Source organism: Platichthys flesus, chromosome 12, assembly GCF_949316205.1.
Source record: "Platichthys flesus chromosome 12, fPlaFle2.1, whole genome shotgun sequence".
NCBI classification, from domain to species: Eukaryota; Metazoa; Chordata; class Actinopteri; order Pleuronectiformes; family Pleuronectidae; genus Platichthys; species Platichthys flesus.
The window spans coordinates 22176433-22248521 of record NC_084956.1 but is presented as its reverse complement, the minus strand read 5'-3'; the positions used below and the strand labels follow the sequence as shown (position 1 = coordinate 22248521).

At 42.6% G+C, this 72089-nt stretch overlaps 1 protein-coding gene and 1 long non-coding RNA gene across 3 annotated transcripts; one reads left to right on the top strand and one right to left on the bottom strand.

The window, feature by feature from the left end:
* Positions 1 to 18814: 18814 nt before the first annotated feature.
* Positions 18815 to 27230, bottom strand: LOC133966673 (uncharacterized). 2 transcript variants are annotated; one of them, XM_062401690.1, is made up of 6 exons: positions 26957 to 27230; positions 24538 to 24614; positions 23565 to 23703; positions 22838 to 22948; positions 22535 to 22639; positions 18815 to 19297 (listed from the first exon to the last, which is right to left on the bottom strand). In XM_062401690.1, the coding sequence occupies exons 1-6, from the start codon at positions 26984 to 26986 to the stop codon at positions 19001 to 19003; spliced, it is 759 nt and encodes a 252-aa protein (XP_062257674.1). In that variant the 5' UTR covers positions 26987 to 27230; the 3' UTR covers positions 18815 to 19000. The 2 variants fall into 2 exon arrangements, with proteins under 2 accessions (XP_062257674.1, XP_062257675.1); XM_062401691.1 differs by lacking the exon at positions 22838 to 22948.
* Positions 27231 to 50652: 23422 nt separating this feature from the next.
* On the top strand, positions 50653 to 51377 carry LOC133966730 (uncharacterized). Its single transcript, XR_009923981.1, has 3 exons — positions 50653 to 50733; positions 50814 to 50910; positions 51014 to 51377. It is a non-coding gene; the product is annotated as an uncharacterized LOC133966730 (long non-coding RNA).
* Positions 51378 to 72089: the final 20712 nt, after the last annotated feature.

Sequence of the window (72089 nt, the reverse complement as noted above, 5' to 3'; positions counted from 1 at the left end):
AGACAATGTTCACATCTAACACAGGGCCTCATGTTTTGTTAGTAATCAGTTTAAAAGCGCCATACAAAACCTCAATCAGATAGACCAGCAAATCAGGTGAATTTGTATATGTTTTTATAAGGGTAGTTTAAACTTTTTCATAAACCCTTCAAAGGGGAAACTCCATCATGTAAACAACTTCACCTGTTCACTTCCTACCTGTGTCCTCTCTGTGTACACTCCATCTTCATGGTAATCTGTGGGTACTTACGTTTCTATTAGTGCTGTTAATCGAAAATATTAATAATATAAGTTAATCACGTCAATAGGCTTAATGATGATTAATCACACACTTAAATATTATTTAATACTATTTTCAAGTACAGTGTATAAATAAAGAAATGTATAACCAACTGGTCAGGGTTTTTCTAAACTTTATTTTACATCTCAGGCAATTACAATATCTTTATTCACTGAGCAACAATATAAAAATATATAAAATGCAAATTTATTTGGCAGACAACCACATCAAGTACAAGAATAACTGCTTACCTGTAAATAATTTGAAAAATGACATATGAGTAGGCTTAACGTTTATAAAGAAAATGAATGCCATGTCTTTGAAGAGACAAAGTAAAAAGTCCCTTTTCAGACTCTACAATGAATAATATTATTTGATACTTGTGAACTTTATCTATTAGATGAGCTGTTATGCCGAGGTAGTTATGGGTGCTTACTGATGTCCAGTGGTCTCCTGTCAGTGCAATAAATTAAGCTCGTGCCAGCTGCTCCACTTCGTTTCCAGTTCACTTCCATAGAGTTCATGGATTCTTGTGACAATAGTTCTCCTCGAAGGCGTTTTGTAGGATGAGTCCCCTGAGGCGATCTGGGTAATGTCTCGAATCCCCTTGTCTTCAACTATGTTGATGGGTCTGCAGTCTATTGCGACCCATTTAGCGATAGCATTAGTTAGCTTAGTTGTTATCGTCTTTTTGACAGAGCACCGGCTCTGCTGCACTCTGCCAGTGTAGCTTGACGAGCATGGCTTGAACTCGTCTCGGTGTTAGCAAAGATGTGCTTTGCACGACGATGTAACTTCAGACTCGTTGTACTACGGTGGAAAGACAGTTCATCACTGCAGTATGTACACACAACTCTGTGTTTTTCTAAACTCCCATTCCGAAGCTTTTTAAATCTAAATTTGCCGTTAAGCACACCGGGGTCCGTATCCTCACTCATCACTTCTCTACTTCTTCACCCACAGGCAGGTAAACATCCGCGCTGGAGGACTACGGCAGGAAATTGTGGTCAGACTTGGTGATGTGATTCATTTGCGTTAAAAAAAAATTAACGCGTTAAGGTTTCCAGATTAATCGCACGTGTTAACGCGTTAACGTTAACAGCCTTAGTTTCTATGTGAATGAAGTATTCATCACACTTGACAATTGCTCTGATTAAATGCTTTGGCTCATATGATAACCCAACTGTAGGCCTGGACTGGAAATAACGAAAATCATGTAAATGACAGATGGGACGGCAAAAAAAGAACTCTGACAGTCCCAGTGTCAGTTTGACACTGGGATCTGACTGGGGGTTACACAGCCCCAAATAAGCTACCTATACTGTGAGGCAGGGGCAGTGTGCACTGGATTTGCCTTTGGATGGCACACAGAAAATGCCTTCAATCTGGAGGGTATGGACAAGAATACTTTCTTATTTGTTATTTAGAATTTTGGAACAGAAAAGACACACAAAATTATTTTTTCTATTTTCTTGCCTCCAGTTCCTCTAACATCTTTCAAACAACAAAATGGGAAAACTGCATCACAGCAGGTTAGGTCTCAACATACCTTCAGTCCCTGAGTTTATTTCCTGGGGCTTTTTCTTTTTACCCTCTACTTTCCTGTCTTGTAGAAAGAACTGTCATAATCGATGAAAAGGTTACGCAGCACTGAGAGATGATCTTGGACCTAAACAATAACACACTGTTCTTTTCTCTCTCTTTCAACCCTTTAAGAATTCCTCTGTCTTTAAATGTTGGAGACACAAGAAGCAGAATGAATGCTGTTGTATGTCACAAATGTCCTTAATTAAAGCACCATCTTTATTCAACTGCTAACATACACCAATAAATGACAAACATTAAATGTGTTTCCAGCTCGCAAATGTAAACCAAGCCCCTAATCTGACCGACGCTTTGTTTACTCAAAGCCAAGACAGATGAGCAAACACTCCACCTGCTCCTCTGCCACCGTTGGCGAAACAACAGCCCCCCCTCACTGCAAGTGCTGTTCATTTGCATTGGACACATGGTGGAAATGAGACTCCCACAGTGATGGATGGGCTCAGTCTCCCTGCTATTTAAACAGAGTGACTGAAGACCCGTGGATACACATTTCCTGCACCACACTTTCTCAGTCTCTCCAGCCACCATATACCTTCACAATCCATCTGATGCTAATAGATTGTTTTCAAGCTAATATGCTCAGGTGATACATCTGGAACAAAAACCATTGGCCGCTCCAGGAGGAGAGTGAGAGAGCTATTTCCTCTAATAGCAAATATTACAGGGGAAAAATTAATGAATAAAAAAAACACTACTTACTGAAGAGGGTCGGTGTTTAGTCCCATAGCTGCCTGGAACAATCACTATCGGGGGTTGTTGATCGGATTAGAGAATGGGAATGGAATGCACAGTGTGCCACTGTAGCAGGTTATATATATATATATATATATATATATATTGTAATACATCATTTATATATATAATCATATATAACAATGTAAGAGGCATTACAGTCAGCAGTCTGTAAAGTCTGGTGCTGATGGCAGAGCCATGCTACAAAAACTAAAAGAACATTACATTTTAATTAGATTTAAATGTATTTATCACATCTTGCAGCATTAGAAACGTTAATGGTTATTAATCAGTTTCTGTGAGCTCAGTTTTATCCATAAAGTTACTGAAGGCATTATTTTACTTCCCTGCATTTATGTTCTTTTTATTTGTAATGCAAGTATCATGGTTCGTGACCTCTGCTCTGGGATTGTTGAAGCGCTTATATTCTGTTCTTTCCTTACAAACTGTATCATTCCCTTTATATTTTCATTGAGCAGGCAGACGACTCATGTGTATAATCATTTATGCATAACTGTGAGATTGGAAAGTAGACAAGTGTATTGTCTGTTACTTGTCCCTAAACGAAACCCAGTTGTAGAGATGTACTTTCTGTCCAACATGTGGTCACCTAAATTGAGCAGCTGTTTCACACATCATTTAGAGTGAGTTGCTTCAGCAGCAGAGGTTCTGGCAGTGAGAGCAAAGGTCTATATACACCTCAGTGATTCACTGAGTGATTATATTGTCAGAGTGTGGCTGACCACAGGCCTTACAACCTGGCACGCTAACACTTATTTGTTCCTAGTGGCTGTTTATTACATTGTGTCAGTGCAGACAAACACATTACAAGAAAAGCAGCATCATAAACATTAGCTGTTGACAATGCGATGGTCTGGCACTGGACACCAGTGTGGCTGCAGGCCAAATTAATAAATTCCTCTTTACTGAGCTGTGAGAAAATGTACTAACCCACACGACTCAATGGAACTGCACATGCGTTTAAAAACGTTTATTGATCACATCTGTGTATCTGCATGATGACAGTTATTAATCACCCCTATAACAAGAGTCTGTTCCTGTGACACTGTAGTTATATTGTTATAGGCTGAGAACAATGGTGCACCACACATGGCAAGAGCAGCACACATACACTAGGTTGCAGCTGTACACAAGACTCATCCTGTGTGTTGTCGGTGAGTTGCAGGCTGAGGCAGAGCAGCAGGGAGAGTGAGAGGTCGATAAACATTTTGTTATTAACTCTGTATCACTGCATGAGATAAGATACAATGTCACAAACATATGTTATTAAATAAAAACTCATTCAAAGACTTTCCAAGGTTTTAGATTAAGGATGTGTCGCAGAGGTGGGACCAAGTTATTTTTTTGCAAGTCCCAAGTAAGTCTCAAGTCTTTGCCCTCAAGTCCCGAGTCAAGTCCCAAGTCAAGACAGGCAAGTCCCGAGTCAAGTCCAAAGTCAAGACTGACAAGTCTCAAGTCAAGTCCAAGTCCTGCAGTTTGAGTTTCGAGTCTCTTCGAGTCCTTTTGATCACTGAGTAATAATATATTTACACAGATCATGTATGCTTTAAAAATCTGTAATTATTTATTTATTTATTAAAACAAGTGCAATTGAAATTACAGAACAAAATTGTGCCAACATTGCACTTCCCTATTGCACTATTAACCAGTCATTTTTAACATTTAACTCATATTTTGCAAGAATATTCTTCATTTTAAACCACTCCTACAGAATGAACACATTTGAAAAAACAAGTGTAACTGTAATTATTTGTACAAAAGTGCTAACAACATTGTCCTGTCCTGTGTTTATCTCACCTCATATTGTCTGTGTGTGTGTGAACATGTGAGAAACATAACAAATACTTGAACATAACAATGAACAGGGTTGTGCTTTTTATATGTCAGGGCCCTATGCTGCATTGCATTTGCAAAAGACCAAATTGGCCAAAAGTCTGTCAGTCATTTGTGCACGATGGGGACGCAGTATGGTTCCACAAAGTGCACCATTTTGGTGCCCTAAGCATAACTCCTCTATGATTACATTAAATAATCATCAATAAGTACAAACAAGAATAGTCAATCTTCTTTAACTTTTTTTGAGCAATTTAATATATCTCTTGTTCTGCCTTTTTTATGATATACATGTCTAAAAGGTACCTAATATTTCTATACTGAAATAATATCGGCATTATAATTGTAAGCTAATTTATTTAATGACGTTATTGTTGAGGGTTGATTTGTATTTCCGGTTTTAAGTGGGTTGTTGGTAGTGACTCTTATTTTGAAAGGGGGTTTTAAAGGAAGTGGGTGCTGTGATGAGTGAAGTTGTAAAATGAACGGAGAATAAACGGGTGTGCTGTCCCGAGCGCATGACCTGCTCTCGTGTCCTTTGTCGGCTGAAGCCGGACTTATGATACAACCAAACGCTCGGCTACATAATTATTATAACTATGATAATTTTTCAGTTGCTTTTTTTTTGGTGCCCCCTCAGGACTTGGTGCCCAACGCACAGCGCGTAGTGGGCGTTTTGGGAGCGGCGGCGCTGCACACACACACACAGACGCACACAAACACGATGAAAGATACAGAGCGCTCCTTAATAACATACTTTTTAATCTTTGTGTTTTGGGGAAAAGAGCAAGTCTTATCAAGTCAAACGACTCAAGTCCAAGTGAAGTCACGGTTCATTGATGTTGAAGTCCAAGTCGAGTTTCAAGTCTCTTTACAGTTTGTCAAGTCGAGTCTAAAGTCATCAAATTCATGACTCGAGTCTGACTCGAGTCCAAGTCATGTGACTTGAGTCCACACCTCTGCTATGTTGTAGTGGCAAAAGCTGCTCAAGGGTACTGCCACCACAGCAAGTCATTCTGGGATGTGATGATAAACCCAGTTTCCAGTGGGTGGAGAGGCCGCCCAGCACCTCACTGTGATTCATTATGTTACAAGGTTAGGCTTTTGCAGACCAAAAACGAAGGCATTACGGTGCTGTGAAGAAATTGTATGTGAACATCAAGGCTTACATATGCTCCAGTAGGCATGTACAAACTAACAACTCAAAAATACTGTGTCAAACAGGAAGTAACAGGAGCGCAAGTAAACTAAAAGAATTGAAACTGAAGCACAAGGTCAAACTGAAGAGATGAACATATAAATTGACAGAGAAGACTGGGAGCAATACAACTGCATGTCTGGCTGAAGAGCTGTGTCATATCAATATGAACGCTCCCAATGTGAGCCATGTGGGAGGCATATCAGAACATTAAGGGATGATCTTCACTCGGGTACTTAGTTTCATCAGGCAGGCTGGATTGTGCCTCTCTGCAGACATTCTTCTATAGTAGTCCTGAACCCTTAGCACCCAATCACTTACCATGAAATTGGTTGCAGCCTTACCACCTCCTGCAGGTTCATGAACGAGGACATGTATGCTTGTATCAGGTGCTAGGGTTAGTCTGGAGTCACAGGAAAAGGGAATCTCTATCTAGCCACGCCACCAGGCAAGGAAAGGAACCAGTCATGAGGATGGATGCACTTCCATGAAATGTTTGGAAACTGGCCACTATATATAGAGACTGGCCACTAAATATAGAGACTGACAAAGAGAGTACAGATTTGTCTCGAACACCAGAAGATGATTGGACAGCTTTCAGAAACTAAATCTGCTCCTACAGACTCTGTTCTCTCCAAAACAGACCCTTTACAGTATGGGGAGTTTCAGACATTATTATTATTGGCTTGTGTAATTGAGTGCACTTAAAGTATTTAATAAGCGTTCAGAGCAGAAGTCAGTTTGAGTTTAAAAATAATTCATGCTTTGTGTCCCATATTGTCCTTGAAATCATTTATTATTTATGGAGTGTCAATTACCTTTATAATAGCCTGGCAATATTTTATCATATTCAATTTTTTCTTTTTTATTTAATAATTTTAGTGATGTTTTTCGTCAAATAAGAACCGGTTAGTCTCTTGAACTGGGTCTGGAATCAAAATAAGAGCGGATAATGTCCATGTGTATTCCTGTTAAGCATGAATTTAAAATCAATTTAACAATATTGTCATGCTATTTTAACACCATATGTTGTTCTTTATTATTCTAGAGCTATAATTAACACAATAAGGACATCTCATTTATTAATTATTAGTATTTTCTAATGAACTACTAAACGTCTATAGAGTCCTGTTACCTTCTGCAGTTGACATAAATAAGAGTAAATTTTTTCTTATGTTAGACAATTGTTTCCCCACAAATCCAGAATGACATATCTACATTATTTCACATTTTCACTTTCTCCTTTTCTTTTCTTGTAGTTTTCTCAACTCTCGACTGAGCTAAGGACATTTTGTAAAAGGCCTAAAGCTTGATACATAAAATCTGGGACTTTAATGAGGAATGTGCAAGCAGATCTGGTTATATATAAAAAATGCCTTAAAATATAAATAAATCTATATGTTTTTTTTTTCTTTTAAAATTAACTCAATATTTTTTATATTTTGTATTGTCTGTCCTTAGAGTTGTGTTTGTTTGGTGTTTGTTTTTATCTTATTTTATCTTTTTGTTATGTCTCATGCTCTGTTGTGTAGTTGCTGTGATCAAATTGTATCTACAAATACAAAAAACCTGCAAAACATAGGCTTGAGTGAAATGATACATTCTAAACAGTTGTATTCCATCTGTTTTTCAGCTGGGTAAGAACTATGGTTTGGACTTAGAGAGAATAAATTCTCCCATTGCATCTGATGTCAGCCCTCCTGTGATCCAGCTCCAGCACCAATCAAGTGAGCAAAACTGTGCAGCCATACTGAACCCCAGCATTTATTTCTGTCAAGCAGTGGCAGTTTGGTTGTACAATGGATCATTTTAATTAACCCAGCCACATAAATGTGTTGTTGTTCATAATAATGCAAATCTCTGTTTTAATGTTTTATTTATACGGGCATCTCATGTATTAGAATGAGGCTTAGGGTGCTGTGCTTGGGCTGCAGGGCCTACGTGCTAAATATCATTTTAGGATATGGTAATTAAGTTGTGGAATTAAATCTATTCATCCCTTTAACAATTATTCACAATAAACTGAACACTTTTAAAGTAGTGCATTAGTTGTTTATTGATTTCAAATAGAGCTTGGAGTGTATTAATCAAGTTTTTCTTTACGATGCTGACAACTTTCAACAATGGACAAATATTTCTAGAAAACAGGGGTTATTGTTGTTGCGTGGTCGTTTATCCTAAATATGAGAAGATGAGCCTCGGTTTGTTCAATCCCGTATTTATTTAGAAAGCAAAGAAAGGTATAAATCATTGCCTACTAACATTTAAAGATACATTCTTTTTATGTTTTCGCATCACCTCGCAATGAATCAAGGTAAATGTGGGGCCAGGAAGGATCCAGCCAGTTTAGCCTCTGTTGCTTGTGGATGGAAGGACACATTTGTCTGCCGCATTTGGAGAAGCCTTCGAACTGGGAATGTGACATCTGTTGCACTTCTGTCCGTCCTGGGAGAGGAATCCCTCAGATGTGGCTCTCTCTGAGGTTTCTACATTCTTTTCCCGTGTAAACAGGTTTTTTACTCTTGTAGACGGTTAATGACAGAGGATGCCACACCTTGTTAAAGTCCTATGAGAAAAATTGTCATTTGTGAATATGGGCTATACATTAAAATCTGATTGATTGATTCACTTCCCAATCTAAAAAATCGGACAAGAAAGTAATAGCTTAGCTGTCCGGCAACTAACATCTCCTTCCTCTGATATGGCTGATTACATCTCTAATAAAGTACAACAGTTAGCAAGTTGGGCTAATAGTCATGTTGTAGGTGCATCAACTGAAAACTGACGTTTCAACCAAAAGCAACTAACAAAAAACCCTGGACTCCATGGTGGGAAATCCCATTCCTTAGGAGAGAAATGGAGTCATTGCTCTAGACGTGAGGCCCATTAATATCTTGGAAGGGTAAGGACTGAAACAATTGATTAAAACTCTGGAACCAGGCTACACTAGACCAAGCAAGAGGCTATCTGTCATGCACTGACAGCGAGGCACACTGACATATGGGACAGAAATATGCAGACTTATCAAGCAAGCAAGTGCTAGGCTCTCTGTTTCACAATAGACGTGGTCCACTCAACAAATGGAGGCGTACATGTCATTCGATAAACAGCCACTGGGAAATGGAAAAAAAGGCTATTCAACATGTTTACTAGTCAACTAGTGCATCGTGCTTGTTAGACTATAAGCGCCTGCGAGCATTTAATAGAAATGGTTTTCAAATTTTATTTGGTAGATTTCTGTCTTAAGTCCTATACTTAGTGTTGAGCGCCAGCCAAAAGAAAGTGAATGTAAGTTCTTTAACTTTGGGCAACCACAGGACCTGAGGCTGCTCTTTGATTGGTTGTTCGACCCTCAACGTCATCACTGAGTTACTTCCGCTGCAAGCTGACCGGCAAAGAGAATCCAGTAATTTCTATTAACTCTTGTTAACTCTTGTACAGGTTTGGGAATGAATGAAATCCCAGCTAACTTCCCAAAAGCCCACTTTTTCTTTGTGTAATGATGATTTCTGTGTCTGGTTAGCACTGCTAGTTCTGATTACAAGTTTGCAGCTAAATTTTGCTTCACTGCACCCCATCGGATTCAAAGACGTCTGCCCCAATACTACTTGCAAAAGAGCTCACAGAGCATGCTGTCAATTTTCTTCTCTGAAAATTTTAACCAGAGTTTCATTAAAACTGGAGGGAAAAATATCAATAAAAACAAATATGTCTGTAGTAGTTTGGACAAGGCTTAAATACAGAAAGCAAACTAGACACGCGAAAATACTATTTCGAGGCAGGTGTCTCAACCATCACGTGTCAAAAAGACTGATACCTATCTTTCTCATTGTACAGGAAACATATGTGTTTTTTTTATGTTATTTGAAAGACACAGTTTATTCTATTTTTCAGTGTAAAATTCCATGTAGTAAAATGATAACGCGATCACCAAGAGTTTAATCTCTTGAGTTTGTCTGACATGTGCAGTTCGTGATGACAGTGAGGCCTGTGCTGAATTCCAAACTCAATATTAGAAGCTTGCAAATGAGACCAATCTAACAGAATTGGATACTAAATCCCAGGGCTGAAGTTAGCATAACTTAGCAGCTATAATGTAATTTCCCATTTGGCTTGTGTGTCATTCTCTGCTCAGCAGGGGCTCTTGTGGTCGCAGACATTACACAATAGTAGCTGCAAATGTCAACAGTTCAATACTAATAACTCTTTTGTGTTATATATTGTGCTGTGGGGATTTGATGTGCTGGGATGTCACCTTGGCAGAGGTGTCTTGTTCACGCCTTAACAATGAAGTGTGTGTGTGTGTGGGGGGGGGGGGGGGGGGGGTAACACTGAAGGTGAGATGGTGTAGGAGTAACCAGGAACTGGTAGCAGCTTGTGTAATGTAGAAGAAGCAGGCAAAAAGACATTACAGAGCCTCCCTAAAATGTGATCATCTATCAACACTGACAACGGCTGCAATAGTAAATCAACATTTCAGCTGCACAACATGGCTTTGATTGCGATAGGTATTAGATATTTAACCTGCTAGATATCTCTTTTCTGCATCTTTGATGCACCGGCGACTCTCAGAATTGAATCTTTAAACAGTTCACAAACACTGACCAAGCGTTGATTTGCTAATCAGAAGCAATCAAAAACTTATATTGGATATATCTTGTAATCTTCAATTAGTGTTGGCGAGTTGAAAATCAGGGTAAAAATGTGTAGTATGAACAATTTTATGAGTTAAGCTTAACATCTGGAGACATTCATATTTTCTCCTGGTGTCTGTTTTTATCTTATTAAAAGTTGAACCACTGTAGGTTTAATTTCCTTTGTGAAGATACAATATACAATGGCAGAGAAAATAAAAAATAACTAAGCTGAAGAGAAAGCCGTACCTGGCCTGATCCTGGTTCAGAGCGAAGTATGAGAAATGCCTGTGTAAATGTCACGAGAACCATCTGGTGTATCCTATTAACAACATCACACAATATCACGCAACAGAACCCCCACCTACGTGCCATTCGTTCATGTAGAAAGGGAAACCACGCTGTAAGATCAGGCAGTTTGTCTGCCTTATTATAGACACAGGCACAAAGGGCCTCTTGAATTGTCGCTGTGAACATCTGCACAGTCAGGCAACATTTAAGCTTTGCAGGGATGTTTTTTCTTTAATGTGATTTATTTCTAATCGCAACAGTTTAACATGCACTGTAACACCACTGACTCACACCAGCATTGAGTTGCACTCTTGTGTCATACAGTGTGGGACCACAATATATCTACAGTAAATAATTTTTCATGTTTCTAAAGGACACATGAAGATGAATTTCTTTTGCTTTGGCCATGAGAAGCCAGGCCTCTGGGGAATACACCCATACGTCTTTTTCGGCTGGAGTCCACCTTAGGGCAGAGCCTGGCCGCTTGCCTGTTGGTTTCCATGGCAATCCCATCCCCCCTATCCCTTCTTAACACAAAGTGGAAGTGAGGGTCAGTGCGTGGACTGGCCTGTTATTTTTTTGTTTAGTATTTTTATTTTGTTTCTGTATTTTTGTGGTTGAATTTTAAGATCCATGAAGCAAAGGATGCTCACAGTAATTTAAACATGAACTGGAACATTATTTAATTTTACAACCTTTTCCATTATTTTGTTTGGCCATTTGCCTGTTTATCCTTAGCCTGCTGTTACATTTATCAGCAGATATCAGAGGCAACCACACAAGTGTGAACAAGTCGGACTGAATCCCTGCAGAGATTGATGAGGGACGGCACAGACTAGCTGGGGTTTGATTTTTCATGTCTTGTCTTATTCCACCTCTTAGCCTTTTTCTGAATCTCCAGCAGGACCTTTGTTCTCTCGCCCTTTGTGTCTTTCTGTAGCCTCAGGACATCACAGCAAGGTGTTGAAAACAACAGGTGTCAACAGAGGAAAACTGATGTCCAGACAGATTTCCACCAGCCAGATAAACTGCTCTCAGTGTACGAGACAGTACACACAAACACGCACACACACACAGCTCTCATATTACATCTAAATTATTTTAGAAAATAGTTTAAATCATGCAATTCTCCAGCAATTTATTTTTGCATCCATTACCGTGCTCAACAATTATTTTCTCTCTGACAGCTCCTTATCAGTTTTTTTTAATGACAACAAAGGATTGATGGGCACCTTTATAGGTGATATATTAAATTGCTATATAATTGAACTGCATGAAAGATATGCAGGCTAGGTTGACTGGTGACCCTGAATCGCCTGTGCGTGTGAAGGTGAGAGTGAATGGTTGTTTATCACTGTGAGTCAGACCTGTGGCTTTGGTCAATAGATGGGCGATTTTGAGTTAGTGCTTGTAATAAGTGTCACAAGCACCAGTGTCTGTGTCGAAGAAAATGCAAAAATTAATCACTTCTAATGAGCATCATCACCACCACCATTAAAGCAAAACTATATAAGGGCAACATGGTTATATTCTCACTCTGCAATAACAGCTGCAAAATAAAACATGGACACATTATTACTATGAATTAGGTATCTGTTGGCAGCAGTTAGCATCGCTTTCTTAATGTCTCTGTCTCTTTCACTCTTGAATTGGCAATTAGTGATTTTACGAGCAATATTAACAGTTTTAATTTGTGCCTCATATTATATTGTCATATGCTATGTCAAACATATTCGCATATAGCAGAAAACAAGTCTTTTCACCTCTGACCACAGAATAAAACGAATTGCTCTTATTGGGATCATCATGACACGAACAGTTAAATTAATTCTGTATCATGTGCAGTATGAGCTCTAACATGACGAATACAAATAGCCTTTTTGAAATTTGAAAATAACACACAAAACGACATTCTTCAGGTTTCATGCTATCCTGCGTTACATATTATATATCGAATTTCACAGTTTGAGAACATTTTAGCAACTAAGATGATTAGCCCCCCATTTCACTAAATGTACATATGTAAGCCCTGGTCTGAGCAGAATGACACATGGGGTAATAAGTTTAGTATTTTAACAGGAGCGAGAAGAAGGGATAAAAAGGTTACCACTGTAGTAACCAAGTGAAACAGCTTAGGCAGCATATCTGATGGTATCTTGTATGTAATGTTATATGTATGAATGTGTGTCAGTGTGTGTGTGCGTGTTTGTAGAGCTTCTTTGTGAGGACCACATTGAGCATATATCCAACGGAGTGAGGACATTTTGGGAAAGTGAGGACATTTTGGCCGGTCCTCACCTTGTGACCACCCTTTAATGGACTTTTTGGTGGTTACGACTTGGTTTTTACGGTTAGGGTTAAAATTAGGTTTAGGTTAGGGTTAGGGTTAGGCATTCAGTTTGGATAGTTAGGGTAAGGGTCTAGGGCAGGGGTTCTCATCCGGGGGTCTGTGGTCCGCGACCCTGCAGGGGGTACGCGAAATTCGCTTTGATATTTCAACACATTTCCAGATTACTCTTGAATATCGTGAAAAATATCTAAAATAAGACAAATATGTCTAAAATAATATAAAGCTGATGAGCGGAACCTTGAAATCGAGTTGGGGCTAGAAACTGCCAGTAGTTTTGCTTGCTGCAAAAGCAATGAGGTGTCTTTTACCCTTTCCAACAACCTACGTGTGTAAGAGCAGTTTTTCTAGACTGGCAAACTTGAAGAATAAGTACAGGGCAAGGCTTTAACCAGAGAATGACATGAGACTGTCGCTGTCTACCATTTCACCCCGAATAGACATGCTGTGTGGACTTCACCATGCCCAGATATCACACTGATAGGTCTCCCATCTCTCCCCACACACACTTAGAAGTACTACTCACCCACCACCCTCCCCCTCCAAACACTAGCAGTAGGTGGGATTTGCTGCTGGTGATCATGAGGTTAAACTTAGGCCTCAATTGTTCATCATTTGTGACATATTCTGCATAACTTTGTCATCTTACTCTTCAGTTGTAACCCCAGTTTATGTTGATGTTATTGATCACCGTTACTTTAACGTTCTCTCAAAATGTCACCTACATGTCTGTACATTTAAGTTATTAACATTATATTTTGATGTACATATTGTTCTGAGATGCAGTACAACTACAAACTGCATTTTAATTTTGTTTTCAATTCTTAAGCACTTGAAGTCAACCGTTTTTGTTGTTTTTTACACCGATTTTTCTAGATTTGTTTGAGGTTTTTAAGTAGATATATCTAGATTTGTTTGAGGTTTTTAAATAAAACCAACACGGAAAAAACAAATGGTAAAACTTCCTTCTATCCACATGCACGCACACACACACGTAGGCACATCAGTGGGCCGCGGATTACTTTGTAGTCAGAATGGTGGTCCCTGGAACAAAACCAGTTGAAAACCCCTGGTCTAGGGAATGCAGTTTGTCAATGAATGTCCTCACTAAGACAGCTGTACAAACATGTGCATGTGCATGTGCATGTGCATGTGTGTGTGTGTGTGTGTGTGTGTGTGTGTTTGTGTGTGTGTGTGTGTGTGTGTGTGTGTTCAAGAGTTGGGGGATCACAGTGTGATAGACTTGTAACTGATTTGATGTCATTCAGCCAATTTATGCGAAAGGCAAGTGACATTGTTGGCAGGGACCAAACCAGTGATGCAGCCTGTTGTCAGACTTTCAATTCAGTGTAAATTAGCTCAATGACACTTTGATTTAAGCTCTAGAAATTGCTTTGAAGAGCAGGGGGCTGGAAAAGAGATACGAGTAGTTCAGTCAGGCCATCTGAGGCTCTCTCCTGGCATTATGTTCCACAAGTTTCTGCTAATTGATGCAATCCCACATCCATCTCAACATTTCTTTCATTGGACTTTCTGAAATGAAGGTTAACTTTCTATGTTTTAAGACAAAACAGCATCCACATACAGCTACACATACTTAAAGCTAGGGTTGGTAAGCCTGGAAAATCTAGAAAGAGCAGGCTACATCCCACCACCCTCATCGGCCCTCTCATCAAAGCCATGGCCATATGAACGTGCACTGCCTGAAAACGGCTAGATTATTACTCAACCAAACTGCATTGTATTGGCCTCTTTGTAGGTTATTATCTCTGCTTAGAATTATTTTTAATTTGGGGATAACAAAATATCCAATTGGCTTATACATTTACAACACCCCTGTTGAGATAATTAACATGATACATATTTCCCAAGTTTCAGCCACTACAGATGACAAATACCCTTTTGGGTAATTGTGAAATATTTTTAAACGATGTAATCAAAGCACTTCTTCCCCATCAGACTTTGTTTAAATATGTCTGCTGAGTCTGTTGTACTGAGAAAATACCTGTACCTACAAGATTTACTCAGTTTGATCAGCTATAAAGACTCTTGAGTCAACAGACCAAAGGGTTAATTTAATTTCCAGATGTTAGACAGCAAGCAATAAGGACATGCAGAGCCAGGAGGAGTAATTGATTGAACTATCAGTCTGAATAGTATTAAGAGGAGGGTCTGCAATGTCCAAGGGCCAAGCTGTCTATGGCAGAGGTCTTCAACAGGGGGTCCGCGACCCCTAGGGGGTCCGCGGAGGTACTGCAGGGGGGTCGCTAAATCTTTGATTGATTAGACAATTTTTTAAATTTTTTATAATTTTTTTTTTTCAAACCAATTTTTTCCCCACATCTTAAATGTCTTTGAATACACATTTACATTCATCCAACATATTGTGAGGCTGATATGACCCTCTGCCTGACAACCTCCATCCGTCCAAGATTAGATAAGTTGTGTGCTACCCATCAGGGTCCGACATCTCACTAATGTGGCCATATGTGTGCCATCCACAGATGGCTTGAGGATTCACTGTCTCTTCTACATGCATGTTTAAAATAAAACATGAATCTGTGAATTACTTTAATAGCTCAGTGTTGTATGCAAGATGTATGTTTATAAATGGCAGTGGCATGGCCACCCTGTACCTTGCACATGTTTAAATTAACAACATGAATAAATTAACCCTTGTAATATTTGATAAGCTTAGTATTGATGCACAATAACAGGGTAGCTATGTTTATACAAGGCACTAGGCCCAGTTTAATATAAAACACTATTTTATAGGGGAGAGCGGGGTAATGTGGGACATCAGGTAATGTGAGAAACGCCCTGTATCTAGGCAACGGAACACATTTGTGATCATTTGACCAATATGTTTTCAAGCCCCTCCCATTCCCCCCTTGCCACGAAGGCGGAGTTGGTGCTGGTGCTGTGGAAAGTATTTTTTTTCACCCCAAAAATGTTTTTGCATGTAAAAGTACATTTTCTTGCTTTGAACTTAATCAACTGTTCATTATTACATTATATATGTTTTATTTTTAATGTCATAAACATTGTAGAAAAGCCATCATGCCAAGAAACTATACACCAGGAAGACAACCTGGGGCCACCCCCCCTCGCAGAGAGGGAGAGTGCAGCCGCTGAGGTCATGCAAGGAAAGAACTCCTTAAGAAAAGCTTGAAGGGATAGAAATATTGACAAGACAACCCTCAAAAGATTCATAAAGAAAAAAGAGAAAGGGAAAGTAAAATCAGTAGCCTAGGGTGCAGTAGCTGAGGTTAAGAGAATATTCACAGATGAGATGGAGGAGGAGCTGGCCAAACACTTGAAACAACTAGCTGACCAGTTACATGGCCTTGCTCCAGTTAAGTGCCGTGGACTGGCATGTGAATACGCAGAGAAAAACAATATCCCTGTCCCTGCCAATTGGACAGAGAAACAATGTGCAGGTAAACTAGGGTGTGCAAGAGATCACATGAATCATAATAATCATAAATATGCATAATTGACCAATCCCCATGATTCTGTTACTAGTCCAATATTAGTGGTAGTCAATCTAGCTGTCGGGATTTTAACTATTACAACATGTGTTGTTATGGTAGTTTTAAAGTGGAAAAAGTAAGTGGACCACTTTACCCCGTAGCTGGGGTAAAGTGGGACACAAGACCACTTTTTTTAAAACAATCATATTTTCACTGCCCTTTGTCCTGAAGAGATGCAGATCATTTCCATTGCTAGAAAACATCTTGAATTAATGGGAAATGTGTACATTTTACTGCCGCTCTCCCCTACTGTATATATATATATATACACACTAGTAGGGGGTCCCTGCTCCATCTCTTGCCCAGTTTGGGGGTCCTTGGCCTGAAAGTTTGACTGACTGACTGACTGACTGACTGACTGACTGACTGACTGACTGACTGACTGACTGACTGACTGACTGACTGACTGACTGACTGACTGACTGACTGACTGACTGACTGACTGACTGACTGACTGACTGACTGACTGACTGACTGACTGACTGACTGACTGACTGACTGACTGACTGACTGACTGACTGACTGACTGACTGACTGACTGACTGACTGACTGACTGACTGACTGACTGACTGACTGACTGACTGACTGACTGACTGACTGACTGACTGACTGACTGACTGACTGACTGACTGACTGACTGACTGACTGACTGACTGACTGACTGACTGACTGACTGACTGACTGACTGACTGACTGACTGACTGACTGACTGACTGACTGACTGACTGACTGACTGACTGACTGACTGACTGACTGACTGACTGACTGACTGACTGACTGACTGACTGACTGACTGACTGACTGACTGACTGACTGACTGACTGACTGACTGACTGACTGACTGACTGACTCTCACACACACACACACACACACACACACACACACACACACACACACACACACACACACACACACACACACACACACACACACACACATACTGGTTTCCATGGTTTGCGGGGCGTGCACTTTTTATCATAACCTGTGGGGACCACCCTTTCTAGAGGTTGTGGAAGTATGAAAAAAATCAGGGACACTAAGAAAAAATCAGTTAGTACATACACACCTTAAAATATCTAAATTCATGAAGCAGTGTTTTGACTGTGCAAAATGGGGACCTTAGAAAAAACGGGTAGGTATGGCTGATGGGGACCTCATTTACATATCATTTGCATGACTCACACAACTTGTTATAAGACTAATGGGGACCATGCTTCAAAAAGCATTTTTATATACATTATTACTGATACCGTAAGTCCTTCCATTATTACATTTGTTAGAGCTGTTTGTTTAAAACTAATAAAGTCTAGCCAAAAAGAACAAAAGTTGTTGATAGAAAATGTAGAGATATAACATGATACCTGTAAATGGTGATAGGGATGCAAAGCATTACTTTGTACAGAAAATCTTGCTGTTCATGAACTCCGCCTTACAATGAAGCAGAATTTGATAGGACTATTAGTGTAATGTGGTTGAAGTGAATATAAACTTATCAAACAGTGAAGGGATATCTATATCCCTACAAAGAATAATTCTTATTCAGTCAAATTTGTAAGATATTTTTAATTTCAGACAACCACATAGCAACCGCTTACTGGTGGTAATCTTCCCATTATTTACTTAATTTCCTCTTGTTGGCTGTAATGCGGTTATATATGTAGAATTTCACATTCTGCCAGCTCCGGTCCTTAAGAGCTTCTGGATCAGCCCTTAAACACTTCTCACAGTCAAACTTTGCTGGAGCAATACAAGATGTGATGAATCGATTCATGTGCCTTTCCACTGCCTTCACGTCTGTCTCCTTCCAGGGTGTTTTCTTCTTTTGGGCAGATGTACCTTTAAGTGGTCGGAAAAACACATTTGTAAATACAAGGACTCCAAAGTGTGTAAGAGTTATAATCCAAAGTTACAAGTTCTATAAAGTATAAACTAACTTCTACAGTATAAGAAAACTAAAATATACAATTACTCTGCCAAGAAAACACTGATATGTGCATTCTGACTGAAGTTGTCAGTGGGAAAGAGGATTTTGATGCCATTTTCTTATAAGCTGAACATGCTGTGTTATATTAACAAATAAACTGTTCATTCTGATCAATGACATGGACTCACATTCACTGACATAAATTTCTCAAAATTGTCATGAAGAAAAAACTGTATTTATAAAATGTTGGATCTGTTGGATAAATAAATACAATGTACTGATTCACTCATTAATCTAACTAACTATGGAATTGTGAGGACGTAGGACAGGTGTTTGGTATAGGGACTAGTTGTTGTTTGTATGTTTATACTATTAAACTGTAACTGTTATGAGTCCTACTTTAAGCACCTAATATACTCTAGAATCAGCCAAACAACCCTTTATCTGATTATTGCAGGCATGAATATACAGATAAAACTACATTAAATGGGGGCAGCAACAGTTATGCGGCAAAGGTCTGAAATGACAAAGTATTGGTGGCAACATCTTAAGTTGGCAACACTGACAACAGTCTCTGATCTGGCCTTTTTTTTATGACTGCTATCTAACGATGTCCTTTATAGTCTGACTTGACCGGGGTTCTTCTACTGCTCTGGGGGCTTCAGGTGTAATGTTTTGACCATCCAAAATCATGTTGTCTGGTGTTGTATAATCGCAGACAGTGGGGCCCATTGAGCTATCAGGATCATTAAGAGGCAGAAAAGTGTTCTTAAAGTTTAGTTGAACTGAAGCATCACTGTCACTGTCACTTTCGGAGATGGTATCTGGTACGTGATCATCTGCACTCTCTGATGACGAATCAAATAGTTCAGAATCTTCCAGATCTGTGTCTTTCATCTAAAAAAGATTAATGAAAAGATTATAAATATGTAGAGCTGTAACAGGTAGATGAGAAATTATTCTTTGTGCTGTTTTGCAAGTTTTGTGTCATAATTTGATTATTTTAGCAGTTTATATTATAATAAGCAGAATATTTTGACTGTTCTGAAAAAAAAAAGACTATATCGAATTGCAGCAACTTGAAAAATTGAAGTGCAACTGAAAGTTATTGTAGGCCGTCTTAATTTTGGTACAAAAGTCTCAGTTTCATTTTTTGAAGTCTGTAATCTGAAAATAAAGGCACATATGCAAGAAATAATTTAGTAAAAGTGCATATAAGAATTTTTGAGATCAAAGTTGTGTCTGCTCTGCTAAACTAATTCTGAATTCACAATCTAGAAAAAACATGTTTCACACATTTTAGACAACATTAGAGTTCATCGTGGGGACCAGTTTTATCTAACTTTTCAAAAACAGTTACTACTTGCACACTGTCAGAACGTGTGTTGTGGGGACCACGTGAATACAAAATGTAGAGTGATAATTTATCAAGAAAAAAAATACTGTGAAGTTTGAAATCGACCATGAATATACCTCTACCACTAGCCTTCAAGATGCCATACTTGAAATGTCATTGTATACCAATTTACATAACTTCTGACCAGTAAAGCTATTTCTCATTCACACAACTTAACACATGCTTTGTGGGGACATTTTACACACAACATTATAGTTCATTGTGGGGACCAGTTTTATCTAACTTTTCAAAAACAGTTACTACTTGCACACTGTCAGAAGGTGTGTTGTGGGGACCACGTGAATACAAAATGTAGTGTGATAATTTATCAAGAAAGAAAATACTTTGAAGTTTGAAATCGACCATGAATATACCTCTACCACTAACCTTCAAGATGCCATACTTGAAATGTCATTGTATAACCAATTTACATAACTTCTGACCTGTAAAGCTATTTCTCATTCACACAACTTAACACATGCTTTGTGGGGACATTTTACACACAACATTATAGTTCATTGTGGGGACCAGTTTTATCTAACTTTTCAAAAACAGTTTCTTCTTCTAACCAGCGAAGCTCTTTCTCATTCACACAACTTAACACATGCTTTGTGGGGACATTTTACACACAACATTATAGTTCATTGTGGGGACCAGTTGTATCTAACTTTTCAAAAACAGTTACTACTTGCACACTGTCAGAAGGTGTGTTGTGGGGACCACGTGAATACAAAATGTAGTGTGATAATTTATCAAGAAAGAAAATACTGTGAAGTTTGAAATCGACCATGAATATACCTCTACCACTAACCTTCAAGATGCCATACTTGAAATGTCATTGTATAACCAATTTACATAACTTCTGACCAGTAAAGCTATTTCTCATTCACACAACTTAACACATGCTTTGTGGGGACATTTTACACACAACATTATAGTTCATTGTGGGGACCAGTTTTATCTAACTTGTCAAAAACAGTTTCTTCTTCTAACCAGCGATGCTCTTTCTCGTTCACACAACTTAACACATGCTTTGTGGGGACATTTTACACACAACATTAGAGTTCATCGTGGGGACCAGTTTTATCTAACTTTTCAAAAACAGTTACTACTTGCACACTGTCAGAACGTGTGTTGTGGGGACCACGTGAATACAAAATGTAGAGTGAGAATTTATCAAGAAAGAAAATACTGTGAAGTTTGAAATCGACCATGAATATACCTCTACCACTAACCTTCAAGATGCCATACTTGAAATGTCATTGTTTACCAAGTTACATAACTTCTGACCATTAAAGCTATTTCTCATTCACACAACTTAACACATGCTTTGTGGGGACATTTTACACACAACATTATAGTTCATTGTGGGGACCAGTTTTATCTAACTTTTCAAAAACAGTTTCTTCTTCTAACCAGCGAAGCTCTTTCTCGCTCACACAACTTAACACATGCTTTGTGGGGACATTTTACACACAACATTAGAGTTCATCGTGGGGACCTGTTTTATCTAACTTTTCAAAAACAGTTACTACTTGCACACTGTCAGAAGGTGTGTTGTGGGGACCACGTGAATACAAAATGTAGAGTGATAATTTATCAAGAAAGAAAATACTGTGAAGTTTGAAATCGACCATGAATATACCTCTACCACTAACCTTCAAGATGCCATACTTGAAATGTCATTGTATACCAATTTACATAACTTCTGACCAGTAAAGCTATTTCTCATTCACACAACTTAACGCATGCTTTGTGGGGACATTTTACACACAACATTATAGTTCATTGTGGGGACCAGTTTTATCTAACTTTTCAAAAACAGTGTCTTCTTCTAACCAGCGAAGCTCTTTGTCGTTCACACAACTTAACACATGCTTTGTGGGGACATTTTACACACAACATTATAGTTCATTGTGGGGACCAGTTTTATCTAACTTTTCAAAAACAGTTACTACTTGCACACTGTCAGAAGGTGTGTTGTGGGGACCACGTGACTCCAAAATGTAGTGTGATAATTTATCAAGAAATAAAATACTGTGAAGTTTGAAATCGACCATGAATATACCTCTACCACTAACCTTCAAGATGCCATACTTGAAATGTCATTGTATACCAATTTACATAACTTCTGAAAATTAAAGCTATTTCTTTTTCACACAACTTAACACATGCTTTGTGGGGACATTTTACACACAACATTATAGTTCATTGTGGGGACCAGTTTTATCTAACTTTTCAAAAACAGTTACTACTTGCACACTGTCAGAAGGTGTGTTGTGGGGACCACGTGAATACAAAATGTAGTGTGATAATTTATCAAGAAAGAAAATACTGTGAAGTTTGAAATCGACCATGAATATACCTCTACCACTAACCTTCAAGATGCCATACTTGAAATGTCATTGTATAACCAATTTACATAACTTCTGACCAGTAAAGCTATTTCTCATTCACACAACTTAACACATGCTTTGTGGGGACATTTTGCACACTACATTATAGTTCATTGTGGGGACCAGTTTTATCAAATTTTTCTGAAACAGTTTCTTCTTCTGACCAGCGAAGCTCTTTCTCGTTCACACAACTTAACACATGCTTTGTGGGGACATATTACACAAAACATTGCATTTCCTTGTGTGTACAAGTTTTACCTAATTGTTCACACACAGTTTCTACACAAACTCGGAACAAAGAGTGATCATATAATGATAAAACAGTGATGGACATGAATTTACCTCTTCAGGTGTGATCTTTGGCCCAAAGGCACAAGCCATCAGACTCTCTGAGTGGACAGGATCTGAATCATCCTCCTCCATGGTGTTAACAGTGATGCTGGTCGTCTGTAAACAAAAGTAAAACGTTCCCAATATTTACTTATATTATATTCTAATATTTCTATTCAGATAAAGTTTTGAGATTACATCCATGTCATAAGCAGGACTGGATACATTTGGCAAATGACCCTGATTCTTTAACATATAAAGTGATAGCATTTCAATGCTTTTTAATTATGCCCAAACCCATTACCCTAACCCTACCCCTTGTTTTCGAGGGTATTCTTGCCCCTTGAAACAGAGGTTGAAATCTTCCCCATCTAATTGGGACAGCCCTCCAAGAGCTGTTACATAACCAGTGGTCATCGCAAAAACCTGCAACGACATCAGTAGTCTTTGATGTAAACACAAGCGACAAAAGGTTTTGCTGGGTATGTCATTGTAAAAACATTATTGAGATCTCTAATGAACCAATGCTATTGTTTGCATTCACTAAAGTGACAAACCTATAATATCCTAATATCATCTATGCTAATGCAGGTGAATCAATGACTTTTCCATTCATCCAATGGAAGTTGAAAAGTTTGGACACTCTGCACTATTTCACATATAAATCATAATCAGAGCTTCAGGCTGCTTGCAGAGGTTTGTAGACAACCCTGCTAGGATGCAGTGTTAATAGAGGATCATTCAGTTCAGTAACATAATATCTATAATGATCTAAACTGACCTTCAATAGCTTCTTAAAACTTTTGTAAATTAGATTCCTGTTTGTTATTTCATGTTCCTGTTATTTTCACTACACTAAGTGGTCGCTCATACATAGCAGCTTAAAGCAGCTTGTGATAGGCAATCCTGGTATTTTTTGTATATGTAACGTGTACATGGTTATAACAATATTAATACAGCCAAATTAGGTCCACATATTTCTCATTCTACTATTTGTTGTGATACTTGACTCATTGTATTTGCTGTGTTCTGTGCTACATACCTGTGTTTGCCATGGGCAGTCTTCACCTCCATAGTTATAGGCGATTTCTTCTCCTTCTTTGATGTCATCCAGGGCAAATAAACAAAGGTGGGGTTCTCCATTAACACCAATTGAGCCATCTTCTCTGAAGGCATCAATACTTGAGAAATTGGAAAAATTGAAAAAGAAAAAATACAAATGTCACAATATATCACAATAAAACCAGAGCCCCACTTAGTATAACTTAAAATAGTATATGGAGTGTAGTTTAGGAATTCTTAAGTCCACTTGAAGGCAAACATGAATGCAGCACATCAGGGGTGGTAAAGTTTTCTCCTTCTCTGGGATTCTGCATCACTTATTATATCCTTAAAATGCAGATGCAGATTAAGATGCATTTATCAGTCCCAAACACATGCACAGACATGCAAAGGCACACTCATGCAGGTAGGGAAATTTAATCTCTGCTTTTGACCCATCTGGTGCAGGATACACAGAGCAGTGAGCGACCATGTACGGCGCTCGGGGAGCAGATGTTGGGGGAGTAAGGTGCCTTGCTCAGGGGCACTAGACAGGGTAGGGAAACTCTTGGATTTTTGGACAGATCAATCCAGGTTCATCTTTTGTTGTTTCTCCGTGGAGTCGAACCAGAGACGAACCAGAGACGAACCAGAGACCTTCTCTGCCCATAGTCCAAGTTTCTGCCGATAGACCACCGCCTCTAGACCTCCCCCCTATATATAACAAAGTCTCCTTTGCAAATTGTACCCTTTGCAAATATACCACATCCTGCAAACAATAAAAACATTTTCAATAAAACAGGAGGATCCATTAATTCTATTCCTTGACAATGAGTTTATGCTAATATATACTACAAAACAAACCAAAACTGACCACTGCAGCATTCTAGTCCCTATTAAATGTACTCTGGAGCTTTTCTTTTGATTTTAAATGATAATTATTTATTGATTATTTACAGCAGATACCACCTTACCTTTTGCTGCATAAATATACTGGACCTCTAATTTGCAGATGTGTATCATGTTGAATTGCTGATCCGTGGTGGCATTTCTGAAGGAAAAGATTAAAACAAATGAGTTTACTTTAAAATAATTGTTTGATTTGTTTGCTTAGTAAGATTTTGTGGTACTACAAATTGTTGTTGTTGCCTAAAACCTCATGAGGATTGTTTTTCTTGCAAAATTCAACTACAGAAACATTCTCCTTCACTCTCTGTCATGAGTAACGTTCCTGCCTACAGGATGATGCATACTCCTGTGCGTTGTTGCATAAACTATACACATCTACAAACATATATGCACCGTATATCTGTCTTGTGCATGTGTGAAAGCTAAACCGGGTCAAATCTAAAGCCAATTCTTTAGATTTTACCTGCAGGTCATGCCTGAAAACACCTTAAATGAGAGATGATTATGTCTGAATAATTATGAAGGAGTTTGGCTTTCACATATAAAGAACACAGCAGGAGAATTCAGACAGGAGGAGGCGCCTGGGTAGAGCAAGCCAGAGGCATGACATGATGACAAATTCAGTATCAGAGAGCATAGTATTTTTTTTTACAGCACATCAAAGATGATGGCAAAAGAATGTAATTGTATTTAGTTTTGCATTTACACCAATGTTACAAGCATTTGAATATGTCCTCATTATCAACAAAGAGTCAACAGGGAGATTTTTCATGCTGAGATATTTTTATTATCCCAGTCTCACGTGTGTGAGCTGTTAAAAACACTATGAATTTGCCTACTCGCCGGCTCTGAATCCTCCGGATAATTTCTACTGTATTTTCTCAATGGCTTATTCGGACAATCTGCAGAGTTTTTACTGGGGGGGTGACAGAAGAAACTCTGGATTATCCGGAGCGTTTGCGTTTTTACAAACTGCCCCTATCTGGATAGTCTCTTGGTATCATCCAGATTGCAGTGCATGTTTAAAAGCAACTTAAAGAGAGTAAAGTAAGAAGGAAAACAAAGCAGCAGCTATTTTCTGTTGTGATTTTATACGGGAAATAGATGATTCACTATTTTAACTTCATTTAAATTCAACAAATGTGGTGTTATTCCCACATAATAACTGGTAGTGTTGACACCTTTTCTCTTATCTACCAGGGCAACACAGAACAGAAGTGGGTTAAATGAAAACCATGAAAGAATTATCCATAGACTATTCAATATTATTAAGATTAAGATTAAGATGCATTTATTTGTCTCAAACACATGCACAGACATGCAAAGGCACACTCATGAAGGAAGGGAAATTTAATCTCTGCTTTTGACCCATCTGGTGCAGGACACACAGAGCAGTGAGCGACCATGTACGGCGCTCGGGGAGCAGATGTTGGGGGAGTAAGATGCCTTGCTCAGGGGCACTAGACAGGGCAGGGAGACTCTTGGATTTTTGGACAGATCAATCCAGGTTCGTCTTTGGTTGTCTCTCTGTGGAGTCGAACCAGAGACGAACCAGAGACCTTCTCTGCCCACAGTCCAAGTTTCTGCCACTAGACCACCGCCTTATGAATACAAATACACCTTTCAATTACATTGACCTCATCACACAATAACTTCTCTCTCCCCTGCTTTAGCTGTACAAACACTTTAACTTTCTATCTGCAAAAAAAGTAATATTCACAGTAAAATTTCTCAGCTTTTACCTGTTTATTTGCCTGACGTTAATAACCTACTGCTCTACTTTTCTATTCTAGACATTTTATCATATTAGTGACTTGTCATTTGTGATTGTAGCTAATTTAACTTAACTGCAGGTTTTAGATTTAATCTTCTATCATTTAATTCCAGATTTATGCCTCTGACCATGTTTCTTTAATAACCTGCTCTGCCTCTTCCACATGAACCTGCCCATGTTAAATAAGAAAATAAGTTAAAAGGGCCGGTTCATAACCAGCTTCCAAATAGAGGTTATCCAGAGCAGCCAGGTTACACTTCCTCTGTTGTTTAAAATTGAAAGCCCCTCAGCGGAAGCTACAGTCAGACTTAAATTATTATGTATAATGGTACTGTGTAAAATGAGAACAGCTGTAATTTGAATTGTCTGACTATAGTCAAAACCTGTGCTCTATAATGTTCTCTATTAATTAACTTAAACATACTAAATATAGCATAACAGGGCTTATATTGATCTTAAGTTCATCATAACAAAATGAGACTCAAAACTCAGAAATGCTTAACTTGATTGTCTCCTTCAGTTTACATAAACTCCAACACATATGCATCATGCATGCAAGTAGTAATAGAAATGCAGTAAAACATTTGAGGTCTTACACTTAGCCTTTGTAGCTAATCAGAGCTATTAATCATGCTAGCTAGGTACAAGTAATACATGCAATTTGAGGATTCAACACTGCTTATAATTATTTAAGATACAACTGTGCTTACCTTATGCTTTACTTTTGCTCCTCTGCACATGTTCTTATCTTCTTAGCTAGTTTCTCCAGCAAATAATCTTCTTTTACTGTTGATAGCTACCTCTTGATGCTGAAAATGTCCTCGCTGCTTGAATCATTCCTAATGGGGACAAGGAAGTGGGTGGCACCCAACCATATTTGGAAGATGTGTGTGTGTGAAGCAGTGGGTGCAGTACTAACTAGAAACAGTAGGGCCACCAATGAGCAATGCTCACACACTCACACTCACCAAAAAACATGTCGTATGGGCCAATGATAAAAACTTCACGGGCACCTTCAGAGTAGCTCTAGTAGTCATTTAAAAGGGTTATCCTCATGGGGACCGGGATTTTGGTCCCCAAAGCGCAACCGGTCCCCATGACGTGACTGTGTAAACAGTCAACGGTCCCCATCGCGTGATGATTACCAGAACACACACACACACACACACACACACACACACACACACACACACACACACACACACAAATTAGCTGATAATAAAAATAGAACCAGCTACGAATGGTTTCTTTTGTCTCTGTAATAGAATGGATGGTCAATGCTATCATGCAGCTCTAAGATCACACAAGACGACAAACCAGTCTTTTGTCCGAGGCAATTATAGAGTGTGCTATAATTGAATCTAAATCCTGCCTGAACATTTTCAAATAAGCATTAAATAACCACACAATGAATTGATGACTGACCTTTTCAAATAATTTTTGTGTTGCCTTTCCAATAGAATGGCGACATAAAAGTCTATAGTTGGCTTAAACACCTGGATCAAGAAGAGGTTATAGCACTTTAAAGGATTATAGTACATTTCCTGTTAAGAAAGATAGATTGATCATTGATAAGCAGCGTAGTTGGGATGGGGTCCAGCAGACACTTTGACAGATGAAAAAATCATTGAAGTTAGTTGGTGCAGGTCCATGGGAGAAAATAATTAACATGTAAGAGCTGTTTCTTAGGTACATTTTTTAAATCACATTTAATTCATTCATTATTTTCCTTGGCCTCTTTGTGGATAGCACCATGCATTTGCACAGCCTCCCATTCCACTTTTGTCCTAGCTGGAGCCCCATCCATTGTTTCTCCACACAGTTTGTTACAGTGCAACTTTATGTCATTGATCGCAGCTGAAACAGCTTCATACCTGTCATGATGCTCTTTAGACTCCTGACAAGCTGTTCCTCCATGATACAAATGCTGTGGTGAACTCCCGGCAAAACACTAAGATCTCTGCTGTATATACTGTATGTCATCTCATTACATACAGTTAAGCAAAAGTCAGGATTACTGAGGAATAATTACTTCATGGTTACGTCACACATTACGTCACATTTAATAGCCACATTAAACTCCTTTTCTATAAAAACATATAGCTGCAGCCTAATAGCTTAAAATATTAGATTTTATTTTAAATGTGAAAACAAAAAGGGAGAGCAGGTCAGACTAGAGGCGAACACAGAAACTGCAGCTCGGTAGAAACCAACTGCAGCTTCTGCTCTGATCAAAAGCTGCGGTGCTGATCTCTGATCAGCTGAGACCAGAGAAACTCTGTGTTTTCACTGTTTCCATAGGTAAGAAGCAGTCAGTCACTGAGAGGCTGCTCCACGTGAACGAGCTATGATTTCACTGTGTCTCTCTGAGCGAGTGCGCAGGGCGGGGGGTGGAGCTACGGACCGGAGCGCTATCTGGGAGGACACACAGACACACACACACACAGACTTACTCGCCCGCTACTGATACTTCATGACGGCCTGATACGATGATGTTTTAAAAATTATTGTGACTTAGTCAACCACCAACATTTTCGTCTCGTCTCGTCTTGTCAACGAAAGTTAAAATAGATTTAGTCATAGTTTTTATTTTCAAAGATTCGTTTTTCGTTACGTCTTCATCTCGTCGTAGTCATGGGAAAAGGGTCGTTCACGAATATATTTCGTCATAGTTTTCATCAACGAAATTAACACTGAACTACGTTTACATTTGAAAATAGCGAAATGATCTCCTGGCAACTAAAACAAAATCTGATATGCTTCCCATCATCCTTTAAGAGATCCATTCATCGCTCTGCCCCCAGTTTGCATTGTGTTGCGTTGTCCTTGTTTATACAAACATACAATGGCATCATGTCACCATCACAAAAATAGAGGTAGCTGATTACTATAAGCAGTAGGCCTATAGAGACCAGTAAGATATACTATGGGCTGCATTTTGAGTGCAGCAGGGAGCAAAAATCCTATTTCAAATATAACATTAGTACAGCATCAAAGTAAAATGATTGCAACAAAGTAAAAAGATTAGACAGACACATAGCTGCACATCAACGTCAATATCAATACTCTGAATAAAGAGCTTTAGGAGACGTAATGCTAATTTAAACAGCTGCTCTTAAAAGGCAGATGTGACTTTAAATACTCACGTTTCAGTTGATCACAGTAAATCTGATTCTGCAGAATAATAATCTGTGTAACCTAGTCAAGACAAATGGGTTTGCGAGTGAAACAACTATAAATACCTAATATATTAGGTATTTATAGTTAATTCTCCAAACACACTTATCCTCACCAACTCTAACGCTTTTCCCCGATGGGTGGACCGGATCATGTCGGTTCATGTCGGGTCAATAAATCTGTATGGTCCCTTTAGCATCGCCTGCAGGCTAGTGGAGCTAAACTAACAAGCCATGTACAGGTGCCTCCTCATCACTACTAACACATAAATACAATACTAAACTTGACTAACCACAGAAACGGGAGCGCAGACGTCTTTAGCTTCTCTGTCAGGAGAACAAACCGAAGATCAAACCGTATTATTCATCCGATCTGTGAATGAAACCTCTCCACAGACTCGGGTCGTGTTCACTGACGGGGGATAGATTGTTAGCCTGTTAGCTGAGGTGAAGCCGAGCGGGCAACAGGCTAGGAGCTGGAATCGCGTTTTGCATTATTCGAGTCGAGTTGCTAGGCAGATTTCGTGGGGCACATGTGAAGGTGCCCCATCTCTCAATGTTAACTTTGGCCTGTGTGGTTCACGCTCATTGGTGTTTTCATGGCAACAGTCTTAAGCTTGGGCCGTTGCCCCCAGAGCAGAGACAGACGGCAAGAGAGAAGCTTTTCACAGAGCAAGCACACAGACAGAAACACACACGAGTCAAATTACTCCAAAACAAGACTATAATGCTTGTGAGTTAAGTTAACCTGCATATAAAATAAAATAAATATATTTTGCCTCAAAGTACAGATGTATTGAGCTTTCTGCACAACAGCGCCATCTGGATCTGGTGGGGCAGTGCCCCACGTGCCCCTAATGTAGAAACGCCGCTGCAAAAACACATGTTCAAGGAGGTTTTAAAATACCAGGGTGAGTGAGAGATGAACCTTGAGTCTTCAGTGAATAAAGTAACTGCCTTAATCAGCAATCATGGAGCTGTATGGCAATAAATACTGAGCATGTAAGAGATAATAATGAATGCAATTATTGAAGTGCAAACTGTGATAGCAAGGGTCTCGTCTGATACCAGTACATGTCATCTGCTCTTGTGTTTTTGTTGACCTAAAGTGTGTTTTGTAGAGAACCACTGTGCTTGTTGTTCATTGATTATCTCTGTTGTTGTGACTGAGGTAATTGGAAAAACATGGATTACCTGAGCTTATGTTTAATGGCCAGATATGGTGATAAATGCCTCTGCTGGTACACAAATGTATGAAGACATTTGACTTCTGGGTTTAATATTCCAACCAACTTCAAACCCCTGCAGTAAATGTACATTGAGTAACTTTGTAAAGTCTCGTGTTTCGATTTGCCCACAAGAGGAGGGGGAAGTATGGATTTGTTTTACCTGTATTAATGTATTTAATACTCAATGGGATATCAAATTAAAAGTCTCTTTTAGTAGCTTCATGAAGAGCATTATAAATGAGGCCATCACATTTCTCAGCTCAGATTTGTAAAAAATTCTAAGAGAAATCAACAACAATAAAAAAAAGCCCTCTCGCAATTTTTTCAGAAAGTGAAAATTAATTCTTGGATCCGCACCAAATTTTTCGTTATCCGTGGTTATTAATTAATGAATCATACCAAGTTCATGTTTATAAACCAAACAATTAATCAATTAGCAAACACTGGCTACATTTTGAATTCTTCTTTTTCAGAACATATGGCATTAAGGTGGTATGCAATGGGCCAGGGTTATACAATATTGTTTTAAAACTAAAATCACAGTGTTAGGAACAAAGTAGATACATTGTCTGCAAGTGACAGAATATTTTGAAAATAAAATGAAATAAAATCAGTCTTTGCAATTATACTAGCTGTACATATTAGTGTAGGTGCATGTTCTTAAAAACATTACCCATGACATATCTTTACTACTCGTACAGTGGATGTATGAAGAGAAGACAAATTCAAGTAAAAACCACCACAAGCCTCAAAAACAGCTCCAGTGCTTCTTGCACCAGAATGGACAAATAGACAGCACTATTATGAGACTGCACAGACTGAGCAACACCCACATTCACTCAGGTGTAATTTAATTTCAACTCTGCAATTCATCATTTCAGTGTCTGTGCAGATTCAATATCTGTGTGCAATTGGTAGACTCAGCTACTGAATCTGTTTACTGTACACACATGTATACACAAAATATACATTATAATTTTATATTGACCTTGAGCTAACATTGTTGCTATTACTACCTCATGTCTATATTGTCCATTTCTCTATTTTTCCACTTTTCATATTGTTCCCATTTTCATTTATGTAAAACATTTAAAATGAAATGTATACACGTATGTTTAGGTTGTGTTGAAGGTGGGATGTAAATGAGCGGTTTGAGCACGGTGGAAAAAAAACCTCTCAGGAAGACTTAGCGATGAAGGTGTAAAATTGGATTATTTATTTGTCAGGCCTGGACTAGAAGGAGGACTCAGATGCAGAGGATTCACGTGGCAGCACACTTTATTGAGATCGGTTCCTCTATGCAGAGTGACAACAGATCAGGCTATGAAAAAACTTGCTTAATCTATTCAAAAACACTCACTAGAAAAAGGAGTTCGTAAAACATAAATAACTCACAACGGAGGTCAAACAAAAGGCTAGGGCAGGAAATCAAAAGCGCTCCCGAAGGAGGAAAACCAAACTATGAAAACGGGACAAAAGAAAAGGCTCACCTAAAAAGGCTCAATAAACTAACTAAATCTCTCTAAACAGAAATCACTCCAAAAGGGAGGAAGAAAAACAGATTACCAGAACAAAAACAAAAATAAGCTAAACTAGAAAACTTTAACACACCAAAAATCAATCTCATGGAGGAAACAGAAAACAACTTACGCGGCGTAGCAAAGATCATGGAAAATCCGACTATGACTGTGGAAGGGCTTGGGTGAACGAACAAGAACGAAACACTTCGTCACAAGACAAAGGGGAGACGCAGACTATAAGCACATGAGGGTGAAGGGAACAGGTGGAAACAATCCGGAATCAGTGACACATGAGGAAGGGCAAGTGACCTGAAACGAGAGGGGAGTTAGGATTTCAAAATAAAACAGGAAGTTACGAGACAAAAACCCAAGACAAGACAGACCTCACCACGGTGTGACATTATTGTCCCATATTAAGGCTGACAAGGCAGAATTAACTAGGAAAATATATAATAATTTTTAAAAAAAGCAAAAAAACTACAAAAAAACTTGAAAATAAGAAAATAAAGAGGCACGTGGGCCCAATACAATATCAATATACTTCGCAGAAAAACCCTTCTACGGCGAGCTCTCAGACTTACGTCTGACCAACAGCAGCCCCCTAACATAATGAACCCACAGGCAGTGTTGCCAACTCCTAAGTAAGGAAAGTAGCTATTGGCTGTCCTAAAAGTCGCTAGATGTCGCTAAATGACGTCATCGCCTAATTTGCATAATGTAATGAAAAACACCCTAAATATGTTTGGAACTTAAAATAAGCTTTCTTCTACAGAAGCGTATTACATTCACTTCACAAAGAAAATTATTCTGTTTTTCTGAGATAATTATCTCGGAAATGCCGAGATAAATGCCCCAAAAAATAAAAAATAAAAGGGAATGGAATACGCTTCCGTATTTTTCTGTTGATTCTTTTTTTTTTTTATCTTGCCATAGAAATAGGCCATCACTTCTCAAAATACTAAATAATGCTGTATCTAGACCCACATACATAAATCTATTTTGTCCTGTATTGTTAAATGTTAGAATATCAATTTAATCAAAATGATATGTGGGGTGGAACTTCTAGCTCTACGTCCAGCCCTCCTCCTTTATCCGGCCTTGGGACCGGCAAAATGATCCAAAAGAGATACTATGGCAGAGCAAGTTATTTATTTTTTTCTTCTTAAGTTTGGTTCAGTTTTCAGGGCCCTGAAAGCAGTTTCAGTTTCACCACGTTCCACACGGGAGATGTGGACTCAGCAACATGACTCATGACTCATGTTTTCCAGTGACAGTGAAGATACATTGACACTTACATCCCGCTCTGTAAGCCAGGGCAGGATCAGCGGTGGCTTTTTGCGCATGCGCGACTCATTTGCTGTCTGGAGGACGCGGAGTGTGGGTCTCCTCTCTGCACTGACTGCAGCTGGGACTACTGCGCAAGGCTACTGGGAGACTGACCGCCTGTGAGTGCGCTGGGATGGCGGAGGGGCTCTCGGCATCACCCGCTGCTCGTTGAGGACAGTCACTGCAGAACTATACGTTCTTTCACGTCAGTCTCCAAAACACCAGAAAGTCTCTAATATCACCAGAAAAAGTCGCTAGATTTGTCGCTAGTAGCTTTTGAAAAAAAAAGTCCCCATGAGGGTTTGGAAAGTCGCCAGATTTAGCGACAAAGTCGCCAAGTTGGCAACACTGCTCACAGGCTTATATGCGATCTAACCCCGCCCCCACAGTTGGAACAATCCAACATACAATCAAACACAGGGGTGTCACAGGTAAAAACTCCCCAAAGCTTTAACAGCTTATCCCAGAAATTCTTTGACAAGAAAAATACTTTGCAATCTATTAACTGCACAATTCCCCCAAGAAGGCATAGCAAACTAATAAAATATCAGTCTAAACAAAAATAAAATACTCCTCTGGTTCACTTCCGGCTAACCCGGAAGTCGAACGCCTATTTACTTCCGCATCGCAGGCTGCTCGCTTTCCCCACAAACAAACAGACCCGCGATGCGGAACCACGGTAAAACGTACGCTGTGTATAATGACTGGAATAATGTAAGATTTTAAACTAAATAAATGGAACATTTATAACGCAAGACATTTTATGGTGAGGTGATTTTAACAGAAAACTGACTGGTACAAAGGTATTTAAACTTTAGCGGTGTTATGATTGAAGTAAGCTTTTTTATTATGCACGGAGGTTTGTATGACAATGGATGGGTTAAACAAACACGGTAAACGGACCCGGACAACAGATATGCAACACAGAGTTAACGATGTAATGATTCGTGTAAACGGGCCAGTGCATTACTTCCGTGACGGCCGCCGTGCGCACCGTCACAAACACATACATTTAACTATTGTACTAATAACACATGTAAACGGGGCAGTATATTACTGCCGTGACGGTCGGCGTGCGCACCGTCACACCCCCTCCCCCCCCCCCCCCCCCCCCCCGCCTTAAGAGAGAGCGTCCATGTCATGGCGCGAAAGGAAGTCCGCAATAACATTGTCCTTGCCAGCCTTGTACTTCACAGTAAACTTGTAGGGCTGCAACGACAGGTGCCAACTGGTAATCCTTGAATTAAAATCACTCATGCGATGGAGCCACTGCAGGGCCCTATGGTCCGTCTCAAGGACAAAGTCTTTGTCCACCAGATAGTACTTAAGAGTGTCAATGGCCCACTTAATAGCCAGAGCCTCTTTCTCAACAGTTGAGTAGCGAGTCTCGCGAGGGAACAGTTTACGGCTCACGTACTGTACTGGTCTTCTGTCCTCCCCCTCACCCTGCAACAACACTGCCCCCAGGCCAAGGCCTGAGGCGTCAGTCTGCACCGTAAAGGGCAAGGAAAAGTCCGGGCTCTGGAGCACAGGATCCAGACACATGCTTTCCTTTAAGTCCTGAAAAGCTGCTTCACCCTCAGCCGTCAAAACCACCTTGTTGGGACTGTTCTTGCGAAGCACTTCATACGGACCTTGCCACTTAGCCAACAGACTGCTCTCAGATGAGGGTAGCAGCAGCAGTACTTTCTCTCCAGGATTAAAAGAGCGGCTGCGTGCAGTCTGGTCATACCATGTCTTCTGTCGTGTCTGTGCCTTGGCCAGGTGGTCATGTGCCATGGAGCTCAGCTGTTCCAGCTTCTCCCGCATCTTTAGGACATAGCTCACGATGTTAACCAGCTGGTGAGGAGCGTCCTCCTCCCAGCTCTCATGGAGAATGTCAAGCGGGCCTCTCACCTCCTGGCCGTACAAGAGCTCGAAGGGGCAGAACCCGGTGGATGCCTGCGGTACCTCTCTGTAGGAGAAAAGCAGATAGGGGAGCCACTGATCTGATGCACAGACTCATCTCCATGGATGCAGCGGACCCTCACGCTACCCACTGGCCGATAATTAGACTTCAAACAGGATTTAAGAACAAAAGATTGACTACTACCGGAGTCAACTAAAGCCTGCAGCGTTTTGCCTCCTATCCTGAAGGGGACAGTTACATCAGCCGGAGTGAATGCTATATGTTTACTAGGGCCAGAGAAATAACATAGTCTTGAGTCAGTGGCTTTCATCACAGGGCAATGGGGTCTAATGTGACCTTGCTGACCACAGTGGTGACATATCAGGGCCCGAGATGAACTAGCTGGAGCGGGCGTAACACTGGGGCTGGGCCTATAGGGGCTGTTAGAGGGGCTGAACACACGACCACTACCACCCACAGACTTACCGACCGGTGTCTTCAGCGGCTCATGCTGGGCTGTCTGCTGAGGTCGTCTCCAGGAGGCTCAGCTGGTAGCACCGTCTGGACTGTCTGGCGGCCATGAAGGTCTCCACCAGTTCTGCCGCTTCAGCCGAGGAGTGTGGGGTGCGTTCTTTCACCCATAAAGAAGCTAAACTAAATAATGCAGGGCTGATATTTCAACATTTCATTTACGTAGCTTTACAGGTATACAAGTACATATTAATTGTTATTTGTGATCCATTCGATCAAAAGGAGACCAGGTCTGTTCAACAAATGCCTGGAAAGTCAATCTGGATTAAGCCAATAAAGAATTGTGGCAAGAATTCTACAACATTTAATTTTTATTTTATCTAATCACTCCAGGCGGTGGCATTTATCTTTTCATCTCTATGTCACAAGTGGAGTACTGTACCTTTCACAAGGGCTCTAAAATATTACATTCCATTAGGTGATATCAGTATTGTGGCACGGCCAAGCAGCCTGAAGAGGGAGGCGTATGGGATGTGGGTAAAACTGGGGCATCAGTTTGGGACGAGGGACACGGTTTAGGCATGATGGAGGAGTTGAGGAGTTGCTGTTACCAGATGGTATAACCTCCAGTGGATCTGGAAACGTTGCTGCCCTGTGTGAAGCGAGCACCAGCGTCAAATCCACTGTCCACCATCACTGTTGAACCATGGGGGTACATAGCTCCCATGGGATAGTAAGCCATGGGGACATTCTGACCCATCTGCCCAACGGCCATCTGTGGCTGCATGGGCATAAACATCTGAGCACCAGGGTAGTGAGAGGACATCTACTGCATCTGACCAGGCACCTGAGGTGGAAGCACATATCTGGGCTGGTATATCTCAGAATATGCAGGTGGTGTGTCTGTGTAGGGAGGTACCTGAGGGGACATTTGCATAGCAGGAGGGTATACAGGGGCAGTGCTCTGCTGAGGATACACTGCCTGCTGTGGATAGGAACCTTTGTTGTTCATGGCGGCGGGAGCGGTGTGGCGGCTGCAGGAGATGCCTGCTTTCAACACGGGGCAGTATATTACTGCCGTGACGGTCGCTGTGCGCACTGTCACAGGTTGCATATTACCTATTTGTTACTTTCCATGTCCTATCCTCCTGTAATACTGAAAATGTTTCCACTGTGTGACTTGTAAATAATTATTTTATCTTAACTGATAGACTCCTCTACTCTCTGAAATTCTACCAGACATGTTCAATGTCCCTCATTTGATGCTTTTATTATGCCACATCCATTTTCTGGCCAAACAGCGATATATAAATACAAAACCATAACAATTTACAACGATATATGAGGGACCCTCGCTAATATCCAATATTAGCATCACTACACTGGCTTCCAGTTAAATCTAGAATAGAATTTAAAATTCTCCTCCTCACCTTCAAGGCCCTTAATAATATAGCGCCTTTTTACCTTAAAGAGCTGTTAGTACCTTATAAACCCACTAGAGCACTCCGCTCCCTGAATTCAAGCCTACTTGTCGTCCCTAAATTCTCTAAAAGTAGAGTAGGAGCCAGAGCTTTTAGCCATCAAGCCCCTCGGCTGTGGAATAATCTACCACTTTCAGTTCGGGAGGCAGTCACCATCTGTTCAGTTAAAAGTAGGCTCAAAACCTTCCTTTTTGATAAAGCTTATAGTTAGAGCTAATTAGTGCGCCAGAACGTTACTTGTTCTATTTTATGACACATGACACACGGAGCTTCTCTTTCCAGCTTCTCCTTCCTCTTCTCCATCCCTATCCCCCTTCCCCGGAATCCCTTTGCTTTATCAACCCGCAGATCCAGGGCCTCTGTGGCTGCACCATGGATTGCGGTTTGTGGATCGCGCACCGGGGGTCGCGGTGTTGGATCCAGTGTGGCGGATTCTGAGTCATGTGGGCTTATCGTGGTGCTGGTGGCGGACCCTGTGTCGCGTTGGCATTGGGCACGGGCGGTGGATCAGGACCGCGGTGGTGGCTTGTGATGGGTCCTCCTGGTGGGCGGCGGTGGACGGTGACTGAGGACTGGAGTGGCGTCTGGTCTGGATGGTGGATCGTGGTCTAGATGGTTGCTGAGCATGGACTGTGCTTGCAGTGGGACTGCTTGGCATGTCATGTTGGGGTTGTCCTTCGGGATGTCTACCGTCATCAATGCTGCTAGAGACTTTGATTATTGATGATGTTCTCCTGCACGTGGCATCTATTGCACTTCTGTCCGTCCTGGGAGAGGGATCCCTCACATGTGGCTCTCTCTGAGGTTTCTACATATTTTTACCCTGTTAAAAGGTTTTTTTGTAGTTTTTCCTTACCCTTGCTGAGGGTTAAGGACAGAGGATGTCACACCCTGTTAAAGCCCTATGAGATGAATTGTAATTTGTGAATATGGGCTATACAAATAAAATTTGATTGATTGATTGATAATCTCAATGGTAAAAAATGGAAGATACATAAATGACCAAGGAGGAAACCCAACCACCTGTATACCATTGGCATGTTATAGTGCTCTGCTCCCGTCCCTCATGGATTTGTTAACACATTAATGCAGTGTTTGCTGAAGGCTTACGCCAGCTAGGCCTGATTGATGAGGCTGGAATTAACACCTTAACAGTAAGGCTGGGTTACTAAGGGGAATGGAGCACACCCATCCCCCTATCCTGAGGCAACATCGCAGCATATTATGAATGATGAAATCTGTCTATATAATTGAATGGCAACAATGAGTTTAAGTGTGTGTGTGTATGTGTGTGTGTGTTTGAGAGAGACAGAGGCTGTGTCCAAAATCACACACTATCACTGTGTAGTCCACTATATAGGGAGTTCACCATTTTGTAGTGCTTCCAGAATGAAACTTTTTATACCCTCTATGTTTCCCAAAATACAATGGGAAAAATAATAAACAGTCTATGGTCACTAACCAAGCAATATCATCATGCATTGTGCTTGTGGCAGAGACAAGAGGAGAGAGGGCAAAGGGAACAGTCTGACCTGTTGTACAAAAAAATTCAAATACGAGCAGGGTATCACAGCAGAAACTGTAGCATACAAGTTTATTTACATGTTTTTGTGTCAAATAATTAGGTGTTTTTCTCTTTTGCTGGTGAACTCACTATATAGTCCTTTACAAAGAAGTAACTATATATTGAAGTAGGGGTTAGTGAGTGAGTGGGTGATTTCAGCCAGAAAGAGGGACAGTAAATAGGGAAATACAGGCCTTCCTCTGGAAGTACTTTTTGGAGTTGCATCTGAGTTAAGTGAAATGCTCGTATTGACAAATCATTGCCTTTTGGGTAGCACTTTATAAATAGCTGGCATGCTGAGGATTTACCAGGAGCAACACAGCTGTTGCAGAGACTCAATGTGAGTCAATTAAAAAGTCTAACACAAGAGACTATTTTTATCCAGCATGCACATGTGTCAACATCTTGTCACTTCCATTTCAAACCCGCTAATTAAAAACTCTCACTTTTTTCAACCAAGCATCAGTAGGAGTGTCTAACTTCACCATATAATTTAATCAGTGGCACTGCAGCCTGCTTCAGCTAAACCACTGTTGGTTAACACTGAATTTAATGCTATTGAGTATTAGCCTCAAAATCACACTGTTAAAACAGACGATATTCACTTCCTTTGTTATATCTTATATTTGGAGGGCTTTTTAACAGTGATGTTAGGGGGAGGGGGGTTCACTTCCTGTTGTGCAGCCCCCTTAGTTCAGCCACTTACCCGAACAATCAATATTAGCTCAAGCTTCCTTGAAATCCACAAAAGATGTCCAAACCTTTTAAATAAAATGTTGAATTTCATACTGGTTGAATATTGTTATTCTGCTTTCACTCAACAATGAAGAGTAAACCTGTTTTTTGAAGCATATTAAATGCCTATAAATCTTCTCAAGGAGACTGTCTTAGGAGAATGTGCAACTAAATTTACCAACAGCACCAGAGTTCTATATTTTCCATATGCAGTTCCTCTCCTCTAGTGAGGGCAGTCAGGCTTTGAACGTCTGAAGGTTCAAACTGCTGGAAAACAAGCAGGTCTAGACCTAGCCCTAAAACGGCTGTTGTGACCCAGATTGAGTCAGATATTTTTATCCTCATTCTGTGCCTATGCCACATTGTAGCCTACTTACAGAGTGGGACCATGCAGGCAGACAGCAAGCCATGGCCTTAATGGTTACAGAGTAGGTATTGACAGATCACTCCGTAATCTTTAGCCATGACTTTGCTTTTATTGCAGAAACTAAATTGGGATTAAAAGATTGACAATAAAAAACATTGGATTATTGTAAACCTTCTGGAGTAGTGAGATACTTTCTGACTTTGATTTATTTTTTAACACTTACGTTCATTTATTTTATTTAAGTGTATAGTTATGTGGAGACTTTAGGGTCTGATAATGTAAATTTGATGTTATACAACAGCCTATGCTTAAGTGTAAGTGAGACGCCTTTTAGATCGCTTTCACACCCTCACTGAATTCTGGATAATCTCAAGAGATATTCCCCGGATAGGCTGTATGTCCAAGAGGTTCCAAGAAAGAGGCTCTGGACTTCAAGCCAGTCCCTTCAGAGAAATCAGCAGTTGGGAAAGTTCTCACAGGCAGAGGGTTGGTAGACAGATCTGGTCAAACACAATTAAATCAAATTGTTTCAATATACCATAGATGTGTAAATTGTTATTATCTGTTATTTATCTGTTTAGATAGAACATTCTACACTTATTATGGATGAATGGATAAATACGGGTCATTAAAGGTGTTTGAGGATATCCACATTGTAAAAATATCTATGAATATTGAGAAAACACTGTACAAAACATTCACATTTTTACTCTTTTCCGCAGTCCTTTAGAAGCGATGATCTTTTCTGGAGCTTGCACAGTTGTAACTTATGTTATGTCCACGTTGCCCAACATCTTGAGCCTCAAAACTATGTTAATCATACAAATAATCCAAGTTCTTAAAAAAGTGCACACATTGTGCTTGTTAAAGCTTGAGGATCAGGCCAGGCTCGTTGGTTGTGAATGCCTGATGGACAATGTGAGGTGTCATTTTTAGAAAAGATGTCATCCACTCCCTTCTTGCCATTTCAGGTTTATTCCAGGACTCTGAATATTTGCATTTAAATTGCACTTCAAATTGGAAGTAACGTTTTCTGAACAGAAAAACTAATATTTCAGTCACATCTAATTTATATATGAGTAAAACAAAGTAACGTATTATCTAAATACATATATACACAATATGGTTTAAAAAAAACAAGATGGAAATATATTGTGACGTATCAATGCATATGCTACTGTATTGATACATCATCGAATGATGTGACGGCAGTATGGAAAAAAGAAACATCACCTATGGTGCAGTGGACAATAAGGCCAATAGGTGGATGCAAAGACATAAACAGCACACGCTTTTCATTATTAAAAAATGCAGTTCCCCAGTTGTATGCAGATGTAAAGCAAAAAGTCACTGAGCAATCTCTTCTGCAAACAGAGGGTGTTCTCAATCGCTGGACACATATTTACACCTCAGAGAAGTGGAGGAAGATGTTTAGCATTATATGCCAGAACAAGGCCACTTCTAAGTAGGGATGAGCGAGTACAGTATTATCTGTATCTGTATCTGTATCTGTTAACCATATGAATTATCTGTATCCGTATCCGTACTCGGTGTGGGCGGGGCCTAACCCGAAAGTGGGTGTGATTTAACCAGGAAGTGGGCGGGATTTAACCCGGAAGTAGGCAGGGTTGTCTTGAAACGGGCGGGGCTTTAACCAGTATGTTATTTTAAGCATGCAATTGATATGGGTTGATCAAAAATTGTTATATTTAGAGGGCGCTAGTGAGCACTGCATGGAGTAGTCCTGTTTTCGAGTGGCTCCTCCACACTCTCACTAAATATTTGCTAAAATCAACACTTTCAGAAATATGAGCGGACCCAGCAGAAACAAACCTAAGGAGAAACCTTCGCATCCGAACGTGAACCCAAAGAAAAGCGGCAAAACCGTTCCTACTATGGAAAAGGTTGGTGCCGTTAGCCCTGAGCTAAGCCCGGCTAACAGCCCAGGCTCCGCTGCTAACACCGATGATCCTTCAACGTCACAACCCTGGCTGGCTAGCGTCTTGGCGGCTATTGGGAAACTGGACAATGACATGAACGCCAGATTCAACGCGCTTGATTCTAACCTTCAACAAGTTCAGACTTCCCTGGCGGACCACACGTCACGCATCTCCGACTTGGAGGGTTTTGCTAACGACCACGAGTCCCGCATCGCAGCCCTGGAGAAACGGTGCACGGAGCTATTGGAAACCAACAAGTCCACTAAACGTAAGCTAATAGACCTCGAGAACCGATCTAGACGCTGCAATATTAAAGTTACTGGGCTACCGGAAAAAGTTGAGAAAGGCAACCCGACTCAGTTTCTCGCTGAGTTCCTGCCGCAGCTCCTCGGGACCAATCATTTCTCAAGTGGACTCAAAGTTGACCGGGCGCACCGCATCGGTCCACCCTCAGCCGGCCGTCCACGCACCATGATCGCTAAGATTCATCACCCTCCGGAGAAGGAAAAAATCCTTAAGCTTGCCCGCCTGCAGGCTCCCCTGACCTTCAACGGCGCCCGAATCAGCGTATACCCAGAATTTTCACCTGAAGTCACCGAACAACGCCGCGCCTTTGCCAGAGCAAAAAAGAAACTGAGGGACGCCGGGATCAAACACGGTCTCCTCTTCCCCGCCAGACTGATCTTCAATCATGGCACGGAGCAGAAAATATTTCAGGATGCCACGGATGCCGAGTCTTTCATAGACAAATGTATTACATCCCCCGCCGCTCCGGTGTGAGCTCTATCCCCGCCCGGGGAACTTATTCATCCTGCTGCCGCTCCCAGACACCCACGTAAGACATTTTAGTGGTACCCGTTTCAGTTTCTCAGTCACACTAAGAATTGAGTGTTATTTAACCGCTAAATATATGAGTGTTTTTCGTTTACTTGTGTGGACGGGGCTACCGGTCTATTGATTAGCGAATCATGTTCTCTGCTTTAGCAAGGAGTATTATTCTAGTTCGACGGTTTCTTGCAGTGTTTAGCCGTTTCTCAGTGCTTATGTTTTTCTTGTTCCACCTCGTTTGGTGGGGTGGACAGGGGGGGGGTTTAGTCTGTATGTCTTCTCGTTTTCCCTTTTTTCGCCTGCTCTTCTTAAATGTACCATACCTATTATTCCTTTCGATATGTTACGTCGTCATACATCTACTATCTTTCTGTGATCATTGACAACTCTCCTGCTCCGCCACAAGGTGGCAGTTTAACACTACTTAGCTGGAATGTCAGGGGTTTGCAGAGTAACTTGAAGAGAGGCAAAGTCTTCTCCCATTTAAAGTCTTTGTCAGGAGATATTATTTTTATGCAAGAAACGCATATTAAACATAATGAGCAATGGAGGTTGAGATGTGCTTGGATATCTCAGATATATCAGTCAACTTTCTCCTCTAAGGCCAGAGGTGTAGCCATATTAATCAGACGGACCGTTCCATTTGAACATATTTCCACTGTCTCTGACCCTAACGGCCGCTATTTAATAGTAACAGGCCGCATTCTGTCACGGCATGTAACCTTTCTGAATATTTACGCACCTAACTTTGACGACCCTGGTTTTTTTAGGAAAGTCTTCAACCTTATTCCAGATTTATCATCCACTCATTTAATCGCGGGTGGTGATTTTAATACGGTATTGGACTGCTCTCTTGATAGACTCTCCTCTCGCCCCACCAGTCTCTCTAATGCCAGTATTGCGCTGAATAATATAATTAAGTCAATGAACCTTCTTGACATTTGGAGGCTGCAACACCCAAACGATAGGGACTTTTCCTTCTTCTCAAGCGTACATAAGTCGTATACGAGAATTGACTACTTTTTGACTGACGCCACTTTGACCTCAGATATAATTTCCTCCAAATATCATGATATCATAATTTCTGATCACAGCCCTGTTGAACTAAAAATAAATATTGGTGGGACCAAGACCGCATTTAACTGGCGGTTCAATCCTTTACTACTTAACAACATACAATTTCGCCAGCAAACAGCCAGCAGAATAACAGAATATTTTCATGAAAATGATACACCCGAGGTAAATGACTCCACTCTATGGGAGGCTTTTAAAGCTGTTATACGAGGACATATCATAGCTCATGAGGCTAAAATAAAAAAAGACAAGAAGAAAGAATTAATTGATGTCACAACTCAACTCAAACTATTAGAAAGAGACTACAGATTGACCGCCTCACCTTCTAAGCTTGTTGAAATAACCAAATTAAAGTCTAAATATAATGCTATCCTTTCTGACCAAGTCAGCTTAATGTTACTAAAAGTTAAACAAAAACACTTCGAGCTAGCCGACAAGCCGGATAAACTACTGGCTCGCCAGCTTAGGTACATCCAGGCTAGCAGAATGATTCATGAAATTAAGACCAAATCGGGAACCACTACTACAGACCCTGAGAAAATTAATGAATGTTTCCGTGAATTCTATGAAGATCTTTACACCTCAAAGTCTACCACTACTGCAACTCATACCTCTGAATTTCTCCACACTCTCCACCTGCCTAAATTGAGTCCCTCTGCACAAACAGATTTAAATGCTGACATAACATTAGATGAAGTTCAACAGGCAATCCGCTCTTTTCCTAGTGGAAAGGCGTCCGGCCCGGACGGATTTGGCATCGAATTCTATAAAGCATATTTAGACATTATAGCTCCTTTCATGTTAAGAATGTTTAATCATTCTATGTCAATTGGTCTGCTCCCGGAGACGCTTTACTCTGCCAACATCTCTCTGATCTTGAAAAAAGACAAGACCCAGACAGACCCCTCCTCATACCGACCTATTGCCCTCCTGGGCTGTGACCTTAAGGTGTTCACTAAAATTCTTGCAAACAGACTGAATAAATGCATTGCAGATATAATCCATGAAGATCAGACTGGATTTATTCCAGGCAGATTTTCTTTTTTTAATGTAAGGCGTCTGTTGAATATTATGTACACTAGTTTTGGTAAAGATTCTAAAATAGCTGTCCTCGCTCTTGATGCCCAAAAGGCGTTTGATCAAGTTGAGTGGTCGTATATATTGGCTGCAATGGGGGAGTTCGGTCTGGGGGAGAGCTTTGCCTCCTGGGTCAAAATGCTATACGCTCGTCCTACCGCTTCAGTTATCACTAACAACAACAGATCTCCTACCTTCAAATTACAACGATCTTGCCGGCAGGGCTGCCCCCTCAGCCCATTATTATTCGCTATTGCAATGGAGCCCCTCGCTGTCAGTATCAGGAACCACCCTTCTATTGCCCCAGTAATCCTTGGGGGAGTCGACCACCGTATCTCGCTGTACGCGGATGATGTAGTTTTGTTTTTATCCCGCCCAGAAGACTCCCTCCCCCCTTTATTAAGACTCATTGAAAAATTTGGTGAAATATCTGGCTACACTGTAAATCTGGATAAAAGTGAATTCATGCCCCTTACAGGTGATTTTTCCTTAAAAACCTGCCATTTAAAATTGTAACAGACAAAATCAAATACTTAGGAACCACAATCCCTAAAGACCCCAAGTTAATTTATAAACTGAATTTCCTGGACATGATTGATAAATTAAAATCGAATATCGAATCCTGGAGACTGCTACCATTATCTCTGATAGGTCGTGTCAATGCAATCAAAATGGTAACTCTTCCCAGATTCCTCTATCTCTTCCAGAATCTACCTGTTCTCTTGCCCAAATCCTTTTTTAAATTATTAGACTCACTCATTCTACCGTTCGTGTGGGGTTTCAAAACGCATCGTATTGCTAAAAAACATTTAACCAAACCCAGATCAGCTGGTGGCCTCAGTTTACCAGACTTCTGCCACTACTACTGGGCAGCGAATTGCAGAGCGTTAATGTATTGGCAAAACGCACATCAGGGTAATGTTACTGCCCACACCCCATCTTGGCTCGCAATTGAACAAAGTCTCCCCGTCAGTTCTATGCCAGCCCTCCTCTTCTCCTCAGCTCAACCCTTAAAATCCATTGCTGGAAATAATTTCATAGTTACAAGCTCTTTAAAAATTTGGTATCAAATAAGGAAATCATTTAACCTGCCTGAGATCTCCTCTTACACCCCTCTCTACCGAAACCACGCTTTCCCACCTTCATTGTCCGATAACACTTTCCTTTTCTGGAGGGATAAAGGTATTGCCACCATTGGGGACCTTTATCTTAACAAGACTTTTGCCACCTTTGCTCAGCTGAAGGGGAAATATACACTGTCAGACACGCACTTCTTCCGCTACCTGCAGATTAGAGATTTCACCCGCAAAAATATTCCTTACTTTCAATCGTTGCCAGCTCCCATTGAATTATACACTCTTTTGACTCGACCTCCTGATTCTAAGAAACTCACTTCGCGATTTGTTGATCTTTTCACCTCACTTAACCCGACCTCATCCCAGCACTTAAAGGAGGCTTGGGAGAAAGACTTAGCCTTGTCGATAAGCGACAATGACTGGGAATCCTACCTCGGTGATATTCATAAATGTTCAATAAATTCAAGGCACCAACTTATTCAATTTAAGGTTGTCCACAGATTACATTATTCCTGTACTAAACTCCATTCTTTCTACCCCTCTGTATCCCCAATCTGCTCAAATGCCAGTCAGCTGAGGGAACCTTAGGCCATCTCTTTTGGTTTTGTCCCAAATTGAACCAGTTTTGGTCTGATATTTTCAAATGCTTTTCTGAGGTATATGAGTGTAATATTTCTCCAGATCCATTCACTGCAATTTTAGGTGGCTCCCAGCACCTTTCTATGCTCACCAACGAACACCGTAGGACTATACAATACGGCATGGTCATAGCAAAAAGGAACATACTAACTTTATGGAAGAGTGGTGAGGCGCCTTCCTTTAAGGCCTGGCTTTCAGAAACTACCAGTCTGCTGCATATGGAAAGGATCCGACACAATGTCTCTCTCAGCTCTGCAGCCTTTGATAAGATTTGGCAACCTTTCTTTTTATATTTGTCAAGAATGACCCAACAGTGATAGTCATGCTCCACTCACATTCCTTTCTACCAACGTAACTTCATGTTTTTGACTTCTATATAATGACAGGTATGTTCTGTAGATAATTGTATGTACTGTTTCAGAGCAGGTCCCCTTTATTTTTTTTTTTTTTATTTATTTATTTTTCTATGTCTCTCTCTCTCTTTGTACTCTCTGTTGTTTTTTTTTTTTGTTTTTTTTGCTGTCTGTACAATATGTGTTTGTCCATGAACACTTGTTCAATGTGTCTTTTTTCTGTCACAATATGCTTATTGCCTGTTTTATATATTGAAAATTTATAAATAAAATATTGAAAAAAAAAAAAAAAAAAAAAATTATTATATTTATTGCTGATTAGAGAACTTTACACAGCAGCATCAGCATTGAGCTTCAGATCAATGATTTTGATCACAATAGCAAATGAACTATTTACAGAACAAGTTTTGCAACAATGAATACAACACATGCTGTTGCAATTATGAAGTGAAATGTAATAACAAGTATTTTCATAATCAACATAACCTTTTTTAACTTTGACATTTTTTTATGATTTTTGTATTTTTATTTTTTTTTAAATTTATTTCCACTACCGGTGTGTGTGTGTGTGTGTGTGTGTGTGTGTATGTTTATGAGTGAGTAAGAGAGAGACAGAGAGAGAGAGGGGGGGGGGGCGGGGAGACTGTGTTCTACGGATCAAATAGTCCGATGCTGTTTTTCAGATCTGCATTGACTTTAATGAAGACCAGTTGTTCCACATGGCTAGGGTCTAAGTTTGCACCCTGTGGACTGACCACATTTCCAGCTGTGCTAAAAACACGCTCAGACTGGACACTTGTAGGTGGACAACTGAGATGCTGCAGTGCAAAGCGTGTAAGATTGGGCCAGCATTGAAGCTTGCCTGACCAGTATTTCACTGGGTCATCGGTAAGGCTGATGTCCCCATCTGCCAGGTAGGCCTCCACATCACCTGATGGTAAATGTGTCCTCATTGGAATAACCGATTTCTTTTTCTGCAGGAAAGACAATACTGAAGTGCTGCTGGTGTCAGGTGTCTCTTCTGTGTTTCTTGCAGGTGTAGCCACAGGGTTACAGAGCTCCATCCTGTGGAGTAATGTCCTCTTCAGTGCCTCCACATCAATATTGTCTGGAAAACAGCTGGCTTTATATCTGGGGTCAAGGAGAGTGGCGAGCAGAAATGTGGAGTTTGCAAAAATTGGTTGGAAACGCCATTCTAGTTCTTTGCTCAGATTGGCTGCCAGTCTCCTTGCTGCTGTGCCTAACTTTTCCCTGGACTCAGCCGCAACATCTTGGCCCAGCCTCACTGTGGCATCCTGATCATCATCACCAGCTATGAACTGATCAGATTCATCCTCAAATTCCTCACCAGCTGCAAGACCTCCCACATGCAGTGACCTGATGATGGAGCAGAGGCCATGCAGGAGGGGGGTGACCTCAGAGATGGAGGCGCTGTGTTTTGAGAGTGCCCTTGTGACCTCCTCAAAAGGACAAAGAACAGTGAGCATGTCTGATGCTAACCTCCACTCATTTGGATAGATGATTGTTGGAGCTCTACCCATGTTAGACTCCTGTGTCATAATCTGCACAGCCCTGCGCTGTTCCAGCAGCCGCTGGAGCATGTAGAACGTATAGTTCCACCTTGTTTTTATATCTGTTATGAGCGTGTGCTGGGGGAGATTCAACTGTGTTTGCAGCTCATGTAGTCTGTTGCTGGCTGTGCTTGAGCGATGAACATGGCCAGATATGATCCTGGCTTTGGAGAGAAGGGATGTCACAACCCTGTCCTTCTCCAGTGCTTTGATCACCACCAAGTGAAGCGTATGGGACATGCAACGGATGTGCCCATATTCAGTCAAAGCTTTCACCATGTTGGCTGCATTATCTGAAACAACAAACCGTATTGTGACAGATTGACCAACAGACTCTTCCCACTCTCTCATCTTTTCCTTAAGGCAGCACAGAATGTTGTTCGATGTGTGCTCAATGTCCAGCACACCAACATTTAGCAGCCCTGCTTTCCTCTGTTCTGAAGCTTCCCCTACACGTTCACACCAGTGCCCAGTTAGACAGAGATATGCATGTGCGTTGTGATTGCTGGTCCAGAGATCTGTAGTGAGGTTGATGACACCTCCTTCAGCTGCCTTAATTGACTGGACCAACTCCCCTCTCATTGCCCCATACAGCTCAGTCACTACAGTTCGACTGAAATAGTGCCTCGATGGGATCTTATACATGGGCTCTAAAAAGCCAACAAGTGTCTTGAAGCCTCTCCTCTCCACCACAGAGAAAGGTTCAAGATCAGTGCAGATCATTTTACCAATCATCTCTGTAATTTGTTTTGACCGGGGATGGTTTGCTGAGAATGGCTGCTTTGCTGCAAATGCAGTGAGTATTGGTGAAGAGGAAGATGAATGTGAGCCCTTAGTAGCACCCAGCTGAACACCAGTGACCTGAGAAGGAAGAGGAGAGGAGGAGGAGGTGGCTGATACAGTGGGCTTTCTAATGTGATGGACATATAGCAGATGGTTATGTAGAGATGTTGTGTTGTAATGTTTTGCATCTCTACCTCTGCTTAGCTTAGACTTGCAAAGCTTGCAAATGGCTTTGGAGGGATCATTTTCAGACACAGTGAAAGAGTCCCATACTGCAGAGGTCCTCTTGGTCTTTGGTGGAGGAGGACCTCCATCACCAGATGCAATATTGGTCTCAGTGGGGGAAAGGTGGGTGCTACTGCCACCCTCACTGTCCTGCAAGGTTAAGCAAACTGTGTCAGTGTCAGCTGAAATACTCTCTGTATCACTCATTATTCTGTATCACTGATCATGAGAGAGAGAGAGGGTGTGTGTGTGTGTGTGTGTGTGTTTAGCTTAATTTGTAATATTTGTTATACCACTACTACCTACAACGTGTCAGACACTCAGTGGGTGAAGTAAAATAAAAGTGGTAAGAGCCTACTGACGGTTTAAAAAAAAAAAAAAAATCCAACGAGAGAGAGAGAGAGATGCGAGAGACGCGAGAGAGAGAGAGAGAGACAAGAGAGAGAGAGAGAGACGCTAAAGGGAGAAGCCAGAGAGAGAAGCCAGACACTCAATGCGTGAAGTAAAAAAAAAAAATTCTCCGACAGGCAGAGACGCAACGCGAGTCGCTTTCTACTAGCACCACGTCTGAACGAACCCAAGTTTAACAGAACTCTACTGGTTAATAAGTAAGTACAAACTGAAATAAAAACAAACTTCAAGCTGAAGAAACCCTAAACGTTAACGGAAAAGACCCGCGAACCTGAGTGACTGAGAGAGAGCTGTTCTGTGAGTGAGTGAGAAGAGCGGTGTGTGAAGGGGAGGAGCGCTGTGACGCTGTGTGAGGATTTGCATTCAGTCCGAGCACAGATAATGACTCGTATTACTCGTATAATACTCGTGCTCGGCAAAAGTGCTTTATCCGTACCGGATACTCGTTTCAGCCGAGTATCCGGCTCATCTCTACTTCTAAGTTTGCTAAAACATATTTAATAATTGTTTTTAATATTGTAGCGGGTCAGTTTTATACTTTTAGCACTGTCATTTTCCCCGCTCTGGATGTGTTAATTAACCTGACAGGACGGCAACTCCTGTAGGCTGCGGGGAGGCAGAGGAGTTTATTTAGGGACACCTTAGCACTCTCCCTCGTCCTCTCTCTCTCTCTCTCTCCCCACTGCCGGTCCTGTTGGTGTGTGCATACGTTTAGCGTGAGCGCAGCACGTGCGGTCGCAATTGTTTGTCGCGGTAAGTTGCTGGAAGTTATATAATATTAACGGAGATCACAGAGAAAGTGTCCGCAAATTGTAACTGAAGTTTGTCCTTAGAGCCCAGCGTGAAGCTGTGTCTGTGTGCGAGTGTGTGCGACGGTGTCGGCGTCACCGTGGATGCACGCTGTCCCTGCTTTATTTTAATGACTTAAAGGTATGAGATAAGGATGTGTTTTTTTAATGTTTGTAAATGTTTTTAAATATTATAAATGTGCTTTTTAATTGTGTGACCTAACTATAACATGTGTGTTTTATAGGGCTGCCTCCAGCAAAATAGTTACGGTCACTGTTTTTTCCCACTTTAGATTTCATTTAGATTATTTGGTTTGATCATTTGTTTCTTTGTGTTATTTTGATTTGTTCTATGGCAAGGTGCAATATATATGGTTGACTGGGACTGTGCAATTCAGTGGTAGTGACTTGAATGGTGGTGAATTATTGGCTCCATAAAGTAGAGGCCCTCTTTTGTCATTTTGTTGTATATCGTTTGCAGTGATTTTCTTAAAGTGTGTTATGTTTTAATGCATGATATTTTAGCATTGTACAATTGGGTCTGGAGCCTCTAATTTCTCTCTTTTTTAAGCTGTAATTTATATCAAGTCCAGGCCAGCTTTTCCAACCTTTGCACATGTCACTTTACTGTTTGAGCAGTCTGTTTTAAACCATTTGCATCTATTAAATAAATTGTAGTTTGTTCTGATATCTCAGCCTCCCGTCTTGTCTTATTCTGGATACTTGTTGAACCGAATTGACATTAACTGTCATCAGTAGAACCATTTTTAATCACTACAATATTATGATTTTTTTGAAAGAACTGATATGTCAGGTGGACTTTCTTACAGCAAATATAAATGCACCTCAATTCAAGTGAAACCAGTATATTATTGTTGCATCAACTAACAAAAGCATAAGAGAGAACAGAAAATTCCATTTTAAGTTTAAAAGTTAAATAATCATTTATTTGCTTTTATTAATAACTCTGGGATTAGAAACATAATTATTTTTGTTTTACTTGTAAGATCTATTTGTGCCTGATTTTTAAGTGTTTAACATTCTGTGGTCCTTAAAGCTTTGCCTTCACTGTTATACCGAATAATAAAGAACAGCTGTTCAGGACATAGTCATTATGCAAAGATCCTGCACCTGACAATCTTTTTTTTAACATTTTCTTTCTCCAAGTGAGACAGTGAAACACTGTGTAAGCCTAAGTAATTTTTGAAAGTAATGATTAATATTCTCATAGCAACAACATTTTTAGCATGAATGAACTGTGTATTCACAGCACCATACTCACTATGGTAGATACGCGAGTGACAGAGTCTGGAGCTTTTTCTTATCAATATTCAAGAGCTAGGTCTTTCAGTTTTAGAAAGTCCTGCTGAAATTATTTTCAGATTGTTTATTAGTTCTCATCAAAACCCTGCCCTTGCGCTCAAATTGCCCCTGTTTGGACATAAATAAGCCCTGCTTCTCCTCAAACTGTTTGCTCACACTCAGATATATTGTTGCTTACCGGTATTTACTGCGCTCCAGCTTCAGCCCTTCTCCGCCCTCGGGCTGCTTTAGGTACGCTTGTGAATTGTCTGCTCTAATATTTCTCCTCTGCTCTTGGATTTGTTTGTGCAACAACCCTGTTGAAGTTCCCCAACCAATATAATGCCAGGTGTGCTGTTGACCAGTAGTCAACCAATGAATTGAACCCTGCCTCGCAGCAGGTGCGTACGCTTTACTTCAGAGCGTCCCGTGCGAGCGGTTACTCTTTAACCGGGTTCATCCACTCCTCCATGGATTTATTATAGACTTCCCCTTGCTTTCTCTGTGACTTTTGGAATAAAAAGACAGTTATTGTTTATACCAGCACACATACATTTTATTTTATAATAATAGCTACCACAAACTCCTTTTGAAAAAAAGTTTATTTATATTTTTGCTACACTGTTGTCCCTGGTATGCTAGAAGGGAAAACCTAAACTTTATGACTGAAGAGTCTAGCGGATCGCCAGCCAACATGGAACACCAAAGTCAAGAACCTCAAGTAAATTTTCTCTGTACCGCAGCAGTTTCATCTCTGCCCTGTGAAAGGATATTTTCTAAAGCAGGCGAAATCAACCAAAGATAAAAAGAAACAGCCTGAGGTTCAGCAATGTGGAAAAGTTGTTATTTTTAAATAAAAATGAACAAAAAGTCCCTATTTTACATGTTGTCCCTCGTAACATAAGCAGTCACAAACCAAATAGCACATTCATATCACAACTCTCTCCCCAATTTGTTTCCACTTTACTTTTTGACCCTGCCATTGTATCATAAAGACAGACACCATATTAATAAGTTCATAATTTATGTATTGGCATCACAAACATCATTCATTCAATTCAAAGCTTCACACACCAAAGCCATGGTGTCATTATAATCACTCAGCCTGTTTTCCATTTATTGTCCACTGGATGGCACAGTAGAGCCAATGAGGCACCATGAAACTTCACCCAAGAGTGAACCAATTGGATGGAAAGCTTCAATGCTTCATGAAGCTTCATCTCGCCATCACTAAAAAATAGGTATTTGAAATTATGTCACTAGTGGATACAAGGCTTTTCAGTATACATGTTTATTACTTAATGACCAAATCTATTTTCTTTTAGATAATGCAGAAAAAACACATACAAGGGGACGTGGGGACTGGGAGCTTGGTATGTAATATAATGTCTGCGATGCTGACGGCTTGATGCATAGCAAGATATAATTGTTGTGATGATTTGTTGAGTAGTTATAGATATCCCTTAAGTGTATATAAGCTTTGAGTGGTATTGTGAAAGTGTGGTGAAAATTGTTTTAAATTACAATTGTTCACTCTCTGTCATGCAAATTCATCTAGCTTTTAATTCACTAACTGACATTTTACAACTTTCAACTTTGTCTCAAAACCTGCAGGAGAGATGCATTTTGTTTTATTCCATGTGTCTCAGCTGAAGTCTTCTTCATCTGTCTGTCTATAATTTCTAACTCGTAATTTCTTCGTGTTAATGTGCTGCAGACGAAGGATGACGATCTAGAGACAGATGACAGTGAGGTGTCCAGTCCTGTGCCTACACATACCCTTTCCCTGATGTCGCCCAAAGCCATGGAGATCACCGGCCACATTCTCAAGCTTGAGAAGGAATATAGAAAAGGCCCAGGTTAGGCACAATGATTTTGTTTGATTCTCCCACCTGCTGTATATCATGTTTCAGACTCAAACAGGTTAGCAGTCTTTTTAGTCCAGTAAGTTATGATGTGGAGCTGCTGTTCATAGTATATGGCTTTGTCTTGCACTTATTTTGGAATGAAACAAGTTTGTCAGGCTGTCAAACTTTTGTCAAGACCAAAATGCTTAATAACTAAATAAGCTCGCCCAGGAGTGAGACATTTTACCTTACTTGCCATCAAAGAGCATGACAACTCTTTCATACATGCAAAGCAGCTCACACAAATATATCCCAACTTGTGTATTGCTCTGCGGATCAGTGGTGGGGGAAATATTAAGGCATTTAAGCTCAACACCACCGCAAACTACATCCTCAATAATAAACATATAGTTAAATTAATACATCTCTTAGATTGTCAAAACGCACCATCTTAATCTTTTTAAACGCAGGATTTATGGCAGAGATGTTATTTGGATCACATTAGATTGTACAAGTGTTTCTAATAAAGAGGCAAGTGAGTTTATAAGACCAGTTTACTTGATTCAAAGCACAGACTGAGAGCCATTGGATGTTTTGATGCCTAATTCTACAAAATGTACCTGTATTTCCTTCAAACATCCATCCTCGACAGACCAACAGATTTGTAATTGTTCTCAAGAAAGGTTGAACCTTAATGAATAAACTCCATCAGTGGGAAGAGCTGACCGAAATAAGCTTTGGACTGCACAGGCTGGTCTTCTAACCACTAGTCATATTTTATTGTCAATATAATTTTTGACAAATGTTGTGCATTCATAATTACGATGCAGTTCTCTGCATTTGCTGTTTTGCAGTTATTACGATGCAGTTCTCTGCATTCGCTGTTGTGCAGTTTGGGCCAAATGTGATTATATTCACAATGTTGATTAAATTAAAAGTTTATCTGTCTGATAAGAAGTAAATAAGTGGGTTATGTCATGATTATAAATATGATTATATTATTGTATTGGTTATTTGAGAAGTGTTAGACAATAATTAATTTACTGAAATTTAAGTTAGAGTAAGATATCTAATAGTGTTGACTGAAATTATGAAATAGTTTTAAAATAAAAGGCATTGAATTGAAATAAAAGAGACGGAATTATGTTGACGTAAGGTTATTTAAATTATAATGGAGTAAAATGACCAAAGTGTTTAATTTATCTGAACAATATGTCTGAGATTTAACATCAAGTGTAATGATTCAAACTGTCCATTGTCAGCCTTCACTCGGCCCACCTCAGCTAGACTCATGCTAATCCTCTGCTCATTTATCGATTAGCAAGATGGGGCCGGATGAATCGCCCACTGTGATCCTCATGTTCACTCTATAAAAACCAACTGGTGACGTCACGGACACTACGTCCATCTTTTTATAGTCAATGAGCTAAACCGAAATTCTTTCTGAGCACTCCGTTTCGATATCGGTAAAATCAATTCATCCCTATAAAGAGAATCACTAGAGGTTGTTTACTATGTAGGGGATGAATGGACATCAGACATAGCCCCGTATGTTCACATGTCCCCAGCACGGACCTGGGTTTCTTCAACTACGCCTCTCTTAGACTGACCCTTGTTCATTTGTGTTGGTTAGCTAGTTGGTTGGTTTGTTTGTCAGACGAAGTAAGCAAAAACTACTGAGCGTAGTTCCCAAAAAAATGTTGAAATGGGTCAAGGAAGAACCTATTTAATTTTGGTACAGATCCAGGAATTGTTCTAACCCTTGTGTTGTCCCAGGGTCTGGTTGACCCAGCATGTGTTTGTGTGCGTGTGACAGTCTCCCGTCTTTGTGCGTGGCGTGCAGCAATACAAATTATTTTGAGAAAAAAACGTGTGCCACTGCATTTTCTTCTTCTTCTTCTAATTATTATTTTTATTATCACTGATCAACAACAAGCTCGAGTACGCAACGCTGGCCAACATGCGACAGGCCCTACGTCTTCGCGTGTGTCGTGTGCAGCTATAAAAAAAGAATAAAAATAAATTTCTCATCTCTCATCTCATTTTCATCCGCTTATCCGGGGTCGGGTCGCGGGGGGAGCAGCTCAAGCAGGGGGCCCCAGACTTCCCTTTCCCGGGCCACATTGACCAACTCTGACGGGGGGATCCCGAGGCGTTCCCAGGCCAGTGTTGAGATATAATCTCTCCACCTAGTCCTGGGTCTTCCCCGAGGTCTCCTCCCCACTGGACGTGCCTGAAACACCTCCCAAGGAAGGCGCCCAGTGGGCATCCTTACCAGATGCCCGAACCACCTCAGCTGACTCCTTTCTAAGTGAAGGAGCAGCGGCTCTAATCCGAGTTCCTCACGGATGGCTGAGCTTCTCACCCTATCCCTAAGGGAGACGCCAGCCACCCTTCTGAGAAAACTCATCTCGGCCGCTTGTACCCGTGATCTCGTCCTTTCGGTCATCACCCAGCCCTCATGACCATAGGTGAGGATAGGAACGAAGATCGACCGGTAGATCGAGAGCTTTGCCTTGCGGCTCAGCTCTCTTTTCGTTACAACGGTGCGGTAAAGCGAACGCAATACCGCCCCCGCTGCTCCGATTCTCCGGCCAATCTCACGCTCCATAGTACCCTCACTCGCGAACAAGACCCCAAGGTACTTGAACTCCTTCACTTGGGCTAAGGACTCATTTCCTACCCGGAGTAAGCAATCCATCGGTTTCCTGCTAAGAGTCATGGCCTCAGATTTAGAGGTGCTGATCCTCATCCCAGCCGCTTCACACTCGGCCACCAGCCGATCCAGTGAGTGCTGAAGGTCACAGGCCGATGATCCAATGAGGACCACGTCATCTGCAAAAAGCAGTGACGAGATCCTCAGACCACCGAACTGCAACCCCTCCCCACCCCGACTACGCCTCGATATCCTGTCCATGTATATCACAAACAGGATTGGTGACAAGGCGCAGCCCTGGCGGAGACCAGCATCCACTGAGAACGAAACTGACTGGCTGCCGAGGACGCGAACACAGCTCTCGCTTTGGGAGTACAGGGATTGGATGGCCCTGAGGATAGACCCCCTTACCCCATACTCCCGCAGCACCTCCCACAGTTTCTCCCGGGGGACCCGGTCATACGCCTTCTCCAGATCCACAAAACACATGTAGACCGGATGGGCATACTCCCAGGCCCCCTCCAGGATCCTTGCGAGAGTGAAGAGCTGGTCTGTAGTTCCACGTCCGGGGCGAAAACCGCATTGTTCCTCTTCAATCTGAGGTTCGACGATCGGCCGAACCCTCCTTTCCAGCACCTTGGAGTAGACTTTACCAGGGAGGCTGAGAAGTGTGATGCCCCGGTAATTGGCACACACTCTCTGGTCCCCCTTTTTGAACAGGGGAACCACCACCCCAGTTTGCCACTCCTTTGGCACTGTACCCGACTCCCACGCGATGTTGAATAGGCGTGTCAACCATGACAGCCCCTCAACACCCAGAGCCTTTAGCATTTCTGGCCGGATCTCATCAATCCCTGGGGCCTTGCCACTGCGGAGATGTTTGACCACCTCAGTGACCTCCACCAGGGAAATTGACGATGAAACACCATCAACCTCGAGCTCTGCCTCCAACATAGAGGGCGTGTTATTCGGATTCAGGAGTTCCTCAAAGTGTTCCTTCCAACGTCCGACAACCTCCTCAGTTGAGGTCAACAGAGTCCCATCCTTACTGTACACAGCTTGGATGGTTCCCCGTTTCCCCCTCCTGAGATGCCGGATAGTCTTCCAGAAACACTTTGGTGCCGACCGAAAGTCCTTCTCCATGACCTCTCCGAACTTCTCCCACACCCGCTGCTTAGCCTCCGACACGGCAGCAGCTGCAGCCCTTCGGGCCTGTCGGTACCCTGCAACCGAGTCAGGAGTCCTCCAGGATATCATATCCCGGAAGGCCTCCTTCTTCAATCGGACGGCTTCCCTGACCACCGGTGTCCACCACGGTGTCCGAGGGTTACCGCCCCTTGAGGAGCCTAAGACCCTGAGGCCACAGCTAGCCGCCGCAGCTTCAGCAATGGAGGCTTTGAACACCGCCCACTCCGGCTCAATGCCCCCAACCTCCACAGGAATGCCAGAAAAACTCCGCCGGAGGTGTGAGTTGAAGATACCTAGGACGGGGGCCTCCTCCAGACGTTCCCAGTTCACCCGCACTACTCGTTTGGGCTTACCAGGTCTATCCGGAAATTTCCCCCACTCCCTGATCCAACTCACAACCAGATGGTGGTCGGTTGACAGTTCCGCCCCTCTCTTTACCCGAGTGTCCAAAACATGCGGCCTCAGATCAGATGACACGATCACAAAATCGATCATTGATCTTCGGCCTAGGGTACTCTGGTACCAGGTACACTTATGAGCACCCTTATGTTCAAACATGGTGTTTGTTATGGACAATCCATGGCTAGCACAGAAGTCCAATAACAAACGACCGCTCGGGTTCAGATCTGGGAGGCCGTTCCTCCCCACCACGCCTCTCCAGGTTTCTCCATCGTTGCCCACGTGGGCGTTGAAGTCACCCAGCAGAACTACGGAGTCCCCTACTGGAGCCCCATACAGGACTCCATTCAGGGTCTCCAAGAAGGCCGAGTACTCTGAACTGCTGTTTGGTGCATACGCACAAACAACAGTCAGAGTTTTCCCCCCTACAACCCTTAGGCGCAGGGAGGCGACCCTCTCGTCTACCGGGGTAAACTCCAACACCGCGGCGCTCAGCCGGGGATTTATGAGTATCCCCACACCCGCCCGACGCCTCACGCCCTTGGCAACTCCGGAGAAGAATAAAGTCCAACCCTTATCCAGGAGTACGGTACCAGAGCTGAGACTGTGCGTGGAGGTAAGCCCCACCAGATCTAACTGATAGCGCTCCACCTCCCTCACAAGCTCCGGTTCCTTTCCCCACAGCGAGGTGACGTTCCACGTCCCCAGAGCCAGCTTCTGCCGCCCGGGTCTGGTCCGTCGAGACCCCCTACCTTCGCTGCCACCCATGTGGCTGCGCACCCGACCCCAACGGGTCTTCCCACAGGTGGTGGGCCCATGAGATGAAGAGAGGGGGGGTGCCACGTAGTTTGTTCGGGCTATGCCCGACCGGGCTCCGTGGCAAACCCGGCCACCAGACGCTCGCCATCGAGCCCTCCGTCTGGGCCTAGCTCCAGACGGGGGCCCCGGGCTTCCTCCGGGCTGGGTCCCATCTCCTCTTTTGTCGATATTCATTGTGGGTTTTGAACCATTCTTAGTCTGGCCCCTCACCTGAGACCACTCTGCCATGGGAGACCCTACCAGGAGCACAAGGCTCCAGACAACACAGCCCTCAGGTTCACGGGGACACGCAAACCTCTCCACCACGATAAGGTGACGGTTCAAGGAGAGGTAAAAATAAATTTATTTTTCTTTATTATTATTATCAGTGAGCAAGAGACTTTTTATCTTCCTCCATCACCGAGCAAGAACAGACTCGAGTACGCAACATGGGCAGCAAGAGACGGCCCCTACGTTACGCCGTCTCCGACGTCGCAACTCTCAGGGTCGGGGAGACCCCTATCGGAGAGACGGCCCTCAACACGGACGGCCGGGCGGGCCCGACGTCGCGAGCCTTAGGGTCGCAGAGACCCAGGCCGAAGAGACTCCCCAACGCGGGCATCCCAGGGCCCACGATACACCGGCCCTACGTCTTTGCGTGTGTCGTTCAGCTGTAAGAGAAATAATAAAAATTCTTCCTATTCTCCTTCTCCTCCTCCTTTTTCTTCTTCTTTTTCTTCTTCTTCTTCTCATCAAGAACAGGTTTGAGCACACGACGCGGGAGGCCGGACAGGCCCGGCTTTGCGAGTCTCAGGCTTGACACGAGCGGCCGCGCAAGCCCCTCGGTGAGGGCGAGTTTCAGAGATCCAGGGCGAAGAGATTCCCCAAACCGGGCATCCCAGGGGTCCTACGTCACACCGTCGACGACGACTACCACCCGTTGCGTGACACCGCTGCTGCAGAGTCCTCATCGTGCACATCCTCGGCAGAAGAAGAAGAGGAAGAAGAAGAAGAAGGAGTAGGAGAAGGCCAAAGGAGCTCTGGTTCGAGCTCGGTTCCAGAAATTAAAAGACAAAGCTACCTACCACGTTCTTTTTCAACCTGGAGAGATCCGTGGCCCAGGGGAAGCAGATGGTGGGTCTCTGGCTGCCGGATGGGAATATAACCTCGGAACCAGCCGAGATGAGGAGACACGCGTCGGAGTTTTATACCGACCTGTTTGGGGCAGAGGAGTGTGAAGGGGAAGCTGTGGCCGAGCTGCTGCAGGACCTCCCACAGCTGAGTCCAGGTGAGCGAGACACCCTGAGCGCTGACATCATGCTGGAGGAGCTGACCACTGCTGAATCACAGATGGCTGCAGGCAAGTCACCAGGGTTGGATGGATTACAAACATTTCTGGACCATTATGGGACAGGATCTGCTGGAAGTCTTGAAGGAGTTGTTTGCTAAAGGGCTTCTTCCAGCCTCCTGTAGAAGGGTGATATCATTATATCATTATATAATGATACATGTTTTGTGGTGAAGGTGGTGGGAGGGCTGAGCAGACAGGTACCAGTCCTAAGAGGGATCAGGCAGGGATGTCCAATCTTAGGCCAGCTCTACAGCGTTGCCATCGAAGAAAAGGGTTGAAAGTCCTCGGAGTGTTTCTAGGCAGTGAGGAGATAAAGAGGCAGAACTGGGAGGGAGTGCTGGGGAAGGTGCAGCTCAGGTTGTCTAAATGGAAATGGTTGCTACCCCAGCTGTCCTACAAGGGAAGACCTCTGATTGTCAATAACCTGGTTGCAGCGTCCCTGTGGCACAGACTCCAGGTGCTGACTCCTCCACCGGACTCCTGGAACAACTACAGAGGCTGCTGGTGGACTTCTTCTGGTCGGGCCCGTCACTGGGTGCGGGCGTCCGTGCTGTACCTCCCTGTGGCAGAGGGGGGCCATGGACTGACAGACATCATCTCCAGGACTGCTGCTTTCAGACTGCAGGCCGCCCAGAGGCTGCTGTACGGCTCAACATTGTGCTGGTCGGCTGTGGCCCGCCTGCTGCTATGGAGAGCCGGGGGCCTTGGGTACGACAAGCAGCTGTTCCTGTTGAACTCTCCTCAGCACAAACTGACTGGGCTCAGTCATTTTTATACCTCTGTGATAGATGCCTGGGGGACTCTCACCTTCACGAGGCCTCCTGACCCAGCCCCTGGGATGTGGCTATTTGATGAGCCACTGTTCAACAATGGTTGCCTGGTCCTAACATTCACATCCTCATCAACTACAGTACAAAACAAGTTCAGGGAGACAGGAATAGGGAAGCTGGGCCACCTGACACAGACATCACTGGAGAGGCTGGCGGCGGTGACGGGGATAAGATCTACCAGGTTGCTGCGGAGCCTTGTGGTTGAGGTGTGGCAGTCACTGCCCCAGCCTCTTCGGACCTTCGCCCAGATCCAAAGCCAGGCTGACCAGTGGACAAAAACAGAAGAATACCAGTTTCCTATCCTGAATGTGAGTCCTGCAGTGGGGGAGTGTAGAGAAGATAGCGGCAGACTTCTAACCCTCAGGACTCCAGCACTGGGCCCTTTCAACACCTCTGCAGGGAAACAGCTGTAGTGCAGCTGTGTGAAGGTCCTGAATTGTCGCTCTCTTGAAGGAGTCAGGGAGTCGAAATGGACGGAGGTTTTTGGCTCAGATTATTCCCCTACTGGCAGCTGGCAGGTCCTGTATAAACCTCCTGTGGAGAAACGGATGGCAGACATCCAGTGGAGAATTATACACGGAGCTCTAGCTACAAACAGATACAGAGCTCACCTGGACCCAAGCACTGAGGGGGGGTGTCCTTTCTGCCCACTGCCAGAGATCCTGGAGCACTTAGTAGTGTCGTGTCCCAGGTTAGCTGACACTTTAAAACAACTGCAGGAATGGGTGGGGGGTTTAGGAGAGGTATTCTCGCTGCCACTCTTTGTTTTTGGACCAAAGTACGTTGCAAAGAAAAAACATAATATGGTTTTAATGAATTTTCTCTTCTCTGATGCCAAGATAGTAATCTGGGTTAGTAGAAAAAACTAAATGGCGGGGGGAGGCTGGACAGATCCACTGCTCTGCCTGAGGGGTTTGGTGGCAGCTCGGCTGAGAGTTGAACATGTGTTTTTTACACTTACGGACAATCTGGAAGGTTTCAGGGCTGTGTGGGGGTGGGACAGGTCCTTTGCTCACTGGGGGACAACCAGTCTCTGGTTTTAAAATTTTAACAGAACATCTGGTAATTTTATCGTTGGTGTGGGGAAGAAGACGACAGCCTTCACATGGCCTTCCCTGTGAGTAACAAGAGATGGTGCAAGACCAACTTGTGAAACGAGTGTCGCCAACCAAACAAAGAGCTGGCAGGCCAAGGAACGGAGAAGCACCCCACTCAGGACACACGGTCATATCGACAGTCGAAAACCGTGGTCTTCCAGTGCTCCAACTCAACGTCGAGGGCCTCACCACCGCCAAACTCGAAATCGTACGTCACCTGGCTGATTCCAATGGGGCAGCGGCTGTACTCCTGCAGGAGACACACTGCACTAACAATAACATCCTCAAGATGCCAGGTTTCCATCTCGCTGGGTCCATTCACAGCAAGCAGCACGGAGTGGCAACCTTCGTGAGGACTGAACTAACCTGGTCAGCCACTAGCCAATCCCCACCAGGCTCCAACATCGAGTGGCTGGTTACTAAAATCCAGGAAACTTCAGTCATCAACGTATATAATCCCCCACCATCAGAGCTGTCTGCTACGTCACTCCCGCCCATAACTGCCCCCGCCATCTACGCAGGTGACTTCAACTGCCAACACACAGACTGGGGTTACAACTACACAACATCAAACGGAGTGGCACTGAGTGAATGGGCCTCCAACACCGATGCCCTGCTACTGTACGACCCCAAGGAGCCGCCAAGCTTCTTCTCTGCACGCTGGAACACCTCTACCAACCCGGACCTGGCCTTCGCTGTGTGCCGGAGCAATGACCCGAAACCGGAGAGACGCGTCCTAGACAGGTTTCCCCGCTCACACCACCGACCGTCCATCATTAAAGTCCCATCACTGGTGCAACCGGTACCAGGGAAACCTGTCAAAAGATGGAACTTTCGAAAGGCCAACTGGGAGTCATTTGCTCAGGAGACAGAAAGAAGGATTGCTAGTCTGCCAGAACCTGATGCAGCCAACGTGGACACCTATGACTCCTATGAAGCCTACTGTAAGGTCCTCCTAGGAGCGGCAAAAAAGACCATCCCACGCGGCTACAACAGGAACTACATCCCTGGCTGGGACGAGGAGTGCAGCCGCCTATTGAGCACCCACCAGAGGGCTATCTCCAGGGAAGATGTGGATGCGACTGCAGAAGCACTGCTTCAGAGACTGGACACCACACGCAGAGACAGATGGACTGAAGTTGTTGAGTCAATTGACTTTACCCACTCTAGTCGGAAGGCGTGGCAAACCATCAACCGGCTAACAGGCAGATGCACAAAGCCCCCAAGCTGCCCAGTCACAGCAGATGCCATCGCGTCCGAGCTCCTGAAAAACGGTCGCTTCCCAGACGCAGACAAAGATGTTGCCCGTCTGATAACGCAGGAGGTGACTTCCCTCTCCAGGGTGGCCAGTGCGGATTCCAACCTCTCAGGAGAATTCACAGCAGACGAACTCAGTAAGGCCATGAGCAAGCTCAAGCCAGGCAAAGCTCCAGGACGTGACAACATCCACCCAGAGTTTGTTATGCACCAGAGCACAATAACATCCAGCTGGCTCTGTGCATTCTTCTCATCCTGCTACCAGAGATGCAAGCTGCCCAAGATCTGGTGCCGTGCTTCTGTAATCGCCCTGCCAAAGCCAAACAAACCTGCGGAAGACCCCAAGGCATACCAACCCATATCGCTGCTCTGTGTTCCATTTAAAATCCTGGAAAGAATGATCCACTGCCGCATTGAGCCAGTGATTGACCCACAGCTTCCACAGGAACAGGCCGGTTTCCGTCGCGGTAGGTCCACAGTGGACCAGGTTACACTTCTGTCTCAAGACATCTAGGACAGCTTCCAGGATAATGAGAAAGCTGGGGTAGTGTACCTGGACTTGACCGCCGCGTACGATACCGTCTGGCACCGCAGACTTCACCTGAAGCTGCTGAGGACAATAACCGATCGACATATGGTGAAATTCATCATGGAGACGTTGTCTAACCGCAGTTTTGTCCTACAGACCAGCGATGGCCAGCGCAGTAGGCTAAGAAGACTACGGAACGGTGTCCCACAGGGCTCGGTCCTTTCTCCGATGCTGTTTAATATTTACATCTATGACCTACCAGACACAGCATCCAGAAAGTACGGCTACGCAGACGATCTCGCAATCATGCTGAGAAGACCCACATGGAAGGCAATGGAAGACGCTCTCAACCAAGACATGGTCGTCCTAGTAGCCTACCTACGAAAGTGGCGCCTGCAACTCAGCACCGGCAAGATTGTTACAGCAGCATACCATCTCTGCAACAGAGACGCCAAGAGGGCACTGGAGGTATACACCGACCACAAGCGCCTGGAGTCCCAGCAAGCGCCTAAATACCTTGGTGTGTGTCTGGACCGGACACTGACCTTCAAACAACATCTCGAAGATGTCCGGGCAAAGACAATATCAAGGGTCGCACTGATCCGTCGCCTCGCTGACACAACCTGGGGAGCCACTGCCAAGACACTACGGGTATCCACCAAAGCCCTGGTCTTTTCAGCAGCGGAGTACTGTGCCCCAGTATGGAGCAGAAGTCCACACACGAAAATGGTGGATGTGGCTATCAACAACGCCCTCCGGATCATCACTGGATGCCTGAAGCCTACCCCAATCGTCCTGCTGCCAGTCCTAGCAGGAATCGCACCGGCTGGCCTACGACGAGAGGCTGCCACTCTCGTCCTGGCAAGGAAAGCACGGAAGCATGACTGGCACATCCTCCATGACACCACAGAGACAGCAGCTCCTCTGAGCAGACTCAAGTACCGCCACCCTTACAACAAGGCGGCACAAGAGTTGCTCCAGTCCACCACTGAGGACCTGTCCAAAGATGGATGGCTGGCGGCAGCCTGGAAACAGGAGTGGGAGAGGGCTGGGCCAACCCAAATCCACCACTACATCTTGGATCCTGGAGATGGAGCCACAGGAGACCTTCTTCCACGCCGGCAATGGACTCTGCTGAACCGTCTGCGTACTGGGGTCGGTCGGTTTAAATCTTCAATGAAGAAGTGGGGCCTGGCAGACAGCGCTGCATGCGAGTGTGGTGCCCCTGAACAGACTGTCAAACATATTATGACCACCTGCCCCCTACACAGACCACCCTCGGAAGCCGGCCTCTTTGACGTGGGACCAGAGACAAGGGCATGGCTACAAGACACTGAGTTGGACCTCTGATGTTACACGAGAGAGAGAGATCGTTGGTGTATGATGTATGTTGGGGTAGACTCCCCAGTGGGTTGTAAATACTTGGGCCCTGCTAGGCCAAGCTGAAACCAGTTTGGCCAGTTTTCAGTCTTAATTCACACCTTCCTCAAACAGCCTGGAGCCGACGGTGAGGACAAAGGATTGTAAAACTTTTGGAGGGAAAACATTCTCCAGCAGGCCTGAGAATCTCCCCCTGGTGGTTGGAAAATGTCCTGAAGAGCCTTCAGGACCCCCGCTGAGTTCCAAGCCCCGCCCACTGAGGTCCAACTCTGACACTCAATTGGCTTAAAGCCAGCATCATCCTCTGACCAGCACCTCAAGGAGGCAGAACCTCTCAGGTAGAATAAAACCACTGAGACGTCAATAATCGCTGCCATTTTTTTACCCTGCTCTGAAGACATCACGAGGCCCCTTCGGGGCCTCCCAGCTGTTTTAGTTGCTAAAGGGGGTAACCTTTACTTTTAGTTTATCAGCCATTTTACCCTGCTCTGAAGACGTCAACAGACCCCTCCGGGTCTTTCCAGATGATTTAGTTGCTAAAGGGGGCAACCTTAACTTTTAGTTTATCAGCCATTTTCCCTGCTCTGAAGACGTCAACAGACCCCTCCGGGTCTTTCACGATGATTTAGTTGCTAAAGGGGGCAACCAGAGTTATTTTCTTTCATTTCTTTCATTGTCTTTTATCTTAAGTTTGATCTTACTTTGATAGAGACTATTTTTGTTTTTAACTTGAAAAGGCTGTGCACAGGAACTCGCTCGCTCTCTGGCCGAGCTCAGAGACTTTCTTTCCAAATCCACAGCTGCGTCAACCGACGTTCATCCCGTTGAGGAGCAAGCAGAATCCGTTCCTATTCGGCCCAGCCGACGCCGCTGCGACAGAGGAACCAGCGCAACAGAGCTTGAGCGGCCACGATTATTCACTGGACTTCCGAAATATCCGCGCGAGACGCGCATGCAACACCGTGAAGGTCACAGTAAGAGGCTTTATTGTCTGGGCAGATGTTAATCTAATACATAGCGTATTGTTTTAATACTTGAATGTATTTGTTTTGTATGAGACCGCCGAGTCTCCAGTGTTTTAGCGGTGATTCGCCACTTCCGGTTTCCGGTTACGGCCTTGTGCCATAGCTTTTAAGCGCTGTGAGCAGCGTCTCCAGCTCATTGTGACCGTTTGAACAACTTTAAAGATACTTTACCGGTCAAACCTCAGCACACAACGCCACTTGGGTGCTGAGTGGTAAAGTAAATGTAACTTGTCTCTGACGGTGCTTTTAAGAGCTTTGCTCTCTCCTTGTATTCTCTCTCTCTCTCTCCTTCTAAACCGACCTATACACACATCCGATCTGTATTTAGAATACAGTTCATGTAACATAGTTAAATCTATATTCAGAGAGGCTGGACACATCTGGAAGCCATGCGGCCGAACGCCAAAGCAGAGACAAAGAATTCTCTTTGTCTGAAAATCCCTTTGTGTAATTCATGTGACGACCACCAGTGTGAGCTCCGGCCACATGGTGTCATTAAAATAGACTCCATTTTGAATAACGCAAGTTAAACCACCATTTTGAGTCTATTATTGCCACGCCTCCTCTCTCCCTCTCCTCCCATTCTGGCTCTAAATTCAGAACGGCTCCGCCATCTTGTTTTGTAGTCAACCCGCCATTTTGAGAGTTTTTAGGCCTTGATTCCACGAATCATGATTGGCCGCCATCTTGGTTGTGACGTGACTGCGTCATCGCCACGCCGCCTCTTCTTTTTCTCTCTCTCTCTCGCTCTCTCACACACACCCACACAGACACAGAGACACATTGATAGACAGACAGATACACACACACAGATACACATAGATTAATACATGTGTTTTCTAAATTGTGATAAGCTGCTGCTGTTATCTTTGAAATATGGGAGTTTGTTAAAATGATGAATCATTAAATAACACTAACTGTATTTCACATGCACACAAATAGACACACACACACAGAGAGACCCTTTGACACAGACACAGACACACACACACACACACACCGAGACAGACATACATAGGTAGACCGCCGGTTTTACATGTATTTTCTGAATTGTGATAAGTGCTGCTGCTGTGTTTATCTTGAAATATCGGAGCTTGTTAAAATGATGAATCATTGAATAACATTATAACTTTATTTCCCCTTTTTAATAAATGCTTTTGTAATTAAAGTATCTGTAGTCTGTGATTATTTGTGCATATGTATGTGATTGCAGCTGTATTGATGGCCTGTGCTCGAACTTAGAAGCCTTCACTGTTAATTAAATAATTATTAATATTAAATATTGAGATTATTGATTTGACATTTATCATTATGAGACTGATATTTTATAGATTGACTCGTTGGTCCCTGTAACCAGGGTGGTGCCCCGCGACAATAAGCAATGATTACAGATTTGTATTATTCTTAATTGACAATTTTATTGTTTTCATTAATTATTTTAACTATTATTAATGGATAACCGTATCATTTCTAATTAAATGTGTTACTGTTCTTAATTAATAGCTTTATCATTTTTGATTATTTTTAATAAATAATTGTTATTTTAATAATCATACTTCATGATTATTAATAATTAGCCAACGTCAATTCTACTCCTACTATTGCACAACATGTATGTGTGCCTGGAATGTTTTTAACATTTTCTGTTACACATAATTTTGAATAATTAAGGATTTCTTTTGACAATGTGACTTAAAGAAAGTTATTCAGAAGTCTTCTTCTTCTTCTTCTTCTCATCACCGAGCAGGAGCAGGTTTCGATTACACAAACGGAGGGAGCGTGTCAGTCCAGCGTCACGAGTCTCAGGGTCACGGGGACCCCGATCGGAGAGACGGCCCTCAACGCGAGCGACCGCGCAAGCCCCGCTTCGCAAGCCTTCGAGTCCCAGAGACCCAGACCGAAGAGACTGCCCAACGCGGGCATCCCAGGGGTCCTACTTCACACCGGCGCGCAACTTGGAGCGGGTGTGACAAATACATCTGCAAGGGCTGTTCGCTTTTCTACTGCCCTTCGTGCGCGTGCTGATGTGTGGTGGGCGGTGCGTGTGCGTCTGTGTGTTTGAAGCAGGGTATCGCCACATGCGTTAGTCAAATCGCTACCCAAACGCTCACAGCCAACAGCATGGGGAAGCAGGGACAACACGAGGGTTAATGAAGACTCCCCCAAAATGGCTGTGGTCTAAACTTCCTCTCTATGGGCAGAGATTTAATTTATTTATATTGTGATTAATTAAATGTATTTATATCAGGGTATACACGGGGTCTTGAAAAGTATTAAAAGTGGATGAATACGTTTAGACCGCTACAGACCACAGAGTATCTGTTACGTGCGCCATTCGCCGCCGCAGCGTGGCCATTCTCCATAGGCGCATTGCCTGCAGGAGAATATGGGGCTCGAGCGGCATAGGTAGGCAATGTTTTCTCAAGAGACCGTGCTTGTTGTTATCGAATCTTCCTTGTAAAAGACGGTTAGCTGCAAATATTGCACTATTAATTCTTTATATGGCTGTAAGGGAAGTGTAAATGCGCAGCTCCTCCAGGATGTGGTGTGCGCCGAGAGGCCCGCGGGAGTCGTAGCGCAGACGCTTCATGTCCGATTCACACCTAGTGAATCTCGAAGGACCAAGCCGAAATTTCGGAAATAAAGTGAACTTCTTCTTTGGAGGAGGAATCACTCGGATTGAGAGAGACAACGACCCACGGAGGAACAACGATCACTTGTTTGACCGCTGAGACGCTGAAGCAATACTGCAGCAGCAGTGCGAGCAAGAGGGGTTGATGGGAAATGTCTCTGGTTAAATAAACCACCTGATAAGGTGGGTGTGTATTATAGATGTTTGTGGAGATTGAGGTATGTCACATGATGTATGTCACATGATTGCCGCAGCGCAGCTCGAGTTGCCTGCCAGAACTAGCTCGCAGGCGTCGCCATATTTGTTTCTCATGTGGCCCCTTGGGAAAATGAATTGCCCACCCCTGGTGTAGACCATTAGACAGAGGTGTCAAGTAATGAAGTACAAATACTTTTTGACCTTACTTAAGTAGAAGTTTTGGGCATCTTTACTTTACTGGAGTATTTATTTTTCAGACGACTTTTTACTTCTACTCCTTACATTTTCATGCAAATATCTGTACTTTCTACTCCTTACAAATAAAAAAATTTGCCTCGTTACTCCTATTTCATTTTGGCTTGTTTTCATTACTGTTGGGCCAGAGTCCAGAGGCTGAGCACCAGACACTGGAGCCGATGGTGAGACAAAGGGTTGTAAACTTTTGGAGGGAAAACATTTACCAGCATGCCTAAGAATCTCCCCCTGGTGGTTGGAAAATGTCCTGGGGAGCCTTTAGGACCCCCGCTGAGGTCCAACTCTGACACTCAATTGGCTTAAAGCCAGCATCATCCTATTACCAGCACCTCAAGGAGGCAGGACCTCTCAGGTAGAATAAAACCACTGAGACATCAATAATCGCTGCCCATTCTCCCTGCTAAGGACTTCGACCAGGGCCCTTCGGGGTCTCCCAGATGTTCCAGCTCTAAAGGGGCAACTTTAACTTTTAGTTTTATCAGCCCATTCCCAATTCCCTGAAGATAGAGCTGACCTTTCCAGTAAGTTGATCCGGAGGTATTTTTAGGGAGCAATTACAGACGTTTGTTTTATTTTCATTTTTGCTTTATTTCTTTATTCAGTCGACGTCTTACTTTGATAGAGACTATTTTTGTTTTAACTTGAAAAGGCCGCGCACAGGAACTCGCTCGCAGGCCGAGCTCAGAGACTTTCTTTCCGCAATCCACCGCTGTGCCACAGCTGATCATCCCTGCTGAAGAGACGCGGCAGAATTCCGTCAGAGAAGGATGAAGGTTAATTCCGTTTCAAGAGCCAGAGAAATTCGCTCTATTCGGCCCAGCGCTGACCTCCGTTGCAACCACAAGACCCAACGGAGCACCGCTTAAGAGGCCAGGACTTCACTCATTTGTTTTCCAGGAATCTAACAAGCCGACGCTTCCTTTTTACGTGTTACCGTCAGAGATATTGTGCGGAGATTTACATCTGTTAAAAGATAAATCTCACGTAACCGGACTGCCTGCTTCGCTGGAAGTTTGTCTCTGACGATGTTTTGGGAGCTTTCCTGATCTCTCTCTCTCTATCTCTCCCTCTCTCTCTCTCTTTTCTCCTAAACCTGTTTCTACACACGTCCCGACCTACACTTACATATTTCATGTGGCATGGATAAATCTAGACTAAAAGAGCCTAAATTCATCTCAACGCTGTTCGGCGCCAGAACCAGGAGATAAGAAATCTCTTTGTCTAAAGATCCCCTTTGTTTAAGGTCAGTGACCGGCAGCCGTGTTGCTTTTCGCAACGTGGCTTCACTTAGGCAACCTCCATTTTGAAAGTACGTGAATGTAACATCACCTTGTATTCGGCCAGAGGACGTCACCACGTGACCTCGTCATTACGCCATAGCCACTCCCCCTTTTCTTTCTTACACACACACACACACACACACATACACACAGAGAGACACAGACAGGCAGACACACACACACACACAGATACTAAGTATCACCTGTGTGGTTTAAATTGTGATAAGTGTTGCTGCTGTTGTTGCCATCTTTGAAATATTGGAGTTTGTTAAATGAAGAATCATTGAAATAACATTAACTTTATTTCCCCTTTTTAATAAATACTTTTGTAATTAAAGTATTTGTATTTCTGTGATTATTTGTGCATATGTATGTGAATACAGCTGGATTACTATAGCCTGTGCTCGAACTTAAAACCCTTCATTGTTTATTATATGATCATTAATATTAAATATTGAGATTATTAATATAACTCGTATCATTTGAGACTGATATTTAAAGATTGAATTGTTGGTCCCTGTAACCAGGGTGGTGCCCCGCGACAATAAGCAATGATTACAGATTGTATTATTCTTAATTGATAATTTTATTGTTTTCATTAATTATTTTAACTATTATTAATGGATAACCGTATCATTTCAAATTATTTGTTTTACTATTCTTAATTAATAGCTTTATAATTTTAATTATTTTTAATAAATCATTTTTATTTTAATAATAATATTTCATGAATATTAATAATTAGCCAAAGTCAAATCTACTCCTGCTATTGCACAACATTACGGTTTGTCATCCTTAAAAAACACACAGACATTAAACCCCCTTCCTCCCTTTGGAGGAGCGAAGAGAGCGCGGGATGACGGCCAGGCCGTGACACAACCACACAGGAGGGGTTCCGAAAAAGGAGAAGCAAGCCAGAGCTGCGTGCAGCACCGCAGCATCCGCCATTCTCCCTGCCTCCGCTGACGCGCCTCGCTGTCAGATCCGTCGTCCATCGGAGCAGGCCGGCAAAGGCGCACTGAGCGGGGAGGAATAGCAGAGAAGGAGGTACCGCACGGTCGTGGACAATGTTCAGACGAAGCAGAGGAGACAGAAAATAGAAGGAGTGGCGGTAGTAGCGACAGGCGGTGTTTACAAATGGAAGGGCCTCAGCAGCCTGTGAAAGACTGTTGCAGGGCTCATCTTCAGGCCCAGGTAGAGCATGCATAGGCTCAAATAACTTTGAGAACCTGCTGCCTTTGCGGCTGAACAAAGCCTATCGGTAGTGTTGTTGTACATACAGGATTTAGTCCAAAGG

Coding starts and splice junctions, on each gene's coding strand:
- LOC133966673 (XM_062401690.1), bottom strand. CDS start 26,986: ATGTGCAGAGGAGCAAAAGTAAAGCATAAG. Junction 23,704..24,537: donor GTATATTTATGCAGCAAAAG/GTAAGGTGGTAT, acceptor CAATTTCTCAAG/TATTGATGCCTTCAGAGAAG. Junction 22,949..23,564: donor ACTGCCCATGGCAAACACAG/GTATGTAGCACA, acceptor ATGTCGTTGCAG/GTTTTTGCGATGACCACTGG.